At 54.3% G+C, this 69,384-nt stretch overlaps 1 protein-coding gene and 1 long non-coding RNA gene across 12 annotated transcripts; one reads left to right on the top strand and one right to left on the bottom strand.

The window, feature by feature from the left end:
- Nucleotides 1–2,114: 2,114 nt before the first annotated feature.
- Nucleotides 2,115–7,503, bottom strand: LOC123288027 (uncharacterized). The gene is made up of 3 exons (XR_006531513.2): nt 7,100–7,503; nt 6,091–6,296; nt 2,115–2,529 (listed from the first exon to the last, which is right to left on the bottom strand). It is a non-coding gene; the product is annotated as an uncharacterized lncRNA (long non-coding RNA).
- Nucleotides 7,504–9,771: 2,268 nt separating this feature from the next.
- Nucleotides 9,772–68,533, top strand: CMKLR1 (chemerin chemokine-like receptor 1). 11 transcript variants are annotated; one of them, XM_070516223.1, is made up of 4 exons: nt 9,829–10,138; nt 10,776–11,012; nt 54,306–54,381; nt 55,024–57,736. In XM_070516223.1, exon 4 carries the CDS (start codon nt 55,027–55,029, stop codon nt 56,140–56,142), a length of 1,116 nt encoding a protein of 371 aa, XP_070372324.1. In that variant the 5' UTR covers nt 9,829–10,138; nt 10,776–11,012; nt 54,306–54,381; nt 55,024–55,026; the 3' UTR covers nt 56,143–57,736. The 11 variants fall into 11 exon arrangements, 9 of the variants coding, with proteins under 9 accessions (XP_070372324.1, XP_070372322.1, XP_070372325.1 ...); XR_011505397.1 differs by lacking the exons at nt 9,829–10,138; nt 10,776–11,012; nt 55,024–57,736 and adding exons at nt 32,670–33,203; nt 58,033–62,882; nt 63,756–68,531; XR_011505398.1 differs by lacking the exons at nt 10,776–11,012; nt 55,024–57,736 and adding an exon at nt 58,033–68,523 and having other exon boundaries at nt 9,772–10,138.
- The last annotated feature ends 851 nt before the right edge of the window (nt 68,534–69,384 follow it).

Here is a 69,384-nt window from a genome sequence, read left to right as displayed (position 1 = left end):
ATTCTCGGGTTTCCCGAATTCTAGATGAGCTCTCGGTGCCCCTGTCTCCTTTCGCTCGCCTCAGCATCACACTAAAGGAACGTGGAGCGCACTGAACCAGGAGGCAGCCGCTGCTTCAGAAGAGGCGACAACGTAGCACAAAGAGAAACCTTATTCATGCAGCTGCATGCCTTGGCGCCCCCGAGTGGGACTGTCTGAGAAAGGGCAAAACGGGGAAAACGGAGGACGGTGTTGATTCAGACACCGGCGGGCCCCTCAAATGCGTATGTTCCTGCGACGGTGGCCTTCGCATGGGCATGGACTCCTTTGAGGAGCCAATGAAAGCTACGGACCCTCCCTCCATAGGAAGTTTCTGGACCACTGGAGGCCAACGGCAGGGGTCCAGGCCGTTCCCAGGAAGCCGATCTTCCCTTGTGTAGGCCCCCGAGGGAGACGAAATGTGCCTGTACTGCAACTGCTGCTATTCAAGGTCATAACGATAAAAATCAGGCAAATCTTTTCTTAAAGGGCCAGATAGTAAACACTTCAGGCTTTGTGAGCCGTACATTCTCTTCTTGCAGCTGCTCAGCCCCAAGGCTGCGGTGTGAAAGCAGCCAGAGAAAGACATAAATGAACGGGCGTGGCTGTGTTCCAATAAAACTTTATTGACAAAAACAAGCAGTGGGCCGGATTTGGCTCATGGGCCACAGTCTTCCAACCCCTGATAACAATAACAGCCAGTGTTTAGGAACCCTCACCACGAGCCAGGAGCTGAACTGTGTGCTTATATTATTATGCCCATTTTACAGATAAGACATCAGCTTTAGAGACATTTTGTCACTTGCCCAGTGTCCCTCAGCTGGTGATTGAGGGAGCCTAGATTCTGATTTCATGGCTTTGTTCCTAAGAGATGGTCACAAAAATTGTTGTGAAGGATAGGAAGTAGGAGATGATGATGATAATGATGATGATGATGATGATAAACATTTAATGCGTCTGCTAGGTGCCAGGTCTATGCTAAGTGACTTATATGGGTTAACACAAGCCACTACAACTCACTGTTACTATTGTTACCTCTGCAAGGGAACTGAGGCACAGAGAAGTTAAGCCACTTGCCTTAGGTCACACAGCTGATAAGTGGTGGGGCAGGATTCGAACCCACACTGTGCTCTCAAGCTCCCTCAGTGGTTATCTTGAAGCCCCCAGGCTGCGGGAATATTCCTTTTATCATCTGATGGGACATGGGCCCTGACCAATTAAAAGGCAGCCCAGAGTCTGGATCCTGGCTGCCTGCTTGCCTGTTGTTATCCCTTTAGCTCCTGGATCAGGGGTGATCCAGGAGAGGGTCCTGCAGAGCTGGGGTTGGCCAACTGGTCAGGAAATATTTTACCACTTCAGAGCTGGTGCAAGTCCCACTGCTGTGCCCCTACGAGGGCGGGAGGCGCTGTGCTGAAGAGGCATGTGGGGTGAATGAACACCGAGTGGGAGGCCCCGGTGGGAACCAGACATGCCAGAGGCACCTGGCTGCCTGCAGGACATACCAGTCGAGGGGGGTCCGAGGCCTGGGACCCCTGGGAAGCACCCACCTGGACCCAGAGTCAGGGCCCCTCCCCACCCCCCGCCCCTCTCTCCTCAGAGGTGACAGACTGAGTTCTGGGCTCGCCTCTGAGACAGAGGCCCCGGCAGGAAAATAAACTTTCTGTGCGAAGAGAAGGAGGGAGAAGCTCAGTTTTCAAAAATAGGAGAGGCGGCCCTGTTGCTATGACAAATTTCTCTTGTTGCTCCGTGTTTTTAAAATTGAAAAATTTTTTTTATGACCCACATAAAAAGGTACATACAGCCTCCTTGTAAAAATACGTGGAAAAATTTCCATCTTATGCTCCATTCAAGGGCGGCTCACAGGGCTGTGGACCAGGAAAGCTTGTCTGAAGGCTTCTGAGGGCTCTGGGACCTCTGACACTTGGGGGGACCCCACCCCACACCACGGCGACCCTCAAAACATCCCTACAGATCCCACTACATGGATGCATTTCTTATAAAAATATCTTGCAAAGGTTTTAAAATAACTCCAACTATGTGGGGTTTTATGAAGAATAAATTATTCATCATGTTCTTGTGATCTGTGCTTTTCTATTTCTAAGGACACGAGTGCTGTTGAAAAGCAGTGGAGTCGCTAATGAATTGTAGACATTCAATCAGACATTTATTAATTTTGATTTTTGAGTTGCCCGTTGGTGTTCTGGGGTCGGTCTGCCTGTAATTTCAGGTTTCAGATGTCTCCGTAGGCCCTCGACAAGCCGATGGACCTCAGGGTCCGGGCCTCTGATGTTGCGCCAAGGGGCCGGGGCGACTCCTTGGGTCGTGGTTTTCCCATATGCAAAATGGGAGGGGTTCCAGAAAAGATGCGCAGAGAGAGAGAGCCAGGGAGGGGCGGGGGAGGGGAGGATAAAGCAAATGGGGCAAAATATAAATGATCGGTGACTTAGGGTGAAGGCATAAGGAAGTTCTTCGTACTTTGTTGCTACTCTTCTGTAAGTTTCAAATATCGAACTGAAAAATAAAATGAAATTATATGAAAATGGAAAATGCAAACGCCCCCCTCCCCTGGTGGTGGTGGCGGGTGGGGTGGGCTGGCTCAGTGGGCAGCTTCCAGGCTGTGCTCCCCTGGAGCCGGGAGGGGCGCCGGCGACCAGGCGCTGGAGGGGCGTGGCCCCCCATTCCCCGTGCCCTCCCGCTGAACGGGTCCATTTTCACATGCTGTATATTTTGGGGGATCTGCACAGAGTCTTCTGGAAGAAACGGGTCCTCTAGAGAAAAAGTCAGAGATGGGTGGCCGTGGAGGAGATGAAGGCAGGTCTGAGGCCCGGAAGGGTTTGAGCCCAGGGGTCTCGGAGGCCGGGGGTTTTTCAAACAGTGAAGGGAAGAGAAGCCAAGTGGCTGGTTGTAGATGGGTGGGTGGGGCAGGCGGAGGAGCTGGCAGAGGGAAGCAGAAGACGCCCAGAGGGTGGATTTGGTCTCACCACCCCGCCTTGCCAGCCAGCACTGACCACGTGCCAGACGCTGCTCCAGGAGCCTTACAAGGCTCTGCCAGTCTTTAATTCTCACAATACCCTGCCAGGCAAGGACTGCTACTATCTCATGTTACAGAGGAAGAACAGGCTCAGAGAGGCAAAGTCACTTTCTCAAGGTCACACAGGAGCGGCAGAGCTGGGATGCAAATCTGAACACCTGGCTCCGGAATGTGGCTTCACTTCTTCTGTGTTGACAATGCAGCAAGAACAGAGCCTTTGGTGACCGATCCAAGGTCAGGGCCAGGAGGGAGGGTGGGTGCAGGTGGGCTTCCAGAAACGACCCACAATTATGGCAACACCATGTACTAAGCGCTTACTCTGGGCCCCGTGCCTTACACGCTACATGTGTCATCTCAGAGAATCCTGCCAACCAGCCCTGCGAGGCTGAGATTACAATCTTCATTTTACAGAAAGGACAAGAGAAGCCCAGAGAGGGCAAGTGCCTTACTCAAGATCACACAGCAAGAAAGTGGCAGGGCTGGGATTCAAACCCAGGTCTTTCCGACCCCAAAGGCCTGTGTTCTTGACCTCTAGGCTGAAATGCAGTGGGGTTGGTGCTTCTGATCCATTCCTAGTAGCTCACAGTAACAGCTGGCCCTGGGGAGGGAGGAGTGGGCATGAGGGCTGGCTCAATTCATCACACGTTTCCAGTATGGGTCGGGTCCAGTGTCGGGAGCTGGGGGGACAGCAGGCCAGAGGTAGAATGAAAAGGCAGTGTGATTTAAGAAGGGGTGGATGTGTTGGCAAAGCACAGACTTGCCCGGCAGAAGGGGCGATCAAATTTCCCAGGTAGGTGGGAAGAGAAGGGGCAACTCCGGAAGGCTGACTGGAGGTGAGGACACCTGAGCTCGGTTTTGAAAAATGACAAGGTTACCAGGAGGCTGGGCACAGGGCAGCGAGAGAGGGCGTTCCTGGCAGAAGGGGAGCCCCAGGCAAAGGTCATGGGTTTGAAACTGCCTGCTAGGGTCAGAGCAGAGGGAGGGGAAAGAGTGGGCCATGTGGCTGGAGAGACAGGCAGGGGCAATGTCACAAAAAACCTGCGTGTGTGTGCGTGTGCGTGCGTGCACAGCAGAGTTGGGAGAGTTCCAGGGAAACTGGGAGGAGCGTCTGCTCAGGACTTGCTGTGTGGCTTTGAGCAGCTGCTAGCCTTCTCTGGGCCTCCATTCCACACCCTGGAAAATGGAAGCTTTCCCATCAACAAGCCATGTGCAGCCAGACACCACCTGAGGGCTGGGAACAGTGGGCAAGCTCCTCCCATCTGCACGGCTGGAACAACCCTGCTGTCCGCACCCCCAGGCCTCCAGGGTGGTCCCACCACTCCCTGAGCGGAAAGCAGTCTCCTCCAGCAGGAGGAGCTGGGTGGGTGGGGCCCCAGGGCTCCCGGGGGAGCAGCGGGCCTTCTCCACCCCCACCAGGAAAGCCCCCGCCCCTGGCCCCAGACCCAGCCTTCCCACTGCGTCCCACCCAGGCCCCACTCAGTGCTGTTAACCCTTCCCAGGCTGGACGGAAGCTCAGTGGCCGGGCGCTGGCCGAGCGCACAGAACCAAGCGGGCTGCCGCGTCCTCCTAACTCTGCCTCCTTCGCAGTTCCCAAAACTCAGCTTCTCGCCTGTGTTTCTTCCCTTCGCCTCAGACAATCCCCACCAGCTCCAGGAACCCCGCTTCCGTCTCCCGGCCTCCCCGGGCCTGGCCTGCAGGACGGGAGAAGGAACTGTCACCTTACTGGAACACACAGCGCACAGTCACAAAGCACGTCTCCAACACAGTTTTGGGCTCGACCCACCCATCGGGTCACTCTGCAGTCCTCCCGGTGGTTGAGAACCAGACCTTGGCCGTCAGGAGGAAGTGCCTGGGTCCTCGGCCCGGCTGGCCTGAGCGGGCTGCTGGCTGTGGTCATCCATCTATTCATTCAATTGACAAACATTTATTGAGCAGCTACTGTGTGCCCAGCACCAGGCGCCGCCCCGCAGAGCTTCTGTGCGGAGGGGGAGATGGATGTTGCGTCCACAACACGAAAGATCGTTGCATTACAATAGAGCTGGAGGCCGCCGCAGGGACAGGCTGCTGTGAGAATGCACGACAGGGGTGCTGACCCGAAGAAGGTGACATGTCAAGTGACATCTGAAGGTTTGGCTTCTTCAAGTCTTATCTCAGCTTTGCCATCTCTTTAGTTTTCTCCTTCCTGGGAGATGAAGGAGGCAGGAGCCCCGTGCAAACAGAGTGAAGACGTTGTACTGGGGAGCCACGGAATGTTGTTGAGCAGTGGCATGCTACTGAACAACATGGAGCATCAGGAAGGCGGCTCTAGCAGTGTCCCAGGGGAGAGGAGAAGCCTGCATTTGGGAAGGTAGCCTAACGGAAGGGGAAAAATTCCAATAATTATTGAGAGCTAACTGTGTGTTAGACTCTGTTCTAAGCATGTTGTGTGCATCAACTCATTTCATTCTCCCAACAATGGTTGGAGGTAGGTACTTTATTCCTTCCACGTGCAGAGGAGAAAGCTGAGATTCAGAGAGGTTAGGAAATTGCCCAAGGTCACACAGCTAGCAAGTGCAGCAGGGACTCAAACACAGATCTGCCTGCCACCAGGCCAGTGTTCTGGTCTCCTCTGGGAACAGCCCTGTATTCATTTCCTATTGCTGCTGTCACAAATTGCCACAAACTTAGTGGCTTAAAAAATACAAATTTATACTTCTACAGTTCTGGAGGTCGGAAGTCCAAAACGAGTCACTTGCCGCTAAAACCAGGGTGTCAGGAGGGCTGATTCCTCCCGGAGGCTCCAGGGGAGAATTTGTTCCTTGCCTCTTCCAGCGTAGAGGCTGCCGGCATTCCTTGGCTTGCGGCCGCAGCACTCAGATCTCTGCTCCGGTCCTCACCTTCTCCTTCTGACCTCAGGCCTGCCTCTTAGAAGGACGCTTCTGATGACAGTGGGCCTGCTTGGATAATCCAGGACAATCGCCCTATCTCGAGACCCACAATTTAATCACCCCCATAACTTAACCACAGAGCATTGAAGGAATCGGAGAAGACTAACGACTTACCCAAGGCCACACAGCCTGTCATTGGCTGAAACGGAGCTCCCATTCCTAAAGGAAATCCAAAATAGGCAGAGCTTGGACTTCCGGAGAATCCTTCGCTTCTCTGAAGGTTCCTGTGGTTTGACAGCCTCTGTGGCGGGCGCAGGTTAGCATCCTATGACCAGGGGGACTGAGGAAGCTTCAGGCAGAGGGTTAGGAACCCGTGAGCGCTAACGATGGAAACGGACACCAAGGGGTGTGGAATTAAGACATAGGTTCATCTACACTGGGGTGGACCAATCCCTGGGACAGGACGGGGCGGACCCGGGACCAGCCCCCAGCCTCCAGGACCCACTGGGGACTTTTGCCCGAGGACAGAGTGGGATGGACCAGGCAAAGCCCCTCCCCGGGTCCAGAGCAGGCATTGCTAATCGATCACCGCGCTCTTTCCAGCCAGGCCGGGATGTGGCCTGAGATGCCCTTTGACACAGAGCTCCAGGATTCTAGGACCAGCCAGCGGGAGCGGGGCGTCGATGGAGCTCATGGAGCATCTTGGAACTACACACGGTTTCCCAGGGAGTAAACAGAGGCCCCTCCGCATGCCCCGGGGGCACCGCGCTCGCAGGCCCCGTATCCCCACGTCAGGACTTAAAGAGTTTGGAATCTGCTATTTTTTTTTAAAATCCCAACTCCTTTTCACTCGAAGCAAGGAAAAGCCAAACTTCTCAGCCGTGTTCAGAATGGGTGGCCGGAGACCTGCGTCCCGAGGCCCCTGCTCCTCCCTGCGGACCCCGTGGGGCTGTGCCTCCCGCCTCCATCTCGCACGCAGGGCCCTGGCCTGCAGTCCAGCATCCTCGCTCTGCCGCTGGTGGAACCCGCACCTCATCACAGCCTCTGGCTGGCTCGGGAGGCAGCAGGAGGCCGGCTCCATGCACCCGTGCAGCGCCTGCTCACCGCCCCCCTTCCAGGATTCCCGCGGGCCTGCTCTTCGCACAGGCTGCTTCCTCCCCGCCTCCTCCTCCTCGTCCCCTACCTCCTTCCCCGTCTTCTCCTCCTCCGTCCACAGCAGGTGAGGAAACTGAGGCTCAGAGAGGTGAAAGCACTTGCCCAGCTCACACAGCTCACGGTGGTGGAGACGGGGATTCCATCAAATCCATCCCGTCTGGTCCCAGCACCTCCGTTTTCCATCACTGTTCACCGGAGGGACGCGGGGGTGTGTTCCGGCATCCAGAACATATCCCTGATGGAAACGCGTGTATCCGTGGGTCTCAGACTTGAGCGAGCACCAGAATCCCCTGGCAGCTCGTTAGCGCACAGCCGTCTGGGCCTCCCCGAGAGGGGTGATCCGGCAGGTCTGCGGTGGGGCCTGACCGTCCGCCTTCCTGACGAGCTCCCCAGTGACGCTGCGGCTGTTGGCCCGGAAACCGCGCCCTGAGAACTGCGGGTCTCTAGTCACAATGAACCTTTACATGGTGGTGTGTAGGGTCCCCGTTGCATTGTGGGAATAACCTGTCCCGTGGACCAGGAGACTTTGGGACGGCTGCTCTGCTGCTAACTGCGGGGTGACTTCGGGCGAGTCCCTTGCTTTCTCTGGATCCAGTGTTCCCATCTGCAGTAAGGGTGTGGATGAAATGCTCTTAGGCCCCTGGGCAAACCTGGCAGAGTGGGGAGGAGAGGGGTTTGGAGTCAGGCTGGCTCTGACTTCTGACTCTAGGGAGCTGTGTGACCTTAGGCAAGTGACTTAACCTCTCTGTGCTTCCAGTTATTATCTTTGAAATGAAAGAGTTAGACTAGATGGTTTCTAAGTGTAAATCTGTCTTACTTAAGGGTTGAGGATCGTGGGGAGAGGAAGGTGAGCTTCTAAGGCTCCTCGGATGGTGAAGGACATGTTTCTCCACCTGCGTAAGCCTTTGAGGCTCAAAGAAGAGGAAGTGTCCCCTCCTTCCCTCCCTCCCTCCTCTCTGTTTCTTTCTTTCCCCTCTCCCCTCTCTCCTCTTCCCTCCCTCCCTCCTCTCTCTCCGTTACCTTCTTCCTTCTGCTCCTCCCTCCGCCCTCCCCTCTCTTTCCCTTTCTACACAAGTTATTTTCAGCAGCCTCGGCTTTGGAATCAGACAGACCTGGGTTCAATCACGCCTCACAATCTGGGGGCCTTTTTCCCGTCCGTGGCCCCAGCATACTCATCTGTAAAATCGGCGAGTGGCCTTCCTGCGGCATTGCTGGAGGTCCCATGACTTACTCTACGGGAAGCACTAGGCACAGGGCCGTGTGCACAGTGGGCCCTTCTGTTACTTCTAAGAGCCCGGCTCCGGAGCCAGACAGCCTGGTGGGAATCCCAGCTCTGCCACCTGCCAGCTGTGTGGCCTTGCGGGACTGACTTAACCTTTCTGTGCCCCGATTTCCTCATCCGTGAAACGAGGGCAGAAATAGTATGTACTTCCTAGGGTTCCAGGATGATTAAGTACCAAGTGCCTAGCACCCTGCCTGGCTGTCAGCTATTTTGATTATTTTGCTGCTGATGGCGATGATGTCACAGTAATGCAGGCGATGAGCCAGGCACCGTGCTTCATGCTGGGGACAGAGCAGGGGACAAAATACAGTCCCTTCCCCAGGGAGTTCCCAGGGCAAGGGAGAGAGACCCCCCAACAGCAGGGACAGCACTGCATCAGTGCCAAGATGGGGGGAGCCCCAGGGCCGAGGGGAGCCCAGAGTAGCCCCCAAGGGGCGGGAAGTCTTCCCCTCCAGGTGGCCCCCAGGCTGAGACCTGAAGAGCGGGCAGGTGACCCTCTGAATAATAAGTATGCTCATAGGAATTTTGTGTAAGAAAATAATTGAACAAGTGTGAAATGGTGTGTTTATCACAGTCACAAAGTTGAAAATAACCTTCACCAAAAAACTAAATAAACTGTGGTGCATCTATTTAATGAAATAGCTGTTAAAACAGAGTCGGGTATGTATTATATATATATGTATATATACACCTTGTCATTGATGATAAAGCAGGTTGCCATATGGTATGTATACTATGACTGAGCCATTTTGCATTTATATAAAATATATATATGGGTGTGTGTGTGTTCATACAAGGTGTTAATGATATTTGTCTCTAGGGCGCAGAGTTTGGGTTGAAAACAGACTTTATATTTGAAGAGCAAAGGGTCTGAACGAAACTAAAGGTTTTGATGTATTTTGTCTCAGAGCTCTCGGGAAATGGTGTATCAGTGTATATTCCACTTACGTATAAGATTTTTGCTTGCCTATAACATTTACTAAAATCAAACATTATAAAACATTTTAATCTTTGTTCATTTGATAATTTAAAAAAATCTCATTGCTGTTGTAATTTACAAAAAAAAAAAAAAAGAGAGAGAGAGAGCGCAGGAGGTCATCAGGGCACAATTAGGGGCAGGAAGGGCGGCCAGGTGGAAGGAACAGCACGCACAGGGCTGGGGTGAGGCGGTGGCCAGGGCGGTGGGATATCCGGCAGCCAGTCTCGCCGGCCGTCTGGAGCTCCCGAGGCCCTTGCAGGGAGCGGGCGCCTTCTCCCAGCCGCGGGGCTGCATGTGCTCCTTGTTTGCGCTCAGACGTGGGCACTGCTCCCAGCTGGGCTTGGCCGCCAGAGGGGAGGGTCGTCCTGAGCTGGCCTTGCCACCAGCCACCACCCACGAGCCTGGTCCTGGGCTGGCAGAGGCCCCCACTCCGTGCAGCTGGCCACCCCCGCCCTCGGTCAGCCCAATTTCCTGCCCCTCCCTCCCGCTCTCCTGCCTCCAGCTGTTTCTCTGGCAGAGTTCTGTCTCATTCGGGACAGCAGCCCGAGCAAGCAGGGAGCTCAGCACAGAACGGGGTCTCCCTGGGAGCCTCCAAAGGGCATGAGGGTGTTCTAGGCTGGGCTGCCCTCCGGGAGAGTTCAAGGGATCTTGAATGAATGGATGAACTGCTTTCTGGGCAAACAGCCGCAGTCAGAGAACCGGGTGACTGGCAGAAAGAAGTCGAGGGACACGGGTCTCCTGCACAGCCTGGAGTGGCCTGAAGTGAGGGGAACCCTCTGGAAGACCTGGGCGAGACCAGCCACAAGGTATCATGCTTGGCTTTGACATGACCCCAGGGGCCATGAGAGGGCAATACTAGTAGAGACAGAAGTTTTTTGGTTCTTCTTAAAATTCAGTTTTCATCAAAATGAACACAGTTCTATTATGATGCTCAGATTTCCAAAGTAAGGCATGCTAATTGTAAAACATAGCAAGGTGACCCCAGTTTTCAAAGCAGTGAGCTCAGCGTTTTCCGTAGTCACTCTGTGAATGCTCACAGCAACCCTGCAAGGGAGGTGGTTTCCTTGTCTTCAGTCTACGGGTGAAGAAACAAAACCTCAGAGAGGGCAAGGCACCAGCTCAGGGCTGCAGAGACGGTAAGCTGGGGCGGGGGGTGTGTGTGAGATTGGAATGAAATGGACTGCACAGCCCACCTTCTTAGCCGCTGGGCTGTACCTCCTCTTAGGAGGGGGTGCTGACCCAGAGGTGGCCTTTCAGGTGCCTCTCTCCATCGCTCACACCCTCGCTCACTCAGTAGGTTACCTGTGATGTTTGTTGAGTGCCTCCAATGGACCTGACCCATATAAGTTTATAAATGTGGATACCCACATGCATTTATCCAACACTTATCTTGTTGGGTAACTTCCCTTCCTTCTTTTTTTTTTTTTTCATTATTATAAACAGTGTTTCAATGACCGCTCTCATAAATCATCTTTGCATGAGTGTCCGACAGATATGTTTCCAGAGGTGACATCGCTGGGTCAAGGTTCGCCTGTTTTTAAGGCTCTTGAGGCTTTTGGGCACATTGTCCCCAGAGCGTGTGCCGGCCTGCACTCCCCTGATGCCAATTTGGGGTGTGACATTCTCATGGCCTCATGCACCGGTTGCTAACTATCTCCTAAAACTTCCCTGATGAGAAAGGTGAGCATAATGTCTGGCTGCTTCATTTAACATTTCTTTGTTTGTGCCGATGATCTTTTATAACCTTATTGTTGCCTTTTCTGATTATTGTGTTCAAGTCCATTCTCTTTGTTTTCCTCTTGGCATGTTGATCTTTTTCTTATTGACATTTAAGAGTTCTTTGTATATGAAGGATAGGAACCCTTTGCCAGTGTTATCTGTTGAAAATATTCCACTCTTCCTTCTGCTTTCAGACTAGCACATTTTGAGTGGGTGAGCCATACACACCAGTTTTTGGGGAAAATTTCAAAGAAACAACACATCATAGGGACTGAGTAACTGCTACTCGATGTAAGTCTGGTCAGTTGGACCTGTGTGGTTCAGAGAGGCCAGTGGGGAAGTGGCCAGGCCCTGCGTCTGCCTTCTCTTTCCATTAAGAGGCCTGGTCCCCAACTTCCCTTTTGGCATTGCCCACGCCCTTGTCAAGACCAGTCTTCCCTGTGGTTCTTGCTGTCTCTCCTGCTTTCTCCAGACTTGATCAAAGGAAGGGCTCTGCTAAATGCCTCGGTGGCTGAGATGAACAGGACTGGCTAATCCAGGCCTCCAGGAGGGGGAGGAGGGTGGCTTGGCATTTTCTTAAGAAAGAAGGTTTAACTTAAACCAGTGATGTTCAAGTGGTGGGGTGTCAGGCCCCGAGAAGCCCATGGCAAGACTTATCTGTTGGTGTACAGGGACCTTCTCTGGATTCTTCCAAAACTTCAGGGAGTAGATGAACTTGACTTTGGGCAAGTTGCTCCCCTCTCTGGCTTGACCCCTTCTGATAAGATCCCCCCAGTTGGGTCAAGGCCTGTCCACTAGGCTGTCTCAGGGTCCGTACTTCCCCTGTCATGGTGCCCATTACATTGTGTTGTAATTGTTGGTTATCTTGTCTGTCTCGCCTACTAGCCTGGGGGCTCCTTGAGGCCAGACTTGGGGTGTTATTCTCTCTGAGTCTTCAGTCCCCTGCATAAGATCTCGCAATGGCAGGTGCTCAGTAAATGCTCATTGAATGAATAAAGTAACCAGGCCTCGGTTTCACCATCTGTCAAATGGGATGGTAGGGAGGTGGATTCATCTCTTGGATGTTTACTTAATAACGCCTCTCAGTTTGCAAACCACTTTATTGTGATGGTACAAGAAAACCAAAAGCCTGCGTCATGCTCTTGGAGCTATGCTGCGTGGGTGCAGTTATCACCGCCAGTTTCAAGGCTATGAAGTAGACTCAGGGCTTCTGAAGTGCAACCCTGGGTCCACTGACATCAGAATAATCATGAATGCTTCTTAAAGCGTCAGTTTTTTGAATCAGAATCTCTGAGGGTGAGGCTTGGGAGTCTGCATTTTGGACCAGCTCCCCTGGATGATTCTGATGCACCCCAAAACTTGAGAACCACTGGGCTAGAGTACTCGAACATCTTTTCTCTTTGCCCTTTGTCCAGGTTTCTGGATTCTTGGCTGCACACTGAGGTCCCTTTTTTTCCTTTCTAAGCAAATATTTGTGTACTTCTGTGAGTCCGCATGTCCTGTGTCAGCAGCTGAGGCCAGGAGGCATGGCAGAGAAGAAGTGAAACTTCGTCTTGTAGAACCACAGAGCGTCAGATCATGTTAGCAATCGTTCAGTCTGCTGGCTTTGAAATTATTTTAAGCCACAGAAACCTTTCCTCTAATGAAAATATGTAGAGAAGTGCAATTTGGAAACAGATAAAAGTGGTGTTATTCTGGTTGAAACAGAAGCAGAAGACTCTAGACTCCAGCTCACTGAACCTCACTCTCATTGCTGAAGGGCCTCTAAGAACACTTATTTGAAAACTGCACATCTACTCCAAATTTTTAAGATACCAAAGTTCTTGACCTTTGCTGAATTTGCTGTGTGACCTTGGGCAAGGTACTGTCACTCTCTGGCTATAATCGTCTCATTGGTAAATAAGGCAGTTGAATGTTGTATTAGTTAGGGTAGTGGCTGCAGTAACAAATAGACCCAGACATGTAGAAGGGCTCAAACAAAACAGATGTTTATGGTAAGGCAGTTATTTCTGAATGGAGGGTACCCTCTTCCACACAGCAATTCAGTGACCCGTCTCATGACCCTGACTATTCCCTTGGACATTATCACTGATGAAAGACAGCAGGGCAGTGACATTTTGCTTCCTGACTGCCTTCTGCCCCATGTGAGAACCTGTCATGTGGCCAATCGAGTTGCAAAGGAGGCTGGGAAATGTAGTTTTTGGCAAGGGCAGTTCTTTCCCAGCTACAGCGGTGTACTGTGGGTGGGGAGCGGGCACTTTTGTGGACAGCTAGCTGTCTTTGCCGCAAATGTGGTGACATCTTGGCTCTCTTCCATTCTCTGATTCTAAGGCTAAATTTTCTTTAGTCAATCTTGAAGTTAACATGATAATCTGGATCCACAAGTACTTTCCTATCCTCAAGAAAATACCCATAAAATATATTAAGTAAATTCCTGCCTTATAGGTTCCTAAACATGGATTTCCCTGGCACTTAGGCAATTCTCTTTCCCTCATAGAAAAAGGAAATACAAATAACGATTTTACTGAGCATGGCACATTTATAGAGCCAACGATGATCATATCCATTATTTCATTGGGTCTTCCTACAACCCTACATGGAAAGCCTTCAGGATTATCATCCACATTTCATGGATGAAGAAAATGAAGCACAGAGAGGTAAAGGGACTTGCCCAAGGTCACAGAGCAGATAAGCAAAAAAACTGGGATTTGAACTCAGAAAATCCTACTCCTGTCCTAGGGTCCCATTGCACGTTGGAGTGTGTGTGCGTGCAAGTGTGTGTGTGTGTATGTGTGTGGTTAGGCTAGGGGCTTTCCTTGGGCTGTATTCCCCCGGGACTGGGCATAAGGGAAGTGGGAGTGCAAGAGTCATTGCCCAGGTCCCTAGAATAAGCCCAGCTTGCTGATCAGAAGGCAGCTGGGTGTTCGTGCCGGCCTGGTCAGCCCAATGTGGCTAAGTGTTATAGCCACTGGCCAGAAAAAAGAGAAAGAGACGGCACGTGAGGACCCAGACTGACGGCCTCTGGGTCCTGGATGATGCCGAGGCTTTGACTGGGCCAGGCGTGCGGTGCGTGTTATGGAACGATTTCCTGTGTGAAGAGTGAAAGCTGAACCAATGTGAGAACTGAAGATGAATCAGGCTCAGTTCCTCTTCTTAAGGCCATCGAGGGAGAGGAGGCAAACTTGTAACAAGTACTTTTATTCATTCACTCAACAAACATTTATTAGCACCAGCTATGTGTCTGGTGTTTCACGGATAGAATGATGAAAGAGGCAGGATCCCTGCCTTCATGGAACTGTGGAAGGGCCTCTGGATACTTCCGTTTGCCTCCATTTTAGAGACGATGAAAGCGGGGCCCGGGTTGGTCAAGTGACATTCCCAAGGTCATTTGGTGGGATTAGGACCTGGGGCTCTTGGTTCCCAGGCCAGGACTCTATGCCCCTGGCTGAAGGGGAGGCCCTAGGCTAGGCCTGGGAGGCAGGTGCTGTGATTTGGCAGCCACTTTGTGCTGCTTCTGGACTCCAGGACATGCTGGTTTCAGGCAAAATTAGGAAACCAGTTAATTTGCTTTTCTTTGGAACCTCTATATTTTTGCAGTGATGGGCACAAGCATGGCAGAGAAAGAGAAGAATTTCTTGCCCTGCTGGATGGAACCAAGAGGCAGTAATTCCACACAGTGTGATCAAAGAAAGAAATACTACCTCCTGGTTGGCATCGGTTGACAGCACAACATGGTCATAGACTCCACAGCCAACCGCCCTGGAGTTCAGATCCCGTCTCTGCCCCTTAACCTCCTGCCACCACAGTGTCCTCATCTGTAAGGTGGGGATACTGTCGGTGCCTACTTTATAGAGTTGTTGTGGATTTAGATGAGTTAATATACATCAAGCACTGAGAACAGCACATGGTCAACCCATTGAAGGCATTTCTATTTTTATTTTCAGGCAAGCAGGCATTGAAATTCACCTTTGCACGTCTGGCTTGATGTGGGCATCTGGTGCCTTGTGACCTCAGGTTCCCAGGCTGGGAAAGGTCATTTCAATCTTCTGGCTTCCTGCCTCGCCTGGTGGAGAAGTCCCGGGGTCCAGTGGTGGGGGCGGGGGGCAGGGGGGGGTGGCTCCACCCACCATCGAGGCGCTCTGGCAACCTTGAAAGTTCCAGCAGCTGACTCAGCTGGGATGTCAGCTGCTGTCTAGGCAGAATGTCAGAATCGGTTCTGCTTTCTTAGGATACATGACTTGGGTCCTCTGATCTTAGCCCTGGGCTCGTGCTCTTGTGCAAGGGGGTGGGTGGGTGGGGCGATGGGTGCAAGAAGCGCCGGGTTTTTCCTTCTGGGGATCAGAGGTCAGAGAACAGGAGGGCCGGTGGGAAGCGGGTGTGGTGCAGCCAGGCCAACCTGGGTTCTAGTCCTGACTTTGGCACCAGCCGCCTGTGTGAGCTCCAGCGACTCGCATAAGCTCTCTGACCCCTGTTTCCTCTTGTCTCGGACTTCCTGAGAGCTTCTGCAGAGCTCAATAAATGACCTGGGGCGGTGATTAAGGACGAGGGCCGGGCCGTTCGAAATACATCCATCCCATTATCAGAGCTTGTGTGAACAGTTGTCAGAATCTGTGAATTCCTGAGCGTGAGATGAAGTCAGAGCTCAGATAGCCAGTGGATAAGTTTCCTGTTTCCGTTATAACAATCACCACAAACTTAGTGGCTTAAAACAACACATGTTTATTATCTTAAAATTCTGGAGGTCAGAAGTCCAAAGGAATTTCATGGGGTTAAAATCAAGGTGTCAGCAAGATCGCATTCCTTCTGGAGGCCCTAGGGGGAGAATTCATTTCCTTGTCTTTTCCGCCGTCTAGAGGCTGCCCCGTTGGTTGATTCATGGCCCCTGCCTCCATCTTCGAAGCTGGCAGCAGTGAGCCTCCTCACACGGGATCACTGGGTGTCCTGCCCCCCTCTTTCATTTATAAGGACCTGTGCAGTGACTTTGGGCCGCTCAGATTATTCGGGATAATCGCCCCATCTTGAGATCCTTCACTTAATCACACCTGCAGAGTCCCTTTTGCCATGCCAGGTAGCATGTTCTCAGGTTCTGGGGGTCAGGACGTGGCCGTCTTTGGGGGCCCGTTATTCTGCCCACCACAGTGAGGGGTATCTCAAACATTGACCTGCGTCTATTTGTTTCCTGAATTTGGACATTGAGGGCCCAGATGGCCATCCTTGTATTTACAGTGGCTCATCGGGGCACGGACCAATCAAAACAGATGCAGGTGTAGCAACCCACGAGGCTGTCCCAGCGTGTATGGAGTGGTTATCAAACTTGGCTGAGGCCCCGGGCTTTGGCATCATTCAGGTTGGATTCAAGCCCCTGCTCCACTTCTTACAAATCTCCTGGCTCTGAGCAAGTGAGTTTTCTCACCCGTGAGATGGGATGGCCTTATGCTTTCCACAGGTGGTGGTTAGGAGGAAATGAGAGCGTGGTTAGGAGGAAATGAGAGCGCTCGAGTTAGGTGCTTAGCGTGGCACCTGGAACCTGGTGAAGGGCTCGACATGAACCAGTGGTCCCCGGGTCTCCACGTCGGGCACTGGCCATTTCTAGACACCCTCTGTTTCTGCCCCATGCTGGGGAGAGGTTCTGGCCTGGCTCACGGGCTGCAAGGAGCAGAGCTCCCTCCTATTCTCTTGAAGGAAGAGAGTTCATCGTTGAGGATGTGTGTGCAACTGGGGGGTGGGGCAGACAGGTTCTAGCCAGGCTTGTGTTCACCCAGAAGATTCCCAGGAGCTGAGGTGCCTCGAGGCAGGGGCTGTCTCTGTCCCCTCGGCTGCAAGACCCTGCAGCTCCCGGTTCTGCTGTTCTCCTGTCGCTGTGGCCCAGTTTCCTCCAGTCCTGTCTCTGTCTGAGTTTCTCTTTGAATTGGATTGACACTGACCTTGACATTCTCTAACCCAGGGATGGAGTTCTACACACCTCACTCATGGGCGGTGGCCGACGTCACGAATCTAGTCGTGTCTGTCCCTCCAGCTGAACCCAAAGGTTTCAGTTATTTATCTCCGTGTATGAAACCACTCCAAAGCATAGGGGCTTGAGAGGACTCACCTATTCACCATTCTGTAACTGGGCAGAGTTCTGCAGTGATGGCCATTTTGTTCCATATGGTGTGGGTTGGGTCACTCACGGGTTGCATTCAGCCGGGAGCTCGGCCGGGGCTGGGATGTGTAAGATGGCCTCGCATCCCCCTGGGACTCCTGCTGTCTCTCTCCGTGTGGCAGGACCGCCCGGACTTCTCCCCCTGGAGACTCAGGGCTCCAAAGGGTGAGAGCAGGAGCCGCTGGGCTTCTCGAGACCCAGGCCTGGGGCTGGTATAGCGTCACTTTTGCCACATTATGTTGGTCACAGCAAATCACCAGCCCAGCCCCGATTCAGAGGGAGGTGAAACAGAGTCTACGTCTTGGTAGGGGGAGTGACATGCGTCTGTAGAGGGGGCGATGTCAGAACCCATCTTTAAAGACAGTCTGCCAACCAGACTTGACCTTAAAGTCTGATTGGTGACAGTGGTCACCTGAGATAATCATTGGTCATTCCTGCGAGTCTTAGTCCGTTCGGGCTGCTGTCACAAAATGCCTCAGATGGGGTGGCTTCTAAATGGCAGAAATTCATTGCTCCCTGTTCTGGAGGCTGGAAGTCTGAGGTCAGGGCCTGGTGAGGGCCCTCTTCTGGGTCGCAGACTTCTCGCTGTGTCCTCAGATGCTGAAAGGGGCAAGGGAGCTCTCTGGGGCTTCTTTTATAAGAGAACTAATCCCATTCGCGAGGGCTCCCCCCTCACGACCCCCTCAACACCCAAAGGCCCCGCCTCCTAATACCATCACCTTAGGGGTTAGGACTGCAATATATGGATTTAGCAGGGTAGACGCGAACATTGAGATCGCAGCGCTGAGTCAGTCCACACTTGCACTTTTCAGATGGGAAAACTGCAGCTGAGGAAGCGAGAGGGACTTGTCTAAAGGAGCAGAGGGAGGGAGTGGGAGAGCTGGGATAGAGCCTCCTTGCCCCCCAGCAGCATCTGCTGAGCACCTGCTGTGTGCCGGGAGCATGGGATACAGGAAGAGACAAGCCCAGCCCTCAGGGGCTCCCAGCTGCGCAGGAAGACGAGTGTGTGACCAGAGTGGGGCGTTCAGCCGGAGGGTCGGCTTGAACAGCAGGATGCCCGGGCCAGCTGCTGCTGAGTCACATCACCCATGACGATTCTGTCCATCATCCATGCAGTGCCGTAGGTGAACCCTGGGCCGTTCTGCCCAAGAGCTTACGGTTAAATGCACTCAAGTTCGTGCCTGACTGGCGCATTCAGGGTGCAGTCCTACGGGAGCAAAGGGGGTGGCTTTGATCTGGGAAGTGTCAGGAAATAGTGCCTGGAGAAGGAAACATGGGTTTGAGCTGGTTCCAAGGTTGAGCAGGCCTTGAGTGCCTGGAGGAGAAGTTGGCCAGAAATCAAAGATGCTCTCCAGGCGAGGAGAGCAAGCAGCGTGAGCAGAGCTCGGAAGTTTGACGAGCGAGGGTTGTCTGGTGCAGTGGGTGGAAGCAGGGAGTGGCCGGAGGGAGTCTGGATGTTCTGTGGGGCCTTGAAGGTCTCATCCAATCTTCTGGGTGGTCTAAGATTCCCCATTTCACCGGAACAGCATCCTGTTGTCCCCAGGCCTCGCCCTCTCCAAACTCGTGCTTAACCTCGAACATTTGGACAGTCGAAGATTCCAGACGATCCCAAGCTAATTGAGTCTGAAATTCCAACTTGGCAGAGGGCATGTCAGTTTGTGGTTTCCTCTCCTGGATTGTCTGGTCCGTAAACCAGCTCGGAGGGGAGAATATTTCTTTGCGTTGGTGGCTTTCTGGACTGAGGGATGAGCCTCCTCTCTCGTCAGGCCCAGAACTTGCTGACTGATGTAGGCACACTTTGGGAGAAATGAAGAATTTCCTCCAGGGTTAAAGAAAGTTAATTTCAGATGGCACCTGTGGTCGGCCCGTGACGTGTTTACTGAGGGGACAGAGGTCCCCACTACCTGCTGGAGCCGGACTGAGCCGGGCTGGGCATCAAGGGGTCCACTGGCTCCCCAGCTGAAGGGGAGGTACAGTCGACTGATGTCACGAGTGGGTCTTCAGCGAGAGCGGGCAATTCTCAGTCTCTTTTATGACAGACTGGACTCACAGGGGGTCTCATCAACTGTCAGGGATTTGGGTCACGAAGAAAAAGGGCATCCCTGGAGTAAAAAAGGAACGGCCACCCACTGTGTAGAAGCAGGAACTCCACCAGCTCGCAGACCTGTTTTGAGATCCGTTTCTGCCACCTGCTGGCTCTGACACCTGGGAGAGGTCACTTAACTGCTCTGTGCCTCAGTTTCCCCCACTGTAAATTGGGGATCATGGAAGGGCTTTCCTCATAGGGGTGTTATTGTGTGGCTTACATGAAATCACATGTGGCTCAGAGTCGGGGCTGAAAACCAAAATGTGGCCCTGGAGCGAGGGGGCTGGCTGCGGGGGTGGAGGAGCGGTGGGGACTGGAAGTCCTGAGTCACGAGAGGCTGGGAAACGCCAGGTGTGGACTGTACCAGGGGCGTAGCTCGGCCCAGGCTGCCCGTCCATCTCCTGCGTTGGGCTGAAAACTTGGCAGGGCCAAGGTGGGGACCTTGGGCCACCAGCCTCTCTGTTCCTGGGGTGAGTAGGGCCTGTCCGGCCTAAATGGGCCTTTCTTTTTCTGTTTTAACCTCTCCTCCCGTGAAAAGCCTCAGACGTGAAGGAAATCAGAGAAACAGGGTCTGGGGAAGGGAGGGCAGGTTCCAGAGCCTGCCTGGGTGTGGGCCCCCCCATCGCTGGTTCCTGGGGGGCCTGGGGGTGGTTCACGGGGTTGGGACCCTGGGCCTCCTCCTGCCCGCTGGGCTGGCCCCTACTCCAGCTTTCTGCTCGCTCCTCCTTCTCAGCCCTCTCGCAGCTCTGGCGTCTCACGTTTTCCAGGAGGCTGGGGAGCCAGCACCCCGTCCCCCTCCCTCCTTCCTCCTTCGAGAGCCTTCTGCGTTGTTTCCACTGCCTGTTTTCACTTGCAGAGTCCAGGCTGGGCTTCTGCCCAGACCTTCCCGCCACCAAGATTGTCTTCTGGGGCTGGTCACTCTGGACGGATCCCGGCAGACTCATTAGAGATGTGCGAGGTTGGGCAAACGGTCCCATATGACCGCCGAGGAGACCGAGGCCCAGAGAGAGGATGCGTGCGCACGCGCTCCTTTGTCCTCTAACCCAGGATGCCTTCGTTGCCAGCCTCCCTCTGTCTGTGAAATGCACCTGCCTCCGGTGGTGTGAGCCCTTTGCCCGCTGTGGGGCCCTAAGCGTCATGACTCAGTTTGGAGTCACAGACCTCAGTTCGAATCCTGAGTCCCTTAGTGACCAGCTGGATGATCTCAGGTCGGCTTCTCTCTCTCGGCCTCAGTTTCCCCACTTGTAAATGAGAGCGCTGACAGGATCTGTCCTGAGTAGTGTGGTGAGGGTTAAATGAGATAATCCACTTAAAGGTTTTGGCAGTGGACCCCGTGCTCAGGAGGGCCCTGTAAAGTGGGCGTGCCTTAGGCTTCTGGGCACTTAAAAAGAGAGTGGGTGCATGCGAGGCCCTTGGTAAATACTTTCTGACGTGAGACTGGATTCTTTAATTGCCCCCTCCTGCTCCAACCCTCAGCCTGTTGGCAGCCATGTCTTCCTGTCCAAGATAAGTCTCAGAGACTGAGGATCAGAGAGGTTCATTGGCTGCCTAAGGCCGCACAGCTCGTAACAACGGGAGACAGGCTCCTATAGTTGCCTGTACTCCAGAAGGCCCCTTCTCCAGAGCCCACTTACTCTCCCCATCTGTGATTTCCAGGCCTTTCCACTTTACCTACGCCACAGACCCTCCTTACTCCAGTTAGGGCCACCTCTTATATCTTTGCTAGCTCGATCAAGACTTATTAGTCTCATGCCCCATTCCCTCAAAAGCCCATTGTCATCCAGATGTCCAGTTGAAAACCAAAGCAATCAACTCTTTCACACTGAGGTGGTTGCAGCTGACGACAGCTTGCAGGAGTCGGGGTTGGTGAGCCTGGTGGCTTAAGCCAGCAGAGTGTCCATGATGGTGGATGCTCAGGCACTGTGGACACAAGGTGAGAGGAGCTTTTGGCCAGGCACCTTCCTGGTGGTAAATGAGCAGCAGCGTCCCCAGTGCAAGGACCCGAGAACAGGAAGTCACTGAGTCAATTCTCTAAGAGAAGTGTGTAGCTCCAACTCGTTCACACCTTCACCAGGCCTCTCTGTCCCTCCCTTTTCTGGTAGGTGGAGTGGCTGGAAATGGGCAGACTTTTTTTTTTTACGTGAAAAAGCTGCGCGTCAGCAGAGCTCAGAGAAACAGGGCAAGCCTGGGAGGCTGTGGGGGCAAGTGATGCAATCCTGGCACACCCCGTGTCTACACTGCCCTCGCGCTGGACTCCCACTTTCTGACAGAGCCCGCGGGCAGAGCCGGTTCCTCTGGCTGTGTCCTGTGTCCTGGATGAAGAGTCTGGGGTCCATGTCACCCTCTGCTGAGCTGGTAAAAGCATCTCCTCACTCCCGGGCGTGCCCTCCTTCCTGGAGCGGGCGGTGGAGCCGGTGCTGGGAGAGGAGGGGCCGGTGCCACCAGGCTGGGGATTAGTGTGGGGAGGAGCACGTTTGTCACCGTGTGTTTGAAGAGGCAGGACCGCGTGGCAGCCGAAGCTTCTAGAACTGGACCGCTTGGCTTCAATTTCCTCGACTTCCTAGCTGTGCGTCCTTGGTTTCCTCGTCTGGAAGGTGGGGTGGGAACGACATTGCCTCACGGGGTTTTGGGGTGGGGGCAGGAGACATGGATCTGGGGGAGACCACATTTTACTTTATTGTTTGTCTTTGTTTTTTTGGTATTTGCCACAGCCAGTTGTTGAAAGGAGAGAAGTGGAATTGGGGAAGTTGGAAGTGGGAGTCCGCGGAGGGGACGCGCTGAGCTGGGGTCCCGGCACTCAGATGCACGGCATCCACTGTTTGTCGCTCGCCGTCCGCGTCCCCGGGCATGGGGCGGGTTACTGAGAAGCGTTGCCGCTCTCTGCTTCTCACCGTGCGGCTTCGTGCAAGGTGCTTCATCTCATCGAGAGGCGCGCTCATGAAAACTGGGCCTGCATCAGCGCCCTCTTGAGTGGTTGAGGGTGTTGGGGTGAAGTCAGGTTCGCCCCTGGCCGGGGGCAGGGATGTTTCCGGAACCATCGGAAAGGCCTCTCTGGGCATCACCTGGCTTCCCCAGGGGTGGTGGTGGCCAGCCTGCGTCTCCCCTAGGATGACACATGGAAAATGCTGGGGCATCACGAGTCGCCTTCCTCAGGGGTCTGCAAAGCTCTGGGGTTCTGTGTTGTCGCCCCAGACCTGGGGCGCAGAGCAAGGTCACTGTGAGGAGCAGGGTCAAGGGCTGGCTGCCTGGCCCTTGTCGTCTCAGTGTGACCCCTCCTGCCCGTCTCCCTCCTCCCTCCTGCTCTTCCCTTCTCCCTGCCTTCTTCTGCAGCCAGTGCCCTGAGCCTTCCAGAGGCTGAGTGGAGCATCTTTGGGCAAAATGAACAGTTTACCTGTCTCCAGGGGAGGGGTCCGTGAGGCCCCAGGTGCCGGCTGGGTTCTTGGTGGTTCTTCTCCCCGGCTGTGGTCAGGGGCGATGCTGTGGAAGGAGGCGGGTCTCGGCTGTCCAGAAAACCTGCCCGGGTGCCCACACCCCTGCGCCTGGGGCATCCTGGGTGCTCCGAAAACCGTAGTGAGGGAACGGACAGAGGAGCCCCGACAGCAGAGGGCGCCCCTCGTGCTTTGAGTAACAGGATCCGGGCAACGTCTGGAGCCCCCTCCTTCCCTCAGGGAAAACCGAACCCTCACTCAAGTTATTTTGAGGTCCTGTGCTTTATTTTTAAAACACATAAAATTATTTGGAGGGCATAGGCTTTGTTTTAAAAAAAATAAACGCACAGGAATTTTGTGGTGCCATAATATTCCCGTGCATTTAAAGACAAAAACTGTAGCCCTCAGAAATCTTTGGCCCTTGTCTGTGCTCTGGATTCCTGTCTCTGTGGCTCATTTGGAGAAACTTGCAGTAAAGAATGCATGGATGGTCAGGCCTGACACGGGCGCTCATAGACGACTGAGTCCTCTTCCCCTCGCCTCTTCACTGTGTACATGAGGAAATAGAGGCACAGAAAGGTTAAGTGACTTGCCCAAGGTCACACAGCTGGTAAGCAACAGAGCCAGAGTTTGAACCCAGACAACTTTAACCACAATTGCAAAGGTGCCACTGTGGTGAGCCATGTTCCCGGATGCTGCCCTACATCTGTGGCTGGGAAGCCAGAGCATGTTTCCTGGACAGCTGAGACCCAAATCCTTTCACAGCTTCGCCCCCAATCACGGCCGGCTCCCAGAGGGAAGAACCAGCAAGAACCCAGCCAGCACCTAGGGCCTCGAAGCCCCTTCCAGTGGGGACAGGAAAGTGCTTGGTTTTGCCCAAAGATGCAAACTTTGGGGCCCCCAGCTGGAGCCCCGGAGCTCTGGTGTCCGGATCCCTCGGTCTCTCTGAAGCTGGAAATCTCCCCGGTGCCTCTCATCTGAAGCACTGGCTTTGGGGCCAGCCCTCTTTCTCCAGCCAGTTCAGCTTTTGCCACGTCGCCACCCCTGGCTCATGTGCCACTGTCTGTGAGGCAGCTGGGAGTTAGCGAGGGGCCTAGAACTCACTTCCAGAAAAGGAAACTGAGGCCCAAACATGACGTTAGAGAAAGTGGCCTGGTGCCGAGTCCTGTTTCTCTGGCTGTGCGGGTTCATGAACTCGGGCGTGGCCTCTACCCCACGTCCTCCATGCTCGACTGGCTGGCACCTTCCAGTTCCGTGTCGTCTGGAAGATCTGGAGGCTCAGGGCTCAGAGAGGGGAAGTGGGGCATGTTCTCTGAAAGCAGGAACAGAGTTGGAACAGCATCTTCTCCTTTCCTGTTTCCCTCGGGGGACATTCAAGAACCAGGGTTTGGAGGGGAAAGACAGAGCTGCTCTCTGGGTCTCAGTTTCCCCTGATGTCGAATAGGAGATTGACAGCCCCAGCCCACTGGAACGTGTATGTGGCCAAGTTTTTGCCAGCCTACAGAGAAAGAAAAAAAGGAGAAAATGTTGACCATAGAATGAATGTTTTCGTAAAGCGAAGTGTTTTCAACCATGAGAGATGAGTCTTTGTCCTACGGATTTTGTTGGTATTAACATGTCATTTCCTTCCTGAAATGGTGGATATGGTTTTAATTTTGCAGTGTCCTTACTTGGCAAACACAGAAAGGCGAAAACTCTAGGACACTCTCAAGGCTGTTTGGGGGATGTAACTGGTTCATGAAATCCCAAAGTTTGGAGTTCACTGAGCTCAGATGGTGTCTTGGGCTCCTTTGCACTCAGGGGGAAGCTGGGCGAGCACAGATGTGGCTGACAGGGGGCAACCAGAAAGAACCGAGAGGCTGGGCCCGGGCGGTGAAGGTTCCAGCTGCCAGAGCTGGACTGCGGAGGGGGGAATGTACCTGGCGCGTAGTGGGTGCCAACTGGGCAACAGGACAAGAGGATTCCCCTGTGAGGGCTCCATTCATGAATCAGTCAGGGCGGTGGGCAGAGAGAGGACCGGAGAAGAGAGAATGAAAAGGGGAGATGCTGATCTTGGGCAAGAAGGACACAAGGAGGCTGGTGGGAAGAGGAGCAGGAGGGGAGCCGGGAGCCTGCCTTATCTGGGAGGGAGGGCAAAGTCTTGATGAGAAGTGGACTTTGTGGGGAGGAGCTGAGAGAGGGGCATCAGGGCGTCTGTAACGATGGGGGATACACAGGAGAGGAATGAGGAAAAGAAAGTTCTGAGAGGCTTGTATTGGGTTCGGAGCTGGATCTCTGTCTTAGGTTGGTTTCCGCAGATGCAGAGCCTGAGGCAAGGATTTGGGTGAATGTGAGGCAGGGAGGGTGTGCTCTTGGGCAGGGTGGGATTAGGGTGAGGCGAGGGAGGCAGGCTCATGAGAGTTCAGGGTTGCATCCCATCTTGAGTTAAAATGTTGATATTTTGCTCATCATGCATTTTGTGTATTAGTTTAGATTTTTAGAAAATATTGTGTTAAAATATCATCTACTTCAATTAGTGAGTTTTTGGGCACACTGTACATTTGCATTCAAGGACAGGGTGGGGCGGGGGTGGGTGAGGAGCTCAGTGAGGATGTGGTCCTGGGCAGAGACCAGCCTCATCCCGATGCCCCAGGGAGCACTGGAGCCCGTGCCATTCCCCAGGGCAGCTGGGGAGAGGCAGCTCCTGTGTGGCTGAGGGCAGTTCTCGGGAGAAGCAGGCAGCTGGGAGCCAGGAGCATCTAGCATTCTCTGCCGCTATGGGATGAGTGCCCCCCCGCCGGTAACGGGCATCAGACCCGGGCCCCAACAACATTGACTACAATCCTCTTTGTGCTGCTTTGAGAGACGGCAGTAAAAATTCAAATTATTTATAAGTGCTTTTGCTGTCGGACTGTGTTTCTTTGACTGTGACTGTGCTGGAGCTTCCAGGGCCTGGCATCTATTCTGTGATAGAATGGAGGAAGGGATGCTTTTCAGCCGGGAGGGTGTCCTGGGTGGGTGGGTGGGGGTGCCCAGGAGCAGAAACGTGGGTGGAGCCAGTGTGGCTGTGGGCGTGGCCTGCGGGTGGGCTCATTTCCCTGGAGGGTGGGGCCCCGGGGAGGCAGGAAGGCCAGGGCAGAGTAAGTGTCTGTGACTGTGGCCAGGAGGAGAAGCAGAGGGAGGAGGAAGAGCTGAGAGGAGGGAGGAAGAAGAAAGTGGGCAGGAAAAGGCTTTGCCCCTGGGTGACCAGGCAGGTAGTGAGGGTCCCGGGGGTGGCCTGGCACTTTTGGCTCTTCCTAAACTGGGGAGGGAGGGTGAGGGAGCGGTGGAGGCCTGGGATCTGGGACGTTTAGTTCTGAGTCCTAGATCCCTGGAGTGGGTTGGGTTTCGTGGTGGAACTTGGGGAAAAGCACCAAAACCTTAGATGTTACAGACCTCCCAGGGCTCAGGGAGAGAGTCCCAGGGTTTCTTCCCTTTATCACACCCCCCCCCGCTTTGGGATTTTAGGGAGACTCAGGGTCTGTATGTTCTTGCTAAAACTCTGCCTCTGCTCCACACAGTGCCTGAGTTTCCACCGTGAAAGCTTTAAATCCCAACTCCATTCGTAACATTCTACTCCAGCCGTATTACGTGAATGTGCAAAGTTCTTGTGCATCCGAGCCTCGGCCTCTGCTGGTCACTTGGCCTGCGATGCCGGCCTGGCCAACTCCCACGTGTCCTTCAAGTTTCGCTTCCTCCAGGCAGCCTTCCCTGACTTGCCAGCTGGAGCTGATACTAAGCCCATATGTTCCCCTGGCATGCAAGGCTTACTGTGTTATGATTACTCATCGTCTGTCTCCTCTGCTTGGCTTTAGGTTTCAAGGGAGTAAGAACTATATCTTTGTTTTACCAGCTCCTTGCCTGGTACCTGGCAGATAATATGGACTCAGTAAAGTTTATTGAATGTGTGAATGAGAAATATGTAATCTGTCATCAGATACTTACACCTCAGTGTGAAAGAAGCTCTGAGAGGTTTTTTACAATCACACTCCTTTTGGACTGTACCACGTTCACGTCTAGGACAATGCCATATAATTGTGAGAATCATAATCATACTCAACAACAACAACAACAATAATAATAATAGGAATAGCAGCAGATGACTCACGGGGAACTTACCAGAGGCCAGGCAGTGTTCTACGTGCTTTATGTTCCTTCTCTTAGTTAATCCTAATACCCACCCTATGAGGTATGTGCTGTTACTGCTGTATTTTACAGATAGGGAAACTGAGGCACAGAGAATTTAAGAAACAGAGAGGTCTCACAAGTAGTGAGTGGCAGAACTGGGATTTGAACGTGGATGGTCTGGCTCCAGAAAATTCCCCCTTCACTATCACACACTGAGGATGGCTTTGGGTTCAAGTCCTGCCTCCTCCATTTTCTAGCTGTGTGACCTTGGGTGAGAGGCTTGAAGCCTCTGAGCTTCAGTTTCCTCATCTGTGAGGTGGGGTTAGTCATCAGGGCCGCTGGGAGGCTGGAGCAAAGTGAGGGACGAGAAGGACCCAGAGGGATGACGACAGCGGTTCTCATGCTCAGCGTCACGGCGGTTTCGAGGGTCCCTGCTCGTGGCTGCAAACCGCGGGGGCCCTTGGAAACCTGCCCCGGTGGAGACGTCACCAGGGCTCCTGGCAGGAGGGTGAGGAAGCAGGGAGGAGGGAGACAAAGGCTCCTCTGTTGGCCGCTTGGGCCCGCCCTTGGGTGGCGAGTTGGGAAGATGTAAGTGCCGTGGAGAGGGAGATAGGGACCCCGCCTGGGAGTGGGGTGGGCACCCCGCTGTCCGCCAGAATTTGTTCTTCGTGCGCAGTGGGTGGAAAATTACTTTGGATCCTTTCCCCAGGGGCCGGAAAGGCGAGGGCCAGTTCGTGGAGGGGAGAGCTTTCTCTACACCCCAGGAATGCGATCACTGCTTTATTTTAAAACAGAATAACAGCAGAAAGCAGCTTCAAGCTGGCGGCTGCCCGGGGCTGCTCACGGCTGCCAAGCCAGCTCCAGAAAATGGCTCCTCGAGGGCTCGGCTCCGGGCCCTGAGATTGGGGACAACACCGGAAATCTGCTGGCTGGCCTGTCGCTCCCTGCTCTCTGCAGAGCCTGCCTCCTCCAGCCTGCCCGGCTTCTCCTCTGGGAACCCAGAGGGTCCAGATCTACCCTTTGGGGTTATCGAGGGGGCCTTGGGCTTAAGCCTGTCTCCCTGACACCGTGGGTAGTTTCCTACATGCACAGAATTCGTTCCCAGTCTCTGATCCCCACAGTGGTGCTGCGAGCGATTGTTGTCTCCCTTTGATAAATGTGCAGACTGAGGATCACCAGTTGGAACAGCCGGTATCGCTGGGATGAGCATCAAGATTCTCTGACTCCCTGTGAGACCTTGGCCCAGACGCAGCCCCGGTGCTGTGGGAGCCGACAGTCTAAGGGGCTTGGAAGCATTTTCTCGATAGATTAAAACAGAGAATAGCCAGTGCAAAGGGAGGGCTTAAAACTTGTTTGCTCATCATAGAAGATAAGGGCTTGAGAGCCCCAGGTGCTATTAAGAATAAGTGGGAGATGATACACACAGAAAATGACTGATTGCCACGTTGTAACACATACGTAATGATAGGTTGTAACAGTAAGAGACGGGGAAACAAGCTAAGTGCCCATCCCCAGGGGACTGATTGAATAAATGATGACAAATCCAATGGTGGAATACTACGCAGCTGTCAAAAAGGACAGATGCTTTTGACACACTGATGTGAAATCATCTCCAAGATATTTGGTTAGGTAAGAAAGACAAGTTGCAAAAGAGTGTGTATAGTATACTACCTTTTATGCAAAACAGGAGAGAAATGAGAATCTACATTTGTATTTGCCTAAGGACACTCTGGAATGAGACATGAAAAACTAATAAAAATTGATGGGCGCCGTGGGGACTGGGGGCCGGTGGCAGGGTAGGAGTAAGCATTTACATTCTAACCTTTTTCTAATTGTAGGCGGTTTTGAACATCACCCATTAGATGGAGTTGTGTTGCCCAGTCAAAACTTTAAATTAAAAGAGGCAAATTAGAATTGTGAATGGATGCCCATTAGGCTAAAAGTAAGTGTTGCTATGAAGTGTGATTATAAGCTCTAAGGTCCACCACTTCCATCGCCATTATCTCCTTGACCATCACACGAACACATTAGGGATTTTAAACTTAGTTCTGCCCGACTTCAGCTCCTTGATGTCACAAGGGGAAGATCTGAACCTCTGGCCCATCTGAACCCAGCCTGAGAAGGTCCTGCTGAGCCTCACGCAGGGCCGGCTCCTCCCTCCAGCGGCCAAGGGATGTGCTCCTGGTGGCCCCCTGTGGCCGTGGGTGGTCAACTGACTCTCACAGTGGACTTACTGTCTCATCCCAAGAGAACCCTTGAACGCTCCGTGAGGTGAGGTGACTATAGGAAAGGAATGTGTCCTCGTGGGCTCACTTTGGAGAGATGTTTCAGAGACGATAATGACTGGAGACCCAGGCTGAATTGAGAAAACATGCTGCTAGGGCTTTCAGCCAGCCTCTTCTCTGCCAGGGTGCCCAGACTCTGCCCCCACCCCAGCACCAGACAGGCTGTGTATTAAATATACTTACCGTTTCCTGTTAAAATTAACCAGAGACACTGATGAGCCCCCATTGCGTATTGTGGCCACCAACTGCCCTGTGGCTGTAACTTTCCATCCCAAGGCGACGCCCCTCCCATTTCTGCTGGGCTCTCGCCTCGCCCCTAGTTCTCTGATCCTTGGGGATTTTGGAAAGACCCCAGGACTGCCCTCATAGCTCTTGGGCCTGCTGTAAATACGCGGGAAATGCCCCCATACCTCCCACTCCCAGCTGATCCTGGGCCCCACCCCTGCCCGCCCAGGGTGGGCCCGTCAGGTCTTCCTGAACCTTCTCAGGAGTCCGGCAGATAGGTCCCTTGCGGCTTCTTCCTCTTCTGTCTGTCTGTCTGTCTGTCTCTGAGTCTTTGCATTTGCTCTGGCTTTCTTTCTTCCCCACTCTTGCTGTTCTGCGGTTTCTGTACTGTCACTGCATCTCTCTGTCCTTGTCGTCCCCATTCCTGCGTCTCGTTGTCCCCCTCCTGCCGCATTTCTCTGTCTCCTCTTCCCCCTGTGTTTCCTCCACGCCCGTCGCTCCTCGCGGCTCTGTCTACACCGTGGTGCCACCGCTCTCTGTTCCCTCTGCCTTCTCTCTGTCCCTCTCTCTATCCCCTTCTTGGCTCCCCTGCTCCCTCCTTCTCACTGAGGTCACCGCCCCCACCAATCCCCGCCCTGCTGGGGCCTGAGGTGGGGAGGACCCTTCTCCCGACCCCCCCCCCGAGAGCTGAGGGGCAGGCCCGGCTTCGTGGGCTAGTGACCGGGGCGGCCCGGGCTCAGAGGGGCCTCGCTGGCTGATGTCCCGCAGTCACTGTCTCGAGATCCTTAGTACTTTCTGGTAAGGGGCCTGTGCGTCCACATGCACCGGGCCCCGAAAGGCGTGCAGCTGGTCCCGCTGGGCGTTGTGAGCTTCTGGGAGGAGACACCCTGGGGCTGAGATGCAGGTAGTCCGATTTCCAGTCCTGTTCTTCCCCTCGTCCACCCAGTAGGAACTGACACCTGGACATCCCCTGAGCCTTCCCGGGTGCTCCCAGTGGGTGGTTATCCTTCAACAACAGAGAGCAGTTGCCAGAGTCACTCCTATTTTTCAGATGAGACAGACCAAGGCTCAGAGAGGCCAAGTCACTTGCCCAAGAGCACACAGCTCGTGGGCTGAAGTAAGCTGCCTCTGGAATCTGGGTGTTCAGGCGGAGACCGGAGGGGCCTCGGCAGGCTGCCTTTTTATCTACGCTCTGAGCTCAGTCTCTGCGTCTGTGAAACAGAGGTGATGGCAGTAGCCGTCTCTGTGCAGAACCCACGGGCATCTAAATCCTGGAAGCTTCCTGGCACAGGGGCCTGGCACGTGGCTACCTTCTTAAACAGCAACCACAGCCTCTCTGAGCCTCAGTTTCCTCATCTGCCAAATGGGGATCTTGGTGGTACCTGCCTCACAGGGCCCAGCACAGCTCGGGGGCCCGGTCAGTGCTCCAGCCTTCTGTTCCACCAGCCCCTCTCCTGTGGGGCAGAGGAGGGTAGATCTGTGAGTGGGGAAACCTCATGGTTTATTGTCCGAATGGGGACACTTTTAGAGTGAAAGTGGCACTCTTAACACGTATGTTGGGACAAGAGGGATAAACCGGGCTCTAGGGTCATCTACATAGAGGTCACGAGTGTCCTTGTCGGCATCCTGTTTCCCGAGTGAGCGTGGAGGAGGGAGCATGACGACGCCCCTGGCCCATCCCCAGCTGGGAGAGAGCGAGGCTGGGTTCTAGCATTTTCCACAGAGCAGAGGGTCCTGCTTACCGCTGCTAACAGTATCGAGGCGTCAGTTCAGAGAAAGAAGTCAGGGAGAACGCCTCGATGGCCTCGCAGTTCAGGCCTGCTCCCACATATTCTAGAACTTTCTCCAGAGGAAGCCAGCACTGGATGTCTTGGCTGAAACACGCTGTTGCTCCTTCAGTGGGGCGGCTGGGAAAAGCGGCTCCTACTGAGAGCTGCCGTTTGGGGCAGCACCGCAGGCTTATGGGGGGCGGGGCCCCCGCATTCCAGCAGCAGGGGTTTGGAAGCCTCTCCAGAAACATCCGGAAGCTCGAGGCTGTGTCCACGGTCAGGGCGCCATTGAGGATGCTGGTCACCTCTCCACAGGGACCTCTGGAGGAAGTCCTCCTGCCCCCGGCCCCGGGAAGGCTTGTCAGTCCCCGGAGCGGGTTTGTTTCTGGCACGGGCATGTGACTGCCGGAACTGCTTCCCCTTTTCCAGACTGGGAGCCCGGGTGTCCACTGCGAGGCCCGCCCATGCTGAGTATTTAGGATGTTACTTATCGTCTGCATTTTTTCTCCCCCTCCGCCAGCCCTGGCTCCGTCCTCGGCCTCCACCCACATCTCCCTTCCTCCTTCGCTCTCACTTTTCCTTTCGGTTCCCCTGAATACCTGGCCACCCCTTGCAAGATATTTTCCCCTCCCTTCTGGACCGAGCAAATAATTAAGCAAATCAACGAACCCACAAGCGAAAACATCTGGCAGCACCTCGCCCCTCTGCCCAGGGAGCGCGGTCCCAGCTGGTAGCGGCCGGCAGGCGAGGGGTTAAGAATGATGCAGTTGAAGTGAGGAAGGGGCCGCAGCCAGGGGCAGGAGGTGGCCCGTTGTCCTGTGTGACTCCAGGGTGCTGAACCAGGGTTGAGAGCAGCTTGCTGGGGTTCAGTTTAGCACAAAAAGGCCGTGCTTTCTAATGACTTGTGTTTTTCTAGAAATTCTGCTGGTGGGGTGGGGGAGGACAGAAAAACGGCAGAGCCCAGGGAGAGTTCATTTCTGATTATTTTATTTCCTTGAGGCTTGGGGGAGATCTGGCCTGTTGGTGGGCTGCAAGGAAGAGGCGACTGGAGATGAGAACAAAGGTCATTCGGGAGACGAGTAAGGACTCGGGGACTCAGGAGGGAAGGTCCCAGGCGGAGGCGACTTGCTGAAGGCCACCCCCACATGTTGCCTGGGCACGGGGTTCGCCCCTCTGCCCCCCACAGCATCCCCACACCTGGCACCGTGCGTGGCACACCACAGACATCTGCCGAATTAATTGAGTGAAAAACACAAAGCTTGTGATTCCACAGCTGGAATTCCGACTTGATGTTTCCTGGCTCCGGAAGTCGCTCTCTTTAAACCTAACAGCCAAGGGGCGCATTTTCCGGAGCCGGGGTCTTTACATCTGTAGGGTGACCAGCCTGTCTGGGATGACGGGTCTCCCTGAAGACCCTGCATTTGTGATCTCGCGTCATTTTTACATCAACCCACTGTGCAGATGGGGAGACTGAGTCCAGGACCCAAGATTACATGGCAAGCGTGGGGTCCCGCTGACCTGGCCGCCTGAGGATTAAGCTGTCGGCTGCTCCAGGCCGCTTTCCTTTTTCTGCAACGTGAGGGTGGCAGACCCCTCGATCCTAAAGCCTGTCCAGCAATGGCTTTTAGGATTCTGGAATTTCCTCCTCTTCCAGAGGCTGTTTTTTCCGTTAGGGATGGGGGGGGGGGTGGGGAGCTTTCCCAGCAAGACCCATCCTGGGCAAGTCTTGGGCTTGGCCTTGGGAAAGGTGACAGTGCCGTGCAGGGTCGAGGGGGAGGGCAGCTGGTCCCCCCCCGCCCCCCTTGCCTGGGAACGGGGTGGGAGCTCATACTCCGCCGGCCTGGGTGCTGGCAGCAGCGCCAGCTCTGTCGTCAGCTGCCTGGGCTGCAGCCAGGGAATTCCGAGGGCCCAGACCTGCTGAGGGCCCCAGGGCCCCTGTGCCTCGGGCTGGCAGGGTGCGGCAGGGGCATCTCCAGGCTCAGAGATCTCTCGGGGGCCTCCCTCGCTGGACAGGCCTCTGCAGCCCCCGCCTTGGATGGACCCTGGTGTGTGGTGACCGCGCGGTCCAGAGGTGGGTGAGTGGGGTCGCTGGGGGCTCTTGGAGGCGGGTTGTAGATGTGTGAGATGCTGCAGCCCCGCCAGCCCTGGGCACAGGTGGGGGCAGCAGGCGCAAGGACGCAGGGCTTTGCACTGGGGGGAGGGGTCCCCAGTGGGCAGGTCACAGAACGTCAGGGCAGTCACGGTGATCGGGGACATGGGCCCTGGTGTCAGAACAGCCGAGGTTCAAGTCCCACCTCTGTCTCTTCCTAGCTGTGGGGTCTTGCTTCTTTGTGCCTCAGTTTCCACATCTGCAAAATGGAAATAAAAACACCCACCTCGCAGCTTTGTTCTGAGTAGAGGCACTGGATGTGCAGTTGGTACCGCATAACTGGGGGTTCATATCATCGTCCCCAGCCTCTCAGTCTCTGTCCCTCTCACCCCAGGGCTGCGCCCGGGACTCCGTGCCAGGTGAGGGCTCTGAGTCCCCACGGAGAAGCCTTGCTGGTGAGACTCAGGGAAGGCTGATGGACAGGACGGGATCCCACTTGACCGCCTGCCCAGCCTTGTAGTGACCAGGCTGTCAGCCCACCCGGGTGCTGGGAAGCACTGTGATGAGGACAGAGCAAGGCTGGGCACTGTGCATGGGGGCCAGGACCCCTGGGGCACAAGGGAGCGGGTTGGTTTGAAAGGACTTGGGCTCCAAGGTCCCCTCAGGGGCCCCTCCCATGGGAAATGGTTGAGGGCTTCCCAGGAGTCCTGCAGCCCTGTTCTAGGTCAGTGACCCCAGGTCTGACCCCCCCGGGCTGGCCGAGGGGAACAGAGACCAGTGCTCACACCCAGGGCCCTCCCTTCCTCTCTCTGCAGCTTATCTCCACCCGTCTCCAGTTCTGAGCTGCCTTTTCCCCTTTACTTCCGTCCCCTGCCTGGAGCCCTGGGACGTCAGGATTACAGACATGCGCACGCTCACCCGATGTGCACGCTTTTAGCCTTTTCTCCATCGATGGTGAGAGAACAAAGCCAGGATCTGTTCTCAGCACTTTACAAGTGTCTAGTTATTTAACCCCAGAATAGTTCTGTGTAAGAGGTGTAAGTAGTGACTTCCCCCACTTTACAGATGGGGAAACTGAGGCTTGGTGTGTAAATGATTCTCTCAGGCCCCACAGCTGGCTGAGATTAAACCCAGGCTGCCTGGCTCCTGAACTGGGGGTCCCTCCACCACCCGGCCTCGGTGACAGCCTGAGTTGGATAGGCTGGGTGTTTAGCTTTCTCCAAAAGTCCTGTTTCGGCAAATAACTCGTGATAACATAATAGTAACATTTCCGGACATAAGCTGTCCTAGGCGGCTGCCCTTGGCTCTCCTACCTGTGAGACCCCAGATTCCTCCACACTCACACCCCAACTTTCTTTTCTTTCTCTTTCCTTCTCCCCGTCTCCTGCGCTTCAAAGTCTTCCCCTCTCAGTCCAACTTGTCCATTTTTAGAGATGTGGAAACTGAGGCTTCACCAGAGAGGGAAGGTGCTCGCCTAAAGTCACACAGCGAACTGGGAATGCAACAGGAGCCCTGTCGGTCTGGTTGCTACATTTAGCCCCCAATGCTTCCCCAGGTTTGCTGGGGTGGAAGATGGAGGGGGGGATGAAGTTGCATCTTTGAGATGTCCCCCGCCCCGTCATTTAGCATCAACCATTCTCTCCTTCTCCTCTCTCCACACCCAGGACCCTTCCAGCCCCGCCACGAACCAGCCTGAACCAGTGGAAGGGGCTTTTGGCCGGCAGGCTCCCAGGGTCCCTGTGTGAGCTCCTGGGGCCGCGTGGGGGTGGGAGTGATGGAGAGGGGGCCCCAGGGCCGGGTGGAAGGAGATCCAGGCTTGGAGTCTTCAGGGCTCAGGTACCAGAAAGGGTGCTTTCCACGTGCGGGCTCCAAGTGAGGGTCCCGCCCCATCCGGGTGCCTCTCTCACCGTGTTATGCCAGCCAGAAGCCCTGGGGCATCTTTGCCGCCTTACCCTGCTGCCCCCCCAGGTTCAGTCCCTCCTCACGTCCTGTCGGTCCTGCCTGCTGCCATTCCCCGTCTCCACACCCAGGTCACCGCCGTGCTGTCTCCCAGCTCATGGATCCCCTCTCTCCTCCCCACGGCCCTGCTCTGCACAGAGCCCTCACTGGTCCCTGCTGCCTCAGATTAATGTGCCAGCTCTTCACCATGGCCCCACGGCCTTCCTTCCCACCAGGCCCCATGATGCCTCCGGCCTTATCTCTCATACTCCCACCTCTCCACCCTGCCCTCCTCCTCCATTCTTGGCCACCGAGCTCCCAACTCTTCTATTCTGTCCTGCCGCCCTGCCTTCTCTCGTGCTGTGCCCTCTGTGCCCTTCTACGATTTCCCCCTCAGCTGGGACTGGGCCCTTCCTCCTCCTGGCTCCTGCTGTGTCCACACAGACATCCACCATAGCACCCGGAATGCGCAGACTCCTGGGTTCGAATCCTTCTTCTGCAGCTTCCAGGCTGGGCAAGCTTGGACAAGTTACGTAACCTCTCTGAGCTTCTACTTCTTCCTTTGTAAAATGGGGCTTGGTGATAGTTCTAACCTCACGAGACTCATGGGGGGAACGAGTTAATAACATGGAAATGCCTCCCACATAGTAAGCTGTCAAATCATACGTTTATTTAAGAAATTTTATGGAGCGCCTCCTAAGTGTCATGCACTATTTAAGGTCCTGGAGCAGCAATGAATAAAATGGAGCAAAGGGTCTGCCTTCAAGAAATGTCAGCTCTGATTGATGCATCTAATCTGTCCCCACCTCCTCTGTCTACCGCCCCGTGAAGGTGGGGACGGCGTCCAATTCATTTGTGCATCAAACAGCCAGGGCAAGTTCTGGCCCATAGCTCCTTTGTGAAATGAAGAAAAAGTCTCCAGTTTGGGGATTCCCTGGAGAGCCTGATTGCCCTAGAGGGTTTATTGCCCCTGAGGGAGCCCCTTCATGCAGAAATGGACATTGTAGGGTCAGGCAAACAGGTCTGCGGGGCCCTCAGTCTCGCTCTCGTGCTACCGGAGTAGCCTGGCTCCCAGATGTTGGTCTCTCCCCATCCCTGAGCTCTCTTCCTTTGGCCTTGGTCTCATCTCCATTAGATCTGCCCACGTGGTGGCAGTGCTGGGGTCCTGCAGCGCCGGGCTTCCCTCCCGAGTCCTGGCTTCAACAGTTTTAGCAAGAGTCCCAGAGAAGGCTCTCATTGGCCAGCTGGAGGCCATGTGCCCAATTCCAGAAGCAGTCATTGGTCGCTAGGGGAAGGGGGTCTTCTCACTGGCCAGGGCTGGAGCAGTGGGTGGGGTCAGCAGCTTCCAAGCCCCGCAGCCTGAGCTGGGGGGAAGGATGGCTTTGCACCAAGAAGAGGTGCTCAGGCCACTCCACAGCAGGCCACTCCTGCTCCACCAGGAGCAGGTGTAGGTTTTAGAAGGAAACTGCAGAGAGGTAGGTGAGGAGGAATAGAATAGCAGGTGAGGCACCGGCCCTGGAGCCAGAGCCCAGTCCAAATGCAGCTTCCTAACTGTGTGGCCTCAGGCAGGTTGCTTAACCCCTCTGTGCCTCAAATTCTTTGTCTGTAAAATGGGGACGATGATACCTCCTGTGTTTTTACTGTCCGGATTATATCAGTTCATGTGCATTGAGCATTTAGAACAGTGCCTGGTGCCTTGGAAACCATCAATAAATGTTCACCACTGTTTTAGTCTGTTGAGGCTGCTGTAACAAAAATATCACAAACTGGGTGGCTTTTAAACTACAGAAATTTATTTCTCACAGTCCTGGAGGTTGGGAAATCCAAGATTGGCAGTTTTGGTGGTTGGTGAAGGCTGGCTTCCTGGTTCAGAGATGGCCGATGCCGTCTTCTTGCTGTGTCCTTACGTGGTGGGGCTGGGGAGCTCTCTGGGGTCTCTTAGAGAAGCCCTAATCCCATTTGTGAGGGCCTGCCCTCGTGACTAAGCACTTCCCCAAGGCCCCCCCTCCTCACACCGTCTCATTGGGGAGTAGGTTCCACATATGAATTTGGGGGAACTTGAACATCAGTCCATAGCAGTTACTACCATCATTATTATGTTTCCTGCAGTTAACTGGGTGGGGGAGTTAAAAGTGGGACTCTAATGGTGGAATTCCAGGCCTGGGGACCGCCTTTCTGGAATCCGAAATCAGCACCCAGGGGTGCTCCTTCCTCTGCATTCGTGCTCCCCTCCTGGGGGTCTGCAGACGCACCTGCCTCGCACACCCGTCCCGGGATGAGCATATCCTGTGAGCTGCTGCTCTGGCTGTCCCTTGGCTTTGTCGCCTCCTGTCGCTCCCCACCCCCGCGCCGAAAGCTCCTGGGTCCCTGGGCCCAGGGATGGGGGAATCAGTGTTTCCATGGCAACCAGATTTCGTCTGTGGCATCAGGGATTCTGCGGCTGGAGGGTGGGCCTCAGCCCCTGGGACTGGCCGCTGTGGGCCCCACTCCGGAGCCTGGCTTCTCCCAGGATGCCTCATCTGGGTGTCTCTGGTCCCCGTTCATTTGCTCACCCGAGCCCTTTCTCAGAGCATTCGAAGTTGTCATGGAAACGGCTCCAGAGGCAAATCTGTCTGTGTGGGCTGAGGAAAATCCCTCAAGAAAACAGGGCCATTGCCAGCCTCCCCCCACCCCCCCCGGCTCTCTGTTGGGACCCTTGAGTCCTGCAGCCTCCGAACACTGCCAATGCTGAGTGGACCTGGACCTGGTGGGAGGACCCTCACTCAGCCTCCCAGGCCCCTCGCTGGTCTCCTGGCTCCCGTCTCCCCTCTTTCAACGCAGTCCCCGAATCAGCTGTGCAGGAGAGAGTGGGGTCATTTCAGAAAGATGGACATTCCTCTGTGTGGAAACCATCCATGGCTCCCCAGTGCCCACAGGATGAGGTCGGTGCCTGGCAGGGGTTTTGCAGTCTGAACCCCTCTTCTTTTCTCAGCCACGTCTCTTGACATCCCCCCCCCAACTATACTTATCAAGCCTCTGTGCCTCTGCGCACACAGTTCCCTCTGCAGCTCAAATGCCACCTCCTCCAAGAAGCTTCTCCTGATTTCCTCAGCCACCTTCACTTTACTTTGTACAGAGCCAGGGTTGCAGACTCAGCAACCAACAGGGCCAGGCAGGAGCCACGGATGACCCATGGAGGGACATTCTTCACTTGCACAAAGAAGTACGTGGGCTGCCCCGAAGGCTGAAAGTGAGAGTGACTTGGTTCTTCTTCCTCCCCCTAGATTGCTCTCATTTCTACAAGAGCAGACACCCAGGGAAAACTCTGTAATGGATTGCAGTTGACTCATTGCCACAGCACCAAGGGGGCAATAGGGAGGGGTGGGGACTGTGGAAAACCCCCTCCTGTCTGTAATGCAGGCCCAGTGTGTCCAGTTTGCTGGAAGTCTGGACTTTAGGAGACATCTCAGAGCACTGACCATGCCATAATCTGTTCCTGCACCCATCTCCCCTATCTGAGGGCCGAGACCAGGCCACCTCACTCTCTGAGCATCTAGCGAGGAGTGTGGCACTTAGAAGGTGCCCACTAGCAGCCTTCGAATGGATGGTTGAATGCACAGATCCGGATCCCTGCTGTTTCCTGAAGCTACCAAACCTGCTCCTGCCTCGGGGCCTTTGCACTTGCTCTTGTCACTTCCTGGAGTGCTCCCCAATCAGATGGTCACGTGTCTCCCTCTCCCTTTATTCAGGTCTTTGCTGGAAGGTCACCTTCTCAGAGAGGCCGCCTCTGAGCACTCTACCTTAAATGGCACCCCATCTCTATGCCCTCTTCCTCTTTATATTTTATTTGTAGCACATATCGCCACCTACCGTTACATTCATTTTATTTTTCCGGCATTTACAAGGTACTTCCAATGAACCGGGCATGCTTCTAAAACATTGTCATTGTAAACTCATTTAATCCTCGTAACAACCTTGTGAGGGGGGAGTCACTATCACCTCTATTTTTCAGATGAGGAAACTGAGGCACAGAAAGGTGTGTGAGTTGCTCAGAGTCACACAGCAGGTGAGAAGCAGAGCAGAAATTCAAACCCAGGCCGTCTGGCTCCAGAGAGACTTGACTTCTTTATTTGTTTATCTTTGTTTATCTGTTACCGTTCCTCGCCCCCCCCCCCCCCCCCCGCCGAGAATGCTGGGCCCTCCAGGGAAGCGATGCGTCTGTCTTTGCTTCCTGCTGTTCCTGCTGCATCTCCGGGACCCAGAGTGAGGCCTGGCTGGTACTAGGTGTTGAATAAACATTTCTCGGAAGGATGGAGGAAGGGAGCGAGGAGGATCAGAGAAGCGGAGGAAGAATCCTTGGCCGTCCGAGCTTTCCCTTGGCCCATCGTCAAGGCCAGCTCGTCGGAAGTCGGGAAGCTTCTGGAACCCGCCGGAAGGTTTGAATCAGCCTGTCTGGGAAGGGCCCGCCTGCCCCTCCACGGCCCCCGTGGGGCTTGCCCTCTGACCTCTCCCTGGCGAGGGTGCGCAGCCACACTCCTGGAGCGCCGGCCCAGGATGAGCTCTCTTCCCCCGTGACAGGGCCGCGCAGGAGTGACCCAGGCCGGAGGCTGGACGTCTGGGGACAGGGAGTGAAGGCGGCTGTCGGGCAGCCAGCGAGGGGCCCGGAGGGAGCTGCCCTCGGCAGGGGTGCTGGGACCTCAGCGCAGCTCGGGGGATGACAGACGGGACACGAGGAGAAAGAAGCCTGGCAGGGGGCTGGACCCCACGCGGCAGCCTCCTGGCGTCTCCCATTTGCCCCACGCTCCCTGACATCTGGCCCTGAGCTTCCAGAGAAGCCCCTGCCCTGCCGAGGTCTCCTTGAGCCCTGAAATAACGGGCCCGCAGAGAGAGCAGCAGACACGCGCTTCCCAGTTTCACTGCCGTGAGATGAATCCCCCGTCTCCTGTCATATTAACAAGTAATGGTGATGGTGACAGGCCAGCACTTCACCAGCCTTATCTCATTGAATCCTCACAGCTCCCAGAGGTAGATGCCAAAGGTGAGGAACCTGAGGCTCAGAGAGGTGAAGTAACCTCTACAGGGTCACACAGCCTGCAAGTGCTGGAGCTGGGGTTAAAACCTAGTTCTAAGTGATAGATCACGTGATCCCAGGGAAAACCAGGAGACAGAAGCCAGCAGCCCAGCCCGGGGCTCCTAATACACCCGCTGCTTACTCGCTGGGTCACTTTGGGAAGGACCAGGGGACTCGTGTGAATCTCATTTTCTCGTCTGTCGAATGGGAGTAAGGGGGAGTTGACATCGTCTGGGGCCCTTGGTGCGTCGCCTGGGCTGTCTTCTTCATCTTCACTGGGGGTTGGGCCATCGGAGGGTGGGAGATGTGGAGGGTGGCCCGAGGGCCATCCTGTATTACATCTTCATGCTCTGCGCCGGCAGACGTGGGACAATAGCCGGGTTTCAACCAAGTGGCTTTAATCAAGTTGAAAAATGCTCTGCAGAGTCTCTCGCAGAGGATGTGGGCCTGCGGGGAAGGGAGAAGGAGCTGAGCTGAGGGTAGAGGCGACAGTGGCCGCAGCTTCCTCATCCGGCCCTGGGGCAGCTTCTGGGTGGAGGGGGAGGTGAGAGGAACCGCAGGCTGCGGCCTGGCTCCCGTCCCTCTGCTCCCAGACGCCACCCCGGCTCCTCGCTGAGCTCCGGTGGTTTCCGGAAACACAGCCTTTGCTTTGGCTCAGAATCTGCGCAAACTGGATCCAGCCTGGCTTTCTCCCCCCGGGGGGCCAGGGATGCTGCTGGTTCTCGCAGATGCGGCCCCAGCTCGTTTTCCTATACAAACGTTTGCTGAGCACCTACTGTGTGCCAGGTGCTGTGTGCAGATCCTCATTTCATGGCATGCTCACGACGGCCCTAGGAGGTGGGTAATCATATCTGCCCCGTTTGCAGATGAGCACACTGAGGCTTGGAGGACAGAGGTGGTTTGCCTACGCTCACTGAACCCTGAAGGGCCTTTGAACCTGGTCTGGCTGACTCCCTAGTGGGGGCTCTTAGCCCCTGTGCAGCTTGGAGTGGAGGACGGAGCTGAGACAACCTGGTCCCCGTCAGCAATGCCCCCAGACTTGCTCATGGGGTGGTACTGGGGCGGCTGGCAAATTAACCTTGATTCTCCAGCCCAGACAGCTTAGACCTGCAAGGGGTCCTCAGAGATCAGTTCATCCAGACCCCTGATTTTCTGAAAGGAAGGTTTTATTATCGCCATTTTGCAGGCAAGTCAACTACGGCTCAGAGAGGTAAAGCATCTTGCTCAGGGTCACACAGCGTGGAGCTGAGCCATGCTGTCTTTTTATTAGCACAAGGCTGGGAATAGACAGACACTGGGCTCACTCAAGTATGGCATTTTTTTCTTTTTTCTTTTTTTGGTGAGGAAGATTGGCCCTGAGCTAACATCTATTGCCAATCTTCCTCTATTTTGTATGTGGGATGCCACCACAGCATGGCTTGATGAGCAGTGTGTAGGTCCACACCTGGGACCTGAACCTGCAAACCCTGGGCTGCTGAAGCAGAGCATGTGAACTTAATGCCACCCGGCTGGCTCCCAATTATGGCAAGTTTTAAAGCTGAAAGGGAGACTTTGATGCCATCAGCTCCAAGCTCCTTGTTTTACAGCTGGGGAAACTGAGGCCCCAGGGGGTCAGGGATTTATCTAAGGACGTCTGCCAGGCAGAGCCAGTGGGGCATAAAAGAAAGAACACTCGATTCTTGACCTGGGTTCGAATCCCACCTCTGCCTCTCACTAGCTGTGTGACCTTGGGCAAAACTCTAACCTCTCTGGGCCTCAGCTTCCTCAGCTCTAACACGGCCATAATAATGGCCACCATCCCTTGGGGTTTGTGTGAGATGATGTACATAGACGACTTCTCAACGTCCTAGCACACACAGTAGGTGCTCAATAAAATAGCGTTATTTTGGTGATTATTACTAGTAACATTTCACCCTGACCTTCTGGGGTCCAAAGCTCGTTACCAAGATGGCCGGCTGGGGCTCATATCCCCAGCTGGGGCTCTGCTTGAGCCCTAGGGGCCTGATGAGGTTCTCATTCACCTGACAGAGCAACAGAGGGAGGCTGCGAGCAAAGCCTTGGAGCTGAAAACAAGGGTTCCAGCAGCAGCCGCCTGGTTGTCAGCCTCCTTGCCCTTTGGTCTCACTGCAGGTTGGGACCCTGTGGATGGGCACTTCCTCTGGCTGCCACCTCCCAGTGTCTCAAGGTGCCAGGAGGAGAAGCCATGCTTTGGGGCAGTATTGGAGGCAGCCTGGCCCTCAGGGCTGAAGGGGGGCTGTGCTGGCCTGGATTTAGGGGGACAAGGGCTAGAACAATGGCTTCTCGGGGGGTACCCAGGAGCCCCTTCAGAGTCTAGGCTCCAGGCCCACGTGGTGAGCAGGACACGGGGCGCATGCTGTGAGCTGGCTCCTGGCTCGGGGCAACCACCCCTGGCAGCCTTCTCAGACCACATCCTGAGCGGCTCTGCTAAACACCCTCGGTGCCTGTGGCCTTCCAGATATGCTGTGTACACAGCTCGGGGATTATTTGCGTGAGTGGACTCAAGGCTGACTTCAGGAGATTAAGCAAATGGGGTGCTGGGCCTCCCAGACCAGTGGCATAGAAGCAGGGGAGAAACTCTGTTTACAGGCTGCCTCCGGGGCCTGCAGCAGTGTTTACGAGGAGAGCCACGGGCTATTGGCCCAATGGCTTTGGATGCAAGCTGAGTGGCCAGGAAGACACATGGTGTCTGTGCATTGGACCCATTGTTGGGGGTCAGAGTGGCTTTTTGGCCTAGAAGAGAGGCGCCCATCCCAATGCTCTTGCTGTGGGGCTTTTGAGGCTGGGAGTGGCTGCTGAGTTTGCAATCAGCGGGGCTGGGTTTGCAAGGAAGTGTCTACACCCTGCCCGGGCCCGCAACCCACTGCCGGGTGAGCCTCAGCTCAGTCCTGGGGTGGACAGGGGCCTTGGGGACTTCGGCAAGGAGCTGATATTATTCCAAGAGCAACGAGAAGCTGCCGAGGGGTTTTAAGCGGGAGTGCCGTGAGGTCGTGTGCATTTTGAAAAGGTGTCCCTGGCTACTCGGTGGAAAATGAAATCGTAGTTGAAGCGAAAGGCCGGCTAGGGGCCCGTGGCAGCATCCAGGTGAGCAGGGCTGAAGGACAGATTTGTGAGCTGTTTAGGAGACAAACGGGTAGGATTTGACAGACATGGGGATGAGGGAGCGAGGTTCTCAGCAGGAAACAGATGACCCACTCAGACGGGGTGATGGATGAAAGCGAAGGCAAGGGAGGACTTAGAAGGCGGTGGACAGTATGAGGGGTGGCGCAGCGACGAAAGACCTAGGATGCAAGGAGACCTTCCGGCCCCCAGGCTGAGGGGCCAGGAGAGGGAGTGGCTCCTGCCACCCAGGGAGGGTGGCTGTGGCCGACTGTTGGAGATGCTGCAGGGAGGGACCTGGGAGAATGAGCAGCTGACCTCGCTGTCCTCCTGCCTTGCAACCCCACTGGGCCTCTCACTGATCAAACCAGCTAGCGGTCAGAGTGCATGGAGCCTACTGATGTCAGTCCTGCAGGTCAGGCTGTAGGGCCCAGAGCAGGGAGCAGTGGATTTGGGGGCTGAGCACACTGGGGAGGAAAGAGTGGCATCCAAGGGGGGCTGCCAGGCGGTGGAGTGGCTATCTGGTGTCTCCTGCTTCTGTGCTCTCCTCAGCTGCTGGCAGTCTCTGGGCCTCTGGCCTCTGAGCAAGGGAGCTCTCCAGGACCAGGGACATAAGCTCCTCGCTTTTGTTCCCGGCCACAGAGTTGTCAGCTCAAACATGGCCCCATCCAAACCAGAAGAAAATGGGGCAGCCTGTTAGGCAGCCAGCGCCTCCCAGCCCCACCGCGGTGACTCAGCGTGCGCTCCCGGGTGTGGGCGTGGGACCAGGGAGGAAATTCTCTCCTCACGCAGAGCTAATTCCGTCCTGGGGCTGGCAGCCAGGCCTGCGGCTGGGACGTCTGCTGACACTGAGTGGTTTCCAGGCTCCTGGGTTTCTCAGAACTGGGGATCCAGGCATCGCAACCCCGGAGGTGTCTCTGGGAGCCATCTGTGGGGGCCCCTTCTCCCTGCCCTGAAGGCTGGCACCAGCCAGGGAGCTCCGGCAGTGGACAAAGACATCAGGACCTAGAGTTGGCTGACCGGGCCTGGAGGAGGCAGGGGTGCAGCTGAGGAGGGGCATTTGTGAGGGGGGAAAGTGGTGCCTGGAAGGTTCCCTTCATTACGTTTCAGCTGCTGGCTGAGGCTGTGGTCTTGGGCAAGGAGAAATAGCAAAGGTTTTGGTGTCAGAGAGTCCTTGGTTCGAATCCCGGGCTGATACAAAAGGCTGTGTGAGCCTGGGCTAGTCACTTCGCCTCTCTGAGTGAGCCTCCATTTGCAAATCTGTGCAATGAGGATGTCGGGAGCAGGGGTGAGGAGTAAGGTGTGGGAGGTGCCAGGCACAGTTCTAGGCTCTGGGGATATGCCACGCACCAGACAGACCCAGGCCCTCTTCTCTGTGACTCAGGAAGGCTCCCTCAGGCTCTCTGGACCTCAGTTTCCCCAGCTACAAAGCAGGATGCTCTCTCAGGGGCCTCCCAGCCCGTAGAAGCCTTCCGGAGGCCAAGAGGGCTGGAGGAGAGGCATCCGGGGCCGCCCAGCCCGACTGTCAGGGTGGGCCGTGGGGGCCGTGGGAGATGGGGACGGGAGCCAGGCCAAACACAGAGGGGAGAGCTTCCAGTTTCCCTGCCGGGCTCCCACGCCCACGAGCCCCCATAAGCCCCTGCACTGGGCCCGGGTCTGCCGCCAGGGGAGAGCAGCAGGTTGGGAGGTGGAGCGAGCAGAGCCGGCACACAGGTGAGGGATGTCGCTGAGCCTCTCAGAGGGGAGGGCAGGAGACCAGGAGGAAGAGAGAGGCTGAGAGAAGGCAGATGGGGCAAAGAGAGGCACACAAGGGGAGAGAGACCGAGACACAGGCTGATGGGGAAGCAAGCAGGGAGAGACACCGACAGACAGACACGGAGGGAAAGGGAGCGAGGCCTCTGCAGACTCAGGGCGCCCATTTGACAAAGGTGCTTGGGCGGCGACACGGAGAGGAAGTGGAAGGCACTCGCCTGCTGCCCAGACGCCTTCAGCTCCGCTGTCCCCTGAGCCCACGGGGACACAAGCCAGTAGGCGGCAGCTGGAGGAGGGGGACCCCTGGATTTGTAGGGACCCAGGCTCGAATCCCCACCCTGTGGCTAACCAGCTGTGTGACCTCAGGCAAGTGACCCTCCTCCTGCTCTGGCCCCAGGTGTCCCCTTGGTAAAGTGGGACTAGTGACCGGGACCTTGCAAGTCAGAGGGAGGTTCAGGTGGGAAAAGGTGGGCCCACTGCCCCCCAGCCTCCTCACCAGGGCCAGGGAGTGGCGGGCTCCACACACCCTTGCAGGATGGATGAATGAAGAGAGCCCACTTTCACAGCCTTTCCCCGACAGCACCTGGGGTCTTGACTCATTTCCATTTGGGCCACTACCTAGAGGCAGAGGGGTTTGGGGGACAAATCTCTGGGGACCGGGAGCCTTGTCTTGCCCCATCTGTAAAATGCACACCCTGAACCCTGACAGATCGATCTCGTGGGGGCTCTTGGGACGTTCCACTGGGGCAAAGACCAGAGGATTCTGGAATGTTCCTAGGAGGCGAGGCAGTGGACAAGGAGAGAGAGCGAGCTTGGCAGTTCCACAGGCTCTGAGCATCCTTCTCTGTCCAGAGTGACTAATTTGACCTACCTCGCTTACCTGAGCTATCAGTGTGACCTCAGGCATGTTACTTACCCTCTCTGGGCCTCGGTTTCCTCCTCCGTGGTAAGGTTTAGAACCATGCGTGGAATGTAATGAGGGCTGTGTACGTGTTTGTTTAATACAAATTAAGCAAATAACATCTGCCTGAGGTCTTGGCTCTCTGTGATGGGAGGAACCAGATGCGACCTTGAGAAGGGTCTGCGGTGGCCGTGTGGGCAGGGCAGGGCCATCTGCAGCAGGATCTTCTGCCTGGTGACCATCTGGTCCCTGCCAGGGGCTGGGCTCGCCAAGAAGGTCCCACCTCTGCCTGCGCTGATGCTGTTCATTTCGTTGGCTCGTCCATTTCTCTTCCTGCCTGATGGAGGAGGCTGGGGGTGGCTGCTTGTTTGGCCCTTCGCCTGCCCAGTGTGGCTTCATCTGGGACTCGGGGACCCAGGCATGGGCTGGGCCCTGCCCAAGCATGAACCCAAGCATGGATTTGGGGTGTGGGTTTGTTAGCTTTGGGTTTTTCTGGACCTCAGGAGAGGAAGGAGGGCTGACATAGTGACACCCCTCCGTGCATCCTCGGCCTCCGGAAGCCCCCACACTTCTCTTATTTTCTTCTTTCACGGCGTTCGTTTCCTATTAGCTCCATTTCCTACTCATTCCTGCCCCCACGCGCTCCCACGGAGCCATTCTAATCTGTTCAGTGTGTCTTGTTCTTTGGCTGTGTTCTTGCAGAACGTGTGCTCATGTTTTGTGCGTGTTGCCACTTTTGCGTGCATGCTTTCAATGTACTTGAGTGCCACTAGGGTCGTTGGTTTTAAGATGCTCCGCGTTCTGTTCATCGCTGTGTGTACACTTGATAATCTGTTGCTTCTAACAGCCAATAGCATCACCCGGCCCTTCTCCCACATGGACTCTCGGGAGTCTCCACCTTCCAGCCATCAGCAGATGCATCTACGGGCTGCCCACGTCCCCCGGATCCTTGACTGTTTTTGTGCACAGTCTCCCCGGAGCTCTGGCTCCTGACGGCCAGCGCCTGCCTCTCTCTGTCGGAGGACTGACCTCGGAGGCTGGGAGGGCCTGGGAATGCACACCCAGGACAGGGTGGAGGACGTAAACACTCAGCCCCCCGGAATGTGACCTCCATTGTTCCCTGAGCCCCAGAGGAGCCAAGGCCATCTTCCGTGGGACCTTGCCTGGTGCTACACCCTTGGCCGGCCTCCTCCCCTGCCCAATCCTACTTCTCCACTCCCTGACCAGGCTTTCCTGGAACACTTCCTTAATAAATCACTTCTGCAGGAATCCTCATTTGAGATTTGCTTCTGGAGAACGGAAGCTAAGACATGCCCTCGAAAACACTGCACAGGAGCATCTCAGAGTGTGGTTCCTTGTGGGGTTGTGAGGTGCACAGGTGTTCGTGGGCACCCAAGGCACGGCACCCTCCCCCGCCAACCCCCAGGGGTCTCCCTCCCAGCCTTCCAGTCCTTGCCACAGTTCTCATGTGCACGTCTTTGATCATCAGGTGACTTCTGCCTGGTTTGGGGGTCTCCCTCCTGTAAATTACCCATTCATATCATTCACCCACTTTTCTGTTGGGGTTGCTGCTGTTGTTTTGGATTTCCAGGAAGGAGTTCCTTGCACATTTTAGATGGCAATTCCTGTTGGGTTTGGAGATCGTAAATCTCTTTCTCTATCTGAGGCAGGGCTTATGTGTGTGTGTGTGTTTGAACGTGTGTGTCTGTGTGCCTCTCTGTACGTGTGAGCACATAGTGTGTATATCTCTATGTTTGTGAGCACGCTCTGTGTGTGTGTGTGTGTGTGGATAGGGTCTGGGCCCTAGCATGGGGGAGGCCGTGGGGCAGAGCTGCAAGTAAGACCCTCAAGCACAGGGTGAGTGATCTGGAGGAACCCCAAATAGCAATGTTGTTCTAACAATAATGACAACAACGTAAGAGTCATGGGTTGAATTGTGTCCCCGATGGCCATAAGGGCACTAATCCCATTTCTGGGAGCTCCACTCTCATGACCTAATCACCTCCTAGATGCCCCACCTCTTACTACCATCACATTGGGGGTTGTGGATTTTGGAGGAACACAAACATATAAATTTGGGGGGTGGGGAACAAACATGCCCAGGGTCACACAGCTTGTAGGTTGTAGAGCTAAGAGCCCAACCCTGATGGGTGTGAGGCCATATCCTGGAACCTTAATCCCTTTGTTTTATTGTATTTTGTTTCATGGCATCATTGTCATCATTATTATTTCTAATTTCAAGATCTACCCAGTGAGATAGAAAAAGCGTGCATTGATCCATCCTTTTGTTCATCCATCCCCTTGTTCATCCATCCACTTGTTCATCCATCCATTTGTACATTCATCCATTTGTTCATCCATCCATTTGTACATTCATCCATTTGTTCATCCATCCTTTTGTTCATCCATCCCCTTGTTCATCCATCCATTTGTTCATCCATCCATTTGTACATTCATCCATTTGTTCATCCATCCATTTGTACATTCATCCATTTGTTCATCCATCCATTTGTTCATCCATCCATTTGTCCAACCATATTCCGGGTCATGTGCCAGAGTTTTGTAAGATACCACCATCAGGGAAAATCGGGTGCTAGGTACATGGGACTTCTCTGTACTGTTGTTGCAACTTCTTGTGAGTCTGTAATTATTTCAAAATAAAGCTATAAAAAGAATAGGGCGGAAGTGACACTGTGAATTCCACGCCCTGATACTGAGGCTAGGTCACCAAAGGCCATGCAACTTCCACTCTTTGCACTGGAACACTCACTCCCGGAGCCCAGGGCTGCCATGTAACAAGTCAGTACCCGAAGGCTGCCAAGCTGTGAGTACGCTCAAGCCACATGGTCCTCTGGTCGATAGAGTCTGAAAAGCAAAACAAATCAGAATAAAAAGCACTATCCTGAGGACCATTTGGTGCCCACGTTCTGCTCTAACCTGAGAATGTGGAGCTGAATAAGGCCCAGATTTCACCTTCAGGTAGCTTACAATCTAGTGGGATATGTAAGCCAGCAATAGTCATACAAGCATCACCTGCCCCACAGTGGGGAGTGGGCACTGTGGGAGCCAGAATGGGGCTGCATTAGTTTCCTGGGGCTGCTGGAAACATTACCACAGACTGGGGTCCTAAAGTAACAGAAATGGATTCTCTCACAGTGCTGGAGGCCAGAAGTCTGAAATCAAGGTTCTGGCAGGGCCGTGCTCTGTCTGAAGGCTCCAGGGAGGATCCTTCCTTGCCCTTCCAGCTTCTGGGGCTCAGGAATTCCTTGGCTTGTGGAGCACCACTCTGTCAACTTAAAAGCAAATTCACCTGTTACTTTACCTTCAAAATGGGTTCATTCAGGAATAGCCAAAAGAATTGCAATTTGGGATGTGCATGATATGGCAAACCATAGGCAAATCGGGAAAAGAAAGGAGATGACCTGCTTTTATAGAGAAAAGGGGGAGTGGAAGGGGCTGTTCTAGAGGAAAGTCCATTGGAGGAAAGTAGCAGTTCAGGGCGGCAACGCTTCTCATTGGCTGAGCTACAGCATTTCTCATTGGCTGAGCTGTGGCATTTCTCACTGGCTGAGCTGCAGCATTTCTCATTGGCTGAGCTGCAGCATTTCTCATTGGCTGAGCTGTGGCATTTCTCATTGACTGAGCTACAGCATTTCTCATTGGCTGAGCTGCATCATTTCTCATTGGCTGAGCTGTGGCGTTTCTCATTGGCTGAGCTACGGCATTCCTCATTGGCTGAGCTGTGGCGTTTCTCATTGGCTGAGCTACAGCATTCCTCATTGGCTGAGCTGTGGCGTTTCTCATTGGCTGAGCTACAGCATTTCTCATTGGCTGAGCTGTGGCGTTTCTCATTGGCTGAGCTGCGATGTTTCTCATTGGCTGAGCTGTTCCGGGGTAGGGAGAGAAATCTTCCTTTGGTAGCAAAGTAGTTTTACTTCCTCTGGAAGATGCAAGGAGTGCTTCTCTTCCTGTTTGGTGTAATTGATGATGTGTGGTAGGGTGTGACAGCTCCCCTTACAGGGCGTCTAATTCCAATTTAGTTAGGGTTTGTGTTATTAATTTCACAACTCCAATCTTTGCCTGTCTTCACATGGCTTTCTCCCCTTTCTGTTTCAAATCTCTCTTCCTCTTCTAAAGACACTTGTCATTAGATTTAGGGTCCTCCTTAATCCAAGATGATCTCATCTTGAGGTCCTTACCTCAATTACATCTGCAAAGACCCTTTTTCCAAATAAAGTCACATTCTCAGATTCTGGTGGGTAAATCCTTTTTTTTTTTTTTTTTTTTTTTGAGTGGGGAGGGCATTCAACCCATCACAGGGGTAAGAGAGGATGCCCAGGGAAAACTCCTGGGTTGTCAGGAGGGGATGCTTGAGCCTGGTTTTCAGGGATGAGTCTGAACTTGTAGAGGGAGTTTAAAAGGGAGTAGAAACTCTGACACACTGAAAAAAAGTGATTGTGACCTTTGGATGCTGCAAATGTGTTGGCCAAGAAAGGTCTTGTTTTCTAGTTCACGGCAGCTTTGTCTCTCCCATGAGGCTCTCAGATTCTCAAGGCCTTGACTCTGATATGGGTCTTCTGAGTCTTTCCGTGTCATCCTCACCAAGACTGGGACAAGCTGGGAGGAGGACCTGTGACAGGCACATGTGGAACATCTTGGAGCTGAGAGGGATGTAGAGGCCATCTTCCTTCTACTCCTGTCTCCAAAAGCATCTTTACTGCCTTGGCACATCCTCCTGGCAGCCCTGAGAACGAGGCAGGGCAACCAGTATTATCATTCCCATTTTGCAGATTGCCCAACCGAGGCCCAGAGACGGGAAGCAGCTTGCTCACAGGATACAGCAGGTCTTCTTCACCCCCACCAACTCCTCCCCAGAGCTCCCCCCCCCCCGGAGACCTATGGGAACTCTCCCAAGGAAAGGACTGTGGAGACCAGCCTGGGGAGTCTGTTCCAGGAACCTCAGAGCAGACCAGCTCTAGGCCCCAGTGCTAAATGGGTGTGAGTTCAGGGTCACAGGAAGAATCTGGGAGCCAAGCCAGGACAGCTTAGCTGCTCCCTGGGCTCTCTGGGGAGCTGAGGGGGGAAAAGGGGGAAAAGCTGGCCACAGGCTCGCCTGCCCGTCTGGGCTGTGCTGGATGATGTCATTTTTGGCAAGTGATCCCCATATGTTCCCCAGACCTCAGCCAGGTTGTCCTCAAACAGGAAGGTGGATTCCTTGAGAGGCTAGGAAAAGAAGATCAATGAGGAGGTGTCCCTGGAGGGTGGAGCTGGGGACCCTGGGGCGTCAGGAAGGGTGTGAACAGACGTGGAAAGATGTGCTCCACTTTCTGGAAAGCAGGGTGGTTGAGAGCAGGGCTCGGAGTTAGAGCAGGCTGGATGCGCGTTGGCCATTAGCTGACCGGGTGACGTTAACCTCACGTCCTCATCTTTATGGTGGGAGTAACAGCAGTACCACTCCTGGGGGGGTGGGGTGGGGACGTGTGAGCCAACACAATTAAAGCACTCAGTGTAGGGTGTGGGCACCAATCAATTGTTATTTATTATAAAGAACTAAAACCAATATAAAGTGTTTAAGGAAATCCCAGCGTTTGGCATAGGCTGAGTGCTCAAATAAACGTTAGCTATGTGTATACGCATTCTGAGGGAGGGGTTTTACCCCCAGTAGAGAGATGAGGAAACTGGGAGTTAAAGAAGCAAAATTCTTGCCTGTGTCGCCCTTGACCTGCCCTTGAACCCAGAACTGGGGAGACAAGTGGGCAGGATGCACTGGTCCTCTGGCCTTCTTGGTCCCTCCTAACTTCCCAGGCAAAGGCCATTGTAGGAAGGAAGCCTGAGAAATAATAGTAATAACAGCAGCAACAGTAATAATAACAATAATGGCATAACGCTTACCCTGTATCAGGTCCCATTCGAAGTACATGTGACACTTAATCCTCACTGCCCTTCCATGAGTTTGAAACTTATGATCACGCCCATTTTACAGATAAAACAGCTGAAGGGCAGAGAGGATAACTGACTTGTCCAAGGTCACAGGGAGTTCATGCAGACCCAGGATTTGGATGCTGGCAGCCTAGCTGGGCCCGAATATGCCCGTAACTCCTCTGCTGGACTGGGGACGGAGAGGGGCTCAGGACAGGAGAGATGTGTGTCAGGACAGGGTGGAGGCCGAGGGCAAACCTGTGATGGGGGCCCCTCCAGGGAGATCCCAGGGGGTGGGGTGAGGGGAACACACCAACAATGATTCGCTCAATTCCTGGTGGGATGACGGGGGAAGGGTGGACAGACAGACATGCCCAGAGGATGTCAGTGCCACCCTATGCTGGCCCAGCCTGGCCCCGCTCAAAGATGAAAGGCCATGGCCTTTGACTCCGAGCTGCTCCCAGCCCAGCAGGAGAGCCAGACATGATGTCATCTGTGTCTGTCGCGTCTCTGCAGACACCACATGCAGACTGTTGGGTCCTGAGACCCTGTTGTCCTCCTGGGGTTGACACACACTCCTGCTGCCCTTGAAGGGGCAGGCTGAGGAGTGGGGAGATGGCTTGGCATGCCTTCCTTCCCTCCATCATCTTAACTCCTAGCTGTCCTTTAAAACTCAGCTCAGAGCACGCCTGCCCTGGGAAGCCTCTGATGCCCAGGCTGGGGAACTCCCCTCCTTGGGGCTCCTGGGGGCATCCTGGCTTGGCCTCCCTACCTCTGTCTTGTGCCTCGTGACTGATGGTAAGCGTCTGTGGGAAGGGACCCTAGAGAAGCCATTTCCTTGTCCCTGGGGCCTGCCCAGCCCAGCACAGGGCAGGTGGACATGGTCGTTTCTTCCTCAAGGATGCACTAGGCGGCGGTCATGAGCTCATGATTTCCGGGGCAGTGTGGAGTGCTGCCGGCCTGGTTCAGATCCCCGCTCTCCCACCTCCTGCCTTGGAGCCTCAGACAAGGGTTTTCAGCTCCCTCAGCCTCACTGTGGCCTCTCGTGGGGTTGAAGTGAGACCATCCGTGTGAAATGCTCAGCACAGTCGCTGGCACACGCCATTATCCCGATCACCAGTCCCACTTCCCCGCATCCTGGTGGTGGGGGTGGCTGCAGGGTCCCCACCTTCTCTCTGCATCCCAGTGCTAAAGGCAGCCCTCGGGGACCCCTCATTGGGCACCTCTGGAACACCTCCCAGCCTTCAGAATGAGACAACGCCCAAGCTTAAATTCTGAGTCCCTTGGGCCCAGAGTCCTCAATGGAATTTTTGAAGTGGCTTTTATTTAATAAAAGCCAAAGATGATTTTTATGCAGTAAAATATAACCTCAAGCCCCTCAAGGACCAGTAATGCGTTTCTATGGAGGGAGGTGGGAGTTTTTTATAATGAAGCATCGATTGGCAGTCTCGCGGGGCCGAAAAACCTGGTGAGGATGGGAGAGCTGGGCTGGTGGAGAGTGCGTGGGCTCTGGGGTGTCAGAACCCTGGGTTCGAGTTGCAATTCTGCACCCCCGGGCCATCGTGCCATCACTAATATTTGTTGAGGGTTTGCTGTGTGGTAGCACGGAGCCATGTGCTCCACGTCCCCGATGCCTGTAGTTTCTACGTCCGCTCTGGGAGGGAGCACGCATTCCCATTTTACTGACGAGGAGACTGAGGTTCAGAGAGGACCAGTTGCACTTTCAAAGCCAAACAGCTGGGAGGTGGCTAAGGTTGGGTTTGAACCATGCATGTGACCACTGCGTCCAAGACCTTCCAAACTCTCAAACTCCTCAGAGTCTCGGTTTGTTCTTCTGTAAATTGGAAAAATAACCAACAAAGTTATTATGGGGGTTGTATGAAGTACCTGTGGAGCGGTCTGGCGCACAGTGGGTGCTCAGTGAATGTACTCATGTCCGTCTCCCCTGTGACAGCAGGGCCTGGTCCACTTCGTGGTATCCACGGGGCCCAGAGAGCGCCCAGCGAGGATGACGCTTTTCTCTCTGGGCCTCAGTTCCCACGGCTCCAAAGCAAGAGTAACAACACGTGCCTGGAGTGGCGTTCTCTGGGTCCTGCCCTGGCAGTGGGTTTCCTTGAGCATCCGCACTGTCTCCTGCACCCACCCCTGACGGGTTCTCATCTCTGGCTGTGCTGGGGGGGAGGTGGGGGTTGGGATGAAGGGTCCAGCGGTTGCTCTGGGTTCAAGGGGCTCCCACCACTTCCCAGCTGAGGAGCCTTGGGCACGTCCCTCAGCCTCTCCCAGCCTCTGCCTCCTCCCCGGCAAAGCTGGAGTAAGGACCGTAGATCCTGTCTCTGGCTGTGAGTCCACCCAAGCCTCTGCCTCCTAGACCTGGCTCTAACTGCTGCCTCCTGGTTCTCCCCTGCAGGTGTTTCCAGCTGTGCACGGGGGCTGATTGGCGAGGGACCCACGTTCGAGAACCTTGGATGCCCTAACAGCCTGTGGTGAGGGACTCTTGTGGTCTGAACTCGTGTCTACAGGGGCCACCAGTGGGGGACCACTGACAAGGGTGGGGGGCACTGGAGAATGTCATCACAGCTGTCCCCTGGGTTTTAGAAACATAGTTGGAACTGAGTCCACAGCACCATGCATCGCTCCTTCGTTGCACTGAGCATCATTGCGATTTTTCCATGATTTTAGGAATTCTTTAATGAATGCTCATCTCCCCCACTAGCCTATTATGAGAAGGGGAGGGTCCTAGACAGGCAGCAAAAGATGGTTATGAAGAGGAGAGACTCTGCAGCTGGGGTTTGACTTCTCAGCTCTATGACCTTGGGCAAGTGACGTAAGCTCTCTGTGCCTCAGTTTCTTCATCTGAAAAATGGGGTTCATAACCTAGCTACCCCAGTGAGTTATTGCCAGGAAGAGTTCCTATGTGTCAAGCCTTTAGAATAGTACCTGGTGTACACGAGGTGCTGGAGAGGGGTTTGCTATATAAATGAAATGGCAAAGCAGGAAGTGGGTAAGCCACCAAATGGGCTTTGCTCAGAGCCAGGGAGGACGTTGTTGGTCTTGCTGGTGTTGGGCAAACTCTGAGAGACAGTTCCTATCAAGGGTCCCCTAACGACCCCTGTCTCCCCTCACAGAGGATGGAGAACGAGGATTACAACTTCTCCCTCACCTACGATGACGACTACCTCGATGATTTGGAGCCCATCGTGGTTTTGGAGGAGTTCTCTCCACTGGAAGGCAGGGTGGCCAGGATCTTTCTGGTGGTGGTCTACAGCATCGTCTGTTTCCTCGGCATCCTGGGCAACGGCTTGGTGATCGTCATTGCCACCTTCAAGATGAAGAAGACCGTGAACACCGTCTGGTTCCTCAACCTGGCCGTGGCGGATTTCTTGTTCAACGTCTTCCTCCCGATCCACATCATCTACGCCGCCATGGACTACCACTGGGTTTTTGGGACGGCCATGTGCAAGATCAGCAACTTCCTGCTCATCCACAACATGTACACCAGCGTCTTCCTGCTCACCGTCATCAGCTTCGACCGCTGCATCTCTGTGCTCCTCCCCGTCTGGTCCCAGAACCACCGCAGCATCCGGCTGGCGTACACGGCCTGCGTGGTGATCTGGATCCTGGCTTTCTTCTTGAGTTCCCCATCCCTCGTCTTCCGGGACACAGCCCACCAGCACGGGAAAATATCCTGCTTCAACAACTTCAGCCTGTCAGCGGCCAGCTCTTCCCGGTTGCCCACTCACCACCCACTGAACCCTGTGGGGTTCAACCGGCACATGGTGGTGACCATCACTCGCTTCCTCTGTGGCTTTCTGGTCCCGGTCCTCATCATCACAGCCTGCTACTTCACCATCGTCTGCAAGCTGCGGCGCAACCGCCTGGCCAAGACCAAGAAGCCCTTCAAGATCATCGTGACTATCATCATCACTTTCTTCCTCTGCTGGTGCCCTTACCACACGCTCTACCTCCTGGAGCTCCACCACGCCGCCGTGCCTGGCTCCGTCTTCAGCCTGGGGTTGCCCCTGGCCACTGCCATCGCCATAGCCAACAGCTGCATGAACCCCATTCTGTATGTCTTCATGGGTCAGGACTTCAAGAAGTTCAAGGTGGCTGTCTTCTCCCGCCTGGTCAATGCTCTGAGCGAGGACACAGGCCACTCCTCCTTTCACAGTCACAGGAGCTTTACCAAGATGTCCTCGATAAACGAGAGGTCCTCCGTGAATGAGAGGGAGACCAACATGCTTTGAGCCTCACTTGGGAAACCTCCAATGGACGCTCCCATCCTTGGAGGCCCCGGCCCAAAGCTATGCCTTCTCAGGACCACGCAGGACCCTCTTCAGCACCTAGCAGTGTCCACTGTATTTTGCTTGGAGGCGAATGGTGTTTTGAGCTGGGACTGCAGCGCTTGGAATCCCCTTCTTCCAGTGGCTTGGTGGACAGAGCGTGCCACATGGCTCAGCCTCGGCCGAGCATCCCATACTTCTTGGGAGACCAGCTTTGACTGATGCAAAGTAAAAAAGGGAGCATTCCCAGAAGCACTGCCATGAACTGGGATTGGCAAAGATAGCAGGATTAAGCTCTCTACTGTGTGCTTTCCAGGAATGACACAGATACTCTCCAAGGTCCACTCATGGTGCAGCCGAGGAGGTCAGAGCAAACCCAGTGTGATGTAGATCGCACCTCTCCCTGTGTACCTATCTCAATAGCCAGGTATCCTGCCACCCAAGCCACTCCTCTGGGTTAGGGCGTGTGGACTGCACAGATTACCTGGGACAGGAAGGTGACCTGTGAGGCCGTGACCTCCGAGGACCACGGGTTTAGCTTTCAGAGGAGCTCAGAAGGCAGAAAACACATCCTAAGGGGCCGTGTGGGCTCTTTGTGAGGACGAGACAAGCCGGGCTGCATGAGGACTTGGGGTCTAGAGGAAGGAATGGAGAAAGAGAAGGAAAGACCATTTGAGGGTGCAGCGTGAAGCAGTGCACCCCGGAGCACGGTGCTTCGGCCGGAGCTGCTTGGGGGGGTAGAGGGGGCCCAGCCCCTTGCCCCAGGCCCTGCTCTCACTTTGCATTTGTTACTTGGGGGCTGGGTCATGGCGGGCACCTTCACGAGCAGCCCCCGCTCCATCACAGGGACTCCTCCCTCCTCCCCATTCCACTGGCTCTGGCTGAAGTGCTCAGAATAAAACACTCCAGCCTTGCTGAAGATGAGCCCCAAATCAGCTTCAGGGAGCCACCTGAGAGCACCTCAAGGGCTGGAGAATGTCTGAGTGCTCAGTCACTGAACTTGAAGCAGAATCTGGAGCCTGACCCCTCGAACTGTGCTCCTGAGATGCTGGCTGTGGGGTGCCACAGGCACAGAGCCCCCCCCACCCCATGTGCACCCATGTCCCTTTTCTCATCCAGGACAGACACCTTCTTGTGCTACAGAGCGTCATTGTCCCCTTTACCAACAACGAAGCTGAGGCTCAGAGGAGGGAAGTAACTTGCCCAACGTCACACAGCTAGCCAGAGGCAGACTTAAGATCTGAACCCATCTCTGTCTGGCCCCAGAAACTCTCTTCTTTTATGGAGACTGTATCTATTGAGAATGTTCTGGGCTGTAACAATAGCCTACATTATTTAGAACTTCCTATATTAAGCACATTACATGTGTTATCTCATTTATTCCTCACAGCAACCCTGAGTTAGGTACAATTATGACTTCCTTTTTACATGGGAGGTATCTGGGGCTCAGAGAGATTAAGTAACTTGCCTGAGGGTGCCCAGCTGGTCTCTGCAAGAGCCTGGATTTGAAGCTAGGCCTGTCTGGCTCAAATAAAGCTGCGGACTTGGGGTTTTTCAAGAGGCTTGGGGTTTTGACCATAAATATTGATTCCTCAGCAGATTAACGTCAACATCTTAACGGCCTTTAAGTCAGTTTTGTAAATAGTTTTCAAAAATGTCCCAATGTAGCAAAGAAAGTGCACTTGGCCTCCTGCTCCCTTGACACCCATCCCCATGCACTCGCCACGGCTCTCATCTGCTGTACCCTCTGAGATTGCCAGGGAAGGCAGTGGGGAGAGAGGCGTGGCAGGAAGCAGCCCCCTGTGGGCCCCCGGCCCTTTGGCCACCAAGTGTACACATTCTGTTCTCTTCCAGTCCCTTCGCTGTGAAGCCAGCTCTCCAACAAGACGCAGTGAACAGATGTCATGTCTACACAGCGCCAGGCAGGGTCCCGAGGCCACGGGCTGTTTGGAATCACACCTCATTAAGAAACAAACTGTTCCTTCCTTCTTGGGGTCGTTGTGCTGGTGGCAAGGCAGCTCTGAGTTGGCCCCAAGGGGGGGCCTCCAGTTGCTTTAAGAAATCTGAACTCGGACAGTTTGCGAGCAAAAGGGGGGCTGTAAATCTCGCCCAGGGCCCCCCGTCATCCTCCTCCCAACTTCACAGGGGAAACAACGAAGGCACAAGAGGGCTTGTCCAGGTCCCAGACAGTCAACAGTCCTCATTCCCTGGGCCCCCTGCCCCCCGGGAGGGTGCTGTTTCCTTGGACTCAGTTCCTCCCTCCTTCCGGGCGGTGTGCAGGCCGGGCCAGGCTGGGGGAGCCAGGAATCATTTTGTCATCGGAAAAGCTGATGAACAGGAGCAAGATTTGAACCGGCTGTCTCCCTCCTCAGGGTCAGGCTCCCTCTCTGGCTGCCCGCCCCCGTCTTCCTGTTCTGACTGTAGCATCAGTCGCAGCTGTGACCTCCCCTGCCATCCTGTCCACACGGCCTCTCATGAGGGTCTCCACAGGCCACACGGACCGAGTCCCCACGTGTTCCCCTGCGTTGCTCTATGGCAGCCGACGCTCTTTGTGACCGCCAGCCCTCCCTGCGGGGCCAGGACCCGGCCAGCCCGTGGGATCTTAGTGCTGCCCCTGGGTGGGGCCGGTGGGCCGAGGGTGCAAGGGGAGGTGGGCAAAAGGACAGGAAGAGGAGACCCTGCTGCCTGAGCTCCCAGCTACTTCAGCCCTTGAGAGAAGGGAGAGAGAGGAAGAGAAGGAGGAGGAAGAGGAGGGGGAGAGGGACTCAGAAGGGGAGACCCAGGCACCGGCCGAGGGAGAAGTTTGGCTTAAGCCTGACCCCAGACTCAGCTCTGGAAGGCTTAGGGGCCAGGATGGGTGGGAGAAGCCGGAGGCTGACAGTGGGAGCCACAAGGGCCCTTCAGACTCTCCCAGGCCTTTCCCCTCTTACATCTCGGGGAACTGAGGTTTCCAGGGCTGCCCTTCGAGAAATCTGCTCCAGGAGGTGGTGGTGGCTTGGACGGAAGTGGTCAGTGGTTCCCTGGCTCCCGCCACTGGTCTGCTTCCCCCGTCCAGCCCTAACATGCTCTGGCAGGAGCCGGGGTGCCCCGGGCTTGTGGTTGCCAAACCCTGGGTTTGGAAAATTGTTGCTGGCAGCGATATCCAGGACCAGAAGGAACCAGGAAGACACTTGTCCTACTGTGAAATGATTCAGTAGGGGACTTGACTGCTTCCTCCCTTTGAGGACAAACTGTCTCTTAAATAAAAGAGACTGAAGCTAGTGTGGGGCTCAGTGCTGGAGGTTCCTGCCACAAACTCTCCTGAAACATCCACCTCACGGAACAGCAGCAGAGGCTCAGAGCGGGGAAGGGACCTGTCCAAAGTCACACAGCCATGTTGTGAGACAGCGGGAGAAACTCTGAGATTCTCAACCTACCAGTCCCCCAATCTTGGACTTCCAGGAATCTATATTTTGAAAAATTTTCCTCCACTTATTTCATTTTCCTAGCGGCCAAGGATAGGAGACAGGTAGTGACTTACCCCAGATAACACAGCAAGTCATGAGAGATGGGAGACTGCAACCCAGGGCTCCTTACTCCAAAGTCCATGCTCTTGGACACCACATCAGCCACCTGAGGAGAATTGTTTCCATCCACACGTTCATCCCTCCATCCTTTCCCCACCACTTATTCACCCTAACACCCGCCCATCCATCCAAACATCCATCCATGCATTTACCCCCAACATCCTTTACCCATCCACCCACTCATTCACCCCAACATCCATCCACCCACCCACCCATCCATCCACTTATCTATTCACACATCCATGCAGCTACCCGTCTATCCACCCATCATCCATTTACATAACCATCTCTATATCTACTTATTCATGCATTCCTTAAACATTTATTTAATACCTACTCTTTGCCAGGCCCCGTGGAAGGCACTGGGAATGCAGGGGTGACCAGAATATTCAGTCTCTGTCCTCATGAGTTCATCCATTGGCTAGTAGGAGAGACAGCCAATAATTTTAAAAAACACCCCCCAACGGGATAACAACTGCAGGAAGTGCTGCACGCATATCACAGAGAGATCTGAGCCTGTCCAGAGGCCAAGGAACCTGCCTCGGGTGGGAGACGCTTGAGATGCGAAGGATGGGTAGGCCTGGATTCGGTGGGGATGGGACGTGCGGGAGAGGGTGCTCCAGGTGGAGAGAACAGCATGGGCAGCAGTGTTGGTGTAGGAGGGAGCAGAGTGATTGCAAGGGTCAGAGAGGGCACGGGGGCTGCTGCAGAGTGAGGGGAATGAGCAGGGACCAAGAGGGTGGAGAGGAGGCCGGGCCAGACCATGGGAGGGCCTTCGCCTGAGATGAAGGGGAAGCCACATGCATTCGAGGGAGCGATGTGCTCAGACCTATATGTTGAAACAGGCCTGGGGCTGCTCTGGAGAGGAGAGGCCGAGGGGGCTGAGGGGGATGCTGGGAGGCTGCTGCAGCCTCCAGATGGGAGCCTGGGCTGGCAGAGCGAAGGCAGAGCTTGAGAGAAGTGGACTTTTTGGGGGATGTTTAAAGGCTGCCCAAGCTCTCTCAGGGGAGCGGTTAGTGGGAAACCAGCCCAGGGCCCATTGCGACTGCACAGAGGCCTCGGCGTGTTGCTTTATGGACGGAAATTAATTGTAAATATTATTCAAATTTGCCTCCCCATGCACAATTACATTTCTCAGGGGAGCCCTCTGAGCACATAATAAAGCCCCATAAATAATGCATATATTAACCTAAGAGGAGCGGAGGCCCAGTGATGCTGCCGTTGCGGGTGGGGGCTGTGGGGAATTTATGCACACGAGACTCCAAGTGCTTGCACTTGGGGTTCAACTTTGGAGGTCACCGAGTTCTGTCCTGGAGGATCTTCCAGAAGTCTCTGCCCCCCGTATCCCCCTGGGCATGTCAGCTAGCCACTGCTCTAGAGGCCTGGTCCAATGGCAGGTGGGGGCCAGGAGACAGCTGGTGAAGGCAGGGAGAAGCACGGGTCCATGAAACACTTCCCTGTGTGCTCAGAGCTTCAACAACAGCAACAACAATAATAGTAGGTAATCTTAACTGAGCGTGTCCAAGGTTTGGGCACCCTCCAAGCACTTTAGTTTCACTATCTCATTGAGTCCTTACAACAGCCTTTGTGGTAGGGGAGTTAGTATCTCCACGTCCAGATGAGGAAATTGAGGTTCAGAGAGGTGAAGCAACTTGCCCAGCGTCACACAGCTAGTCAATAACAGAGCCAGGATTTAAACCCCCGGTCTCTCTGACTCTAAAGCAACTTGCAAATATAACACATCCTTGATGAGGCTCGTTCCTGGGGAGCCAAGAGCAAGCTTGTGCTCTCTCTCCAGTGTCAGATTTCGAGGAGGTGGGGGTAGGGGGATCTGAGAGTATTGCTTTTTCCTTCGGAGGGAGGAAATGGTGTCTGGATGGGCTTGTCACTTCCTCCCGGCCCCAGGAATCTGAGGATTGTTGAGTGTGGAAGAGACTCTCCTTCATGAAGTTCGTCCCTCCTATCCCCCCATTTTACAGATGGGGAAACTGAGGCTTCTTTGCAAATAGGGTTGGGATCTCCTACCTCACAGACTGCAGTGAGCTGTGTGCAAAAACACTCATCTGAGTCACTTTTAAAGCACCGTCATGCTAGAGACCTGGGCATTCACGCAGCTGCCCTCATCACTTTTCAGTTTGTTGACAAGGGCTTTGGTACTGGTCTGCCCTGAAGGACCCCTGCCCGGGAGCTGGGAGTCACTGGTGAGTTTCCAGCAGAATCCGGGCTGAAGGGGAGGCAGGAGATTTTGGAAAAACCTGCTATAGGGTAGAGGTGTGCTGTATTTGGGGCGTAAACTTTATCCTTCCAAATTGTCCTGGTTATGAGGAAGGGGTGCTCTCTGTCTTGATGTAGGTGGTGGTTACATAGCTGACTTTATGTGTAAAAACTCATTTATTTGCGCATATAAGATTCCTGCACTTTACTACAGTAAGTTATGCCTCAATAAAAGTATTTTTAAAAATAAAATAACTAATGGTGTCTGCAGGAATGACTTCCCGCTTCCTTTGGCACTCTGGACAGAACCAGGTCTGCGGGCTTCTCTCTGATTCAAAAGAGAAACTCAGAGGGAGGTGGTCCTGGCAGGATCCATCCAGAGAGGCAGCATCTGAGGACAGACTGAGCCCTCCCAGGGGTCACCCCGGCTGTGCCCCTGACTCAAAGGGCCTTTGATGGTTAAGACATAGGATCACCAGGGCTCAGGAGTCAGACTCCTTGGGCCTGAGTCCCAGGCCCCCTATTTACATCAGCTGGGGTTAGGGCTACGGTTAAAGCTCTATGACCTCGGGTGAGCTACTCAACGTCTCTAAAGCCTCAGTTTCTCATCTGTAAAATGGGTAGCATGAGAACTTGCCGCTCACAGGGCTGCTGTGAGGATTAAATGAGATGCCGCACGTAAGCGTTTAGCAGGTGCACATCTTTCATCTGGATGTACCTCAGCCTCCTCGCTGGTCTCCCCACTTCCAGCCTTGCCCGCCACAGCCCGCTCTCCACAAAGCAGCCAGAGCGAGCTTCCGTCCCAGCGTGGAGTGATCCGGTCCCCTTCCTGTGTCTTACAAAGCCCTGTAGGCTCGGCATCGTTTCCTCCTCATCTCGTGCTGCTCTCCAGCCAGAGGAGCCTTCCTGCCTCTCAAAAACAAGGTAAAGCAAACCAGATAGACAGCACCGTACATCCAAGATTGTTCCACCTCAGGCCTTCGCATGTGCTGTTCCTTCTGTTCCGGGACCACTGACCGGTTCCTCCACTGAGCTGTGAGGTCTCAGCTCAAATGTCACCTCTTCAGAGAGACCCTTCTCGACCCCTCCCCCCACTGAAAGGAGCCCCAGCCCCAGTCACTGTCTACCAGATCCCCGTTTTATTGTCATGATAGTACGTCCTGCTGTCTCATAACTTCTTTATTCATGTGTGGCTGCTCTAAGTCTGTCCCCCGACTAGGCAGTGGGCTCCATCAGGGCAGGGACTGTGTCTGTCTTGCTCACTTGTGTATCCCCAGCACCCGCAGCACTGCTTAGCCCAGAAAAAGTGCACTCAACTTTTTGTTGAACAAATGAAGAAGTAACCATAAGCTGACGCTATTTTTATCATCATTGTCATTGTCGAGTTTCATGGTTATTGTTACAATACACCACTCCCAGAGTATTTTCACATTTTTTTCCCTATCTTGATGAGATCTGGGTGGGGGGTGGGCATGGGATATGCCCTATTTCACAGACGTGGAAACTGAGGCCTCAGGCCGCTTAGTCCAGAAGTGGAGAAGTGGGGTTCTTTCCCTTACACCCTGAGGAGCAGCCACAAACGAGGCAGGTTTCCATGAAACGCTTCTGCCTCCCCTGGCCTTTTCCTTTCCCCTTTGTCTGATTCACTGCAGCCTGAACATAAAGGAACCAGATGCCTCCCTCCCCCGCCTCCCCCTCCTCCATTGTTCTGTGGCTCTTTTCCTGACCAGGACTCTATTAAGGATTTGGCTGGTACAGCCGTGACTGCAAACTTCCTGTGTTTATCCTTCTGCTTAGAAATCGTAGATGGAGCAATCAACCAGGCGCCAGGTCTGCATTGGGCACTGGACGATGCTACGGCAGAAAACACAGCCAGATACCTGTCCTCTGATGCCCAAGTGTTCCTGGAGCCCAGATGCCCAGCTCTGAGAGGTGGACCCCGGAATTATCTTTTCCCTGGTTTCCACCATGCAGATGTTTGGCACCCATAGAACAAACATCTGGATGAGGGAATGAGTTTCTGCTTGGCTCCTGGATGTTGGTGCCGTGGAGCAGAGACACACACAGGGAGGTAGGAGCCCTTAGTCTCGGCTGGTGGCTGCTAATAGCCTCGGAGCCCCTGGTGGATGGTGGGGTTTCTGATGCCCAGGCCACGGCCCAGGTCCCAGCGCTTTGCTGGGAAGGACTGACTCATGACGGAAAGCAGCCAGAGGCAATTCCACATCCATCATCCCATTTCATCCTCATGAGAAGCCTGCAGAGCAAAACCACCTTAACTTTAGAGATGAAGAAGCCGAAGCTCAAAGGGGTCAAGTAGGTTTCCCAGAGCCGCTCAGACATCCATCCATTGACTTTTATTGAACACCTACTGGGTGCCAGCGCTGCGCGAGGATCCGAGGATACGTTGGCAGTTGCCATCCTTGCGTTCGTGAATCATACAATGTGTCAGTACGTAGAAGAGTTGGGATTTGAACCCATGTCTGTAAAGCTTCGTGGCCTCAATACCTTGTTGAGTTCTCCTTGGAGAAGCTACAGTAGAGCTGAACTTCCGCAGCCCGAAACTCAGGCCCTGGGAAGCCGGCAGATCTAACCAACCTGAGCTTTCTGTCCACCAGCCCGGGCTCTGGGTCCCTGCCCCCACCTCCCTTGGGGCAGAAGGAAGAGTTCTTTGCAGGCTTTCAGAGGCGGTCAGCCAGCTCAGGAGGGGGTGGTGGGATGGGCAGTGATCACACACACAGGCTCTGGAATCAGGCATTTGGGCAAATAACTTTCCTTCTCTGAGCCTCGGTTTCCCCATCTGTAAGATTGGAAGTGGAATGGAAATGCTTTGTAGATTTGCATGACAATTTGATAAAATGATCCATGTAAAGAGCTTATCACAACCTTTGGAAAATATGATGTGCTTAAAAAGTTGCTAGCTCTTGCTGTTGTGACATTTGATTCCATTCTTTTCTTTCCTGGAGCTACATGACTGCATTTGCTCTGTGAACTCTGGGGGCTGCGCCTAATCCAGGCCATTGATTCAGGAGGCTGAGCAAATCTGCCTAAATTACGTATTGGGGTTGCACATTGAATGCTTGCTACAATCTGGGTGTGTGACGGAAATGTAATTTCTTAGTCTGTAGCTGATCTGGTCTTCCTTATGACATCTCTCCCAACCTCTCCCACCTCCCCTACCCCTCACTGGCAGAAAACAAAACAAACAACAAAAAATTAAGCTTTACCCATGTTATGGGTTGGCATGTGTCCCCCTCAAATTCATATTTTGACGTCCTAACCCCCAGGACCTCAGAATGTGCCCTGCTTTGGAAAGAGTCTTTACAGAGGTCATCAAGTTAAAATCAGGTCGTGAGGGTGGGTCCTGACCCAACATGACTAATGTCCTCATAAAAATGGGGACAATTGAATGCAGACGCGTACAGATAGAAGACTACATGAAGAGACATGGGGCGGGGGCGGGATAGCCTTCTACAAACCAAGGAGAGAGGCCTCAGAGGAGCCAACCCTGCGGACACCTTGACCTTGGACTTCCAGCCTCCAGGACTGTGAGAGGATACTTTCTGTGGTTTCAGCTCCCCCCCCCCAACCCCCGCCCGTGATACTTTGTTACAGCAGTCCCAGCAAATGAATGTAACAGTTTTAACATTGGTCCAAATGATAGTTTTACAGGCTCCCAGAGGCGAGTCTGCCCTGGAGGAACCCACTCATCCTCTCCGAGGGGCTGCCCTCCTCTGCTTTCCTCCTGGGGTGGTTTCGGGTACGTGGAGGGCGGGGCTTGGTCTGATGGTCTCAAGGGAGCACAGAGGAGTCAGGAGCTCCTGATGGTCCTCTGCCCTTCCGAGTGTAGGGGGATGTCTCCATCCTCCCTGGTCCCAAATGGGCAAGTGGAAAACTGTGGAAAGAGGGTCTCGCTCTGGGCTTGACTGACTAGCTTCCCCTCGGCTCCCCTGAATGTGCCCCCGGGCATCCCCGCTCTGTCCTTCTCTGGGCTTGTCTGGAGGTCACCCTGTCCTGCCCCATGGCTGCCCTGCTGATTTTCACCTGCATCCACGCCACATGAGAACTGAGGGTGCCCGAGAAAGCCAGTGAGTTGGGGCTGTGGCCAAGAAAGCCTTCGCAGTCCTTGGTGCACCTGGAGCAAATGTGTGAGAGGAAAGACTGAGCAAAGCTGGTCCACGCTCCAGAATTCCTCTCCCCTTCTGCTTCTGTAAGTCCTGGTTCCGGAAAGAAGCAGCTCTTCTTCTCCTCTCCCCGTGTTGTATTCTCCTATCATCTGGAGGTAAGCCTCAGAATTGTGGAGGGAGGGCATCTGCTCCTCATCCTGGCAGAATCCAGGAGCTGGGCTTCTGGACGTGGCTTTTGCGCGTTAAAGGAAGAGAATAAAAGAAGTCAGAAAATCCTCCTTCAAGACAATAGCCTGCCTTTAGTTCAGTGGGGCACAGTCCCGTTTCACATGTCAGAGCAGAATAGCACACCGTTCTTCTTATAGAACCAATGCCACTCTCCTCCCACGCACAGGGACACTTGGGGCCAATTGAACAAAGATCATGTATTCAGAACGCTAACAAGAGCCCCCTCATAATTTCCAGGAAAGCCACCTGTTACTATTAGTTCTTGACTCTTTCTGCTGCTCCCAACAGGCTTTAAGTCTTAAAAATTGGAATGAAAGTGTCATAATGATTCACTATTAAGATAATTAACAACTCCTATAATTATTGGCAATTATTCTACGTTTCGCTGATGAGGAATGGAAGCTCAGAGAGGTGCAGTCGCTCGCCCAGGATGACTAGGCTGGGGGGATAATAAGGCGATGGGAGTTAAACACACCTTCATCTGACTTCAAGCTGCCTCTCATTGCGCCGCGAAGATCATTGCCTCATGGCAGCCCAGGAGGGTTTGGCGTTGCTGTACTCAAGCTCCTGTACACAGTCGCACATGATTTTTCTGCTCATTTACGTGGAGTCGCTCACCAGATTCCTGAGAACCTGGAGAGCGGCCAGCAACGGGGTTGGAAAAGCTCCCTGGAAAAGCTCCGTGCTTCGTGCCCTCCCCTGAGGTTCCTAATGTATCTGTAATAGGATTAGCATTGCCTGCAATTCGAGGCGTCTGCTCTCCCTTCCTGAGCTCTGTCTCCTGGGTCTGAGGGTTGCCAGGAATTAGAAACCCATTCTGGGTTTTTGGAGACTATGAGAACAGATGCTTAAGCCGTTCCCCAAATGTTGTGTGTGGAGTGCTGTTTATAGGCAGTTGTTCTGGCTTATGCGGGGCTTTCACCCGCTTGACCTCTCTCCACCCCAGATGCTCAGTGGGACACGGGTGACGAGCCCTTCTTTTAAAGAGGAGGAACCAGGAGCTCAGGGAGGTCAAGGCAGGTACCCAAACAACGCAGCTAGAGAATGGCGATGCCAAGACCCAAGTCCGGGACACGGTGGCTGTGGAGTTCCTGTGCTCAGCACCCAATAGGGTGACCCTGGCCACTGAGTGCCTTCAACACTCTGAGCCTCAGTTTTTTCATCTGCAAAATGGAGATGCAGTGCAGAGTCTGGAGTGACATGCTAGCTTGTATTTGAGCCTCAGCTCTGTCCCAGAGTCTCTGTGTGACCTTGAGGAGGTCACATTCCCTTTCTGGGTCTCAGCCTTCCCTTCTGAAAGATAGGGAGGGGAAGGAAGTGGGTTTTGACAAGGGTGCAGTTATCAGAAGTTGGCGTATAATGAGTACCTACTATGTGCCGGACATTTAGGGTGCACATCACTTCATCGACTCCTCCCCAAACCCTGGCAGGCTGGCACGGTTATGCACATTTTATGGACGTGGACGCTCAGGTTTGTGTGTTTCCAGAGCTAGTTCTTGCCCAGATGGCCTCTAAGGACGCTTTAAGATCTGACACCCCAAGATTCCAGGAAGAGGGTTGAGACAGATCAGGACCCAAATCTGCCTCTGCCACTTTCTGGTCATGTGACATTCTTGACAAGTGGCTTCACCTCCCTGAGCCTCAGTTTCTTCCTCTACAAAATGGATCCAATCATGCCCGCCTCGCGGCGTTACTGAGATAATTATATGATACGCGACAGGTCCACCATCTGGTACATTGCAGACAGTGTCTCTCTCTGCCCGCTTCCTGCCCACGCTCCGGGAATGCTTCGAGAGGAGCCCGGCTTAGTGAGGATGCCAGAAGATCTCTTTTCTCCCCAGCAAAACCCTGCCCCCCTCCTCGCTTCTGTTCTGCTCTACAGCACTCAAGCTCCAGCAGCTGCATTTAATTGGATTTAACGTAATAGTTTTATCGATGCCTTTTGGTTCAGGGGACGAAGAGGCCTCTGGGTAATTTGCATGTTTTTAACAAACCAAATAAAGAGCTGATAAGCATAAACAAGTCCGTTTTAATTGGATTAAGCGGAGGCTCGACTCGGAGACCGCAAACCACAGAGGAGAAAAAAGGGCTCTTAGAAATTTCAGATTTTCTGCTTCCTTGGACCCCAGAGCACCCTGCCCAAGGCACTGGTTTCCTTCTAATAAAGTGGTTGCTGGTGTATTCATGTCCATATCTTATTTCATGCATGAGATGACAGCATCTTTTCCCTCCCTCCTTCCTCTCCTGCTGTGCACCATGTGGCAAGTGGTTCAACCCTCCAGCTTTGGTCTCACACCCACCCGAGTTCAAGTCCTGGGCTGCCTCTTCATGCTTGTTTTGAGCAATTCCTTGCATCCTCTAAGCCTCAGTTTCCTCAGCTGTGGAAGGGATCCTAGCGGTTTCTATCCTGTAGGGTTAGCGTGAGAATTAAGTGCTGGTAATTTTCCTGCCGCTTAATAGCTTTGCCAAAATGGCAGTCACGAATACCATGAGCCAGAGAGAGGGAGCACAGTCTCTACTCTCAGGGGGCTGCCACCTCATGGGGTCCCAGCCAAAGAAAGAGGCGGTGGCCAGCCGGTGTGATACTTGCTAAGTAGAGGGTCACATAACCCAGCCTAGAAGTCCAGGGACCACTTGCCAGAGGAGAAGAGGCTTGAAGAATGAAGAGAAATTAGCCCAAGCTAGTGCCTCCCAAAATTTATGTGTGTGCAAACCCCCAGGGATCTTGTTAAAATGTGGATTCTGATTTCACAGATCTGAGGGGGAGCCTGAGGTTGTGCTTCCAAGTAGCTCCCAGGTGATGCTGATGGGGCTGGTCTGGGGACCACACCTTGGATAACCCAAAGTCAGAGAGTTGATGGAGCCAAGATCTGAGGCCAGCAGCCTCACCCCAAAACCTGCTTTCTTTCTTTCTTTCTTTCTTTTTTTTTTGAGGAAGATTAGCCCTGAACTAACATCTGCCGCCAATCCTCCTCTTTTTGCTGAGGAAGCCTGGCCCTGAGCTAACATCCATGCCCATCTTCCTCTACTTTATACGTGGGATGCCTGCCACAGCATGGCTTGCCAAGTGGTGC

Source organism: Equus asinus, chromosome 8, assembly GCF_041296235.1.
Source record: "Equus asinus isolate D_3611 breed Donkey chromosome 8, EquAss-T2T_v2, whole genome shotgun sequence".
NCBI lineage: Eukaryota > Metazoa > Chordata > Mammalia > Perissodactyla > Equidae > Equus > Equus asinus.
The sequence above is the reverse complement of the archived record's forward strand: the minus strand, read 5'-3'. Positions and strand labels throughout refer to the sequence as shown.

Excerpts from the sequence above, each read along its gene's own strand:
- CMKLR1 (XM_070516220.1), top strand. The coding sequence starts at position 32,750 with ATGGCTTTTAGGATTCTGGAATTTCCTCCTCTTCCAGAGGCTGTTTTT. Across the intron at positions 33,204-54,305 it reads GGTGACCGCGCGGTCCAGAG|GTGTTTCCAGCTGTGCACGG; the intron begins GTGGGTGAGTGG and ends TCTCCCCTGCAG. Across the intron at positions 54,382-58,032 it reads GGATGCCCTAACAGCCTGTG|TCCCTTCGCTGTGAAGCCAG; the intron begins GTGAGGGACTCT and ends GTTCTCTTCCAG.